Source organism: Cnephaeus nilssonii, assembly GCF_951640355.1.
Source record: "Cnephaeus nilssonii genome assembly, chromosome: 20".
Taxonomy (NCBI): domain Eukaryota; kingdom Metazoa; phylum Chordata; class Mammalia; order Chiroptera; family Vespertilionidae; genus Cnephaeus; species Cnephaeus nilssonii.
Window position 1 is genome coordinate 2,574,057 of NC_137091.1, and position 69,149 is coordinate 2,643,205.

A 69,149-nucleotide genomic window follows, 5' to 3' on the forward strand; every position below is an offset into this window, starting at 1 on the left:
GGAGAACATTCCTCTCAAGTTCTCTGAGGACTGCCTCTACCTAAATGTCTACACGCCCGCCGACTTGAGGAGGAAGAGCAGGCTGCCGGTAAGGTGTGCGTTCCACGTTGGCGGGACCTCCTGGTGTGGACCGGGGAGGAGGAAGGCAGCGTCCGGGGGAGTGTCCCAGCCACGGCTGTCTCCGGGCCCCGGGCTTCCTTTGCTCTCCCCGGCCAGGCCGCGTGACCCCAGGAAACACAGGTTTTCCATCCCTCAGTTTCCCCTGGCAATAGTCCTGGTGCCTCCGGGGGACTTGGCTGTGCATCTGTGACCTACAGTCAGTTCTTCCCACGTTCTCTCAGGCGAACAGAGGGACAGGCGTGACGACTGCTAGTTGCAAGGTCAGGAATCTGGTTCCCAGAGAAGCTAAGGCACGCTTTCCAGTCAAGTTAGAGCTTGACGGGACCTCACCGAGAAGGCAACACCCCACCCCTCCCTTTCAGACAGAGAAGCCGGGGAAGGCGAGGCCACCCAGTCGGGTTGGCAGGACCAGGGCAGGGGTTTTCTGAAAAAAACCGAGCCCATGGGTGGTCTTTGTCAGCCGCAAGGACCCTGCTCTGACCGGCATCCCAGGGGGCACAGGGGTGTGGAGGCCGAGCTGGGCCGTCCAGGAAGCAGTGTCCTTTGTCCTTGACTTTGCCTACATATCTGAGACGTTCTCGAGCTAATTTCCCTTCCTAATGGTCTTTGGCTGGGGCCATGTCCCAGTGAGTCAACATTTCCTCAATATCCAGAGGCCCAGAGACAGCGAGAAGGTGGGGGTGGGTCTGCTGGGGGCAGTTCCTGGGGGGGCATGGATGCTTCTTGAGATAGTCATTCACACACGAGAGGAATTGAATTCACCGCACAAGAGGTGACTCATGACGCTGAAATCCAAGGGCTGCCCAGGCAGAGTGCGCTGAGCGGGGTGAGGGGCCCAGGCATGAGGATGATGGGAGTGTTTGGGAGAGGACGACCCCCTTGGCCTTGGCCGTGCCCGTGATGCTGTTCTCAGCATGAAGAGCCTTGGGAGCAGGCAGGCAGGGGCAGCCAGGTGCATGGGTGGGGTGGCCTGGCCCCAGCTGGGGGCGTGGGGAGGAGAGTGATTGCCTGCGCCACCTTTGCTGGGGGCTGAGAACAGCCTCCTCGAGTCCTGACCAACCAGACAACCCTTCCAGGTCCTTCCCAGCTCTGCTTCCTCCCTGTCACCTGTGTGGCTTCCTCCCTGTCCAGGTGATGGTGTGGATCCACGGAGGTGGTCTGCTGGTGGGCGGGGCGTCCACCTATGACGGGCTGGCCCTCTCTGCCCATGAGAACGTGGTGGTGGTGACCATTCAGTACCGCCTGGGCCTCTGGGGATTCTTCAGGTGAGATATTGGACTCCTCACTGCACACTGGCCCTTGAAGGGAGGGTGGTAGGAGCCAGCTCTGGTCATGTTGTGTCAGTTCCCTAGGAAGGCATCCAAATCCCTTCCTAATTGGGCTTCACAAACCGTCTCATTTCCCAACCACACTGGTCCACTTGCTTCTGAGCTTTTGCGTGTGCTGTTCCCTCTGCCTGGAATGCCTGTTCTGCTCGACCCACTCCTATTCATCCCGTAAGGCCCAACTCAAGCATGCCCTCCTCCGAAATGCTCACCTCCTTCTGACCTGTGCTGCCACAGCCCACCGCGCACCTCTGCAATGACAGCAGCACAGCAGTTAGCGCGGCAGGCTCAGCTCCTCACCTCTCACGGGAAAGGAAGGAAGGGCAGACTTGGGCGGAGCTCGGTGAGTGCTGATGGGTGACGGAACGTGTGGCTGGAGCTGGGAGGTGTCGGAGCATCTGTTCCAGACGACAACCCTCCCAGGAGGAATGTCGGGGTCACTCGCCCCATTTCCTTCCGCATTTGGCACGTGCACGAGTCAAGGCTAGAGTCTCCTCCATGGAGTCTCCATGGAGACAGGAACCAGGTTTCCTTAGGACAGAGTTACTGGTAGGTTTTCTCAGTGCACCGGCCCCAGGACCTTGGACCCTGCGATGGCTGATGGACAGGCTGGAGGTGGGGTGGACACTCACTGGAAAGACCTGTAGGGCTGGAGGAGGGTTAGAGGGGAGTCATGTCCCAGGATGCAACGCCTTCATTGAGACTCTTCATCTCTTTCACCCCCCGGCCCGTTTCTCTGCTCCCCGTCACATCAGAACTGCTCCATCAGCTCTCCACGCCTTCTCTCCTTCCAGTCTCTCCTCTCCCCACACCAGTCGGGTTTCTCCTCAGACCACGCCCCTGGACTGGTCTGGTGGAGGTCTCCAATGACCCACCAGCTCTGGGCCCGACCTTGGCAGCACCCACACATGACCCCTCACACTCTTTTGAGATACTTCCTTCTCTTGGCTGCATGTTCTACATTCACACTTTTGTTCACTGGACCCCGGGGCCTTTGCACGTGCTATCTCTGTCACCTGGAATTCCTTTCTTTGGATATTTGCAAGGTTCTTGTGCTCATTCATTCAGATCTCTACTCCAATGCGGCTGCCTCAGAGAGGTCTTCCCTCTACATCTGATCTGAAATAAGACCCCACTGTCCCACCCCTGCCCTCTCCCTGACCCTGTTTTATTTACCCAGAGGGCGTTTTCGCTAACTGGTGCTATATTCTTATATGTACCTGTTTATTTGTTGACGATCTGTACCGTGAGCTCCGTGTAGTTAGAGATTTTGCCTGTTTTGCTTCGGGCTCTTAGAACAGTGATGGCACATAGCAGATGCTCAGTAAGCCCATGCCAGGTGAGTGAATGGAGAGCTAAGCAAGCAATGCTGCAGGGAGGGAAGGCAGTGGACACCTCTGCGTCTGGGCTGTGGGGGGCTCCCCTAGAGCCCCCAGCCCAAGCTATGGTCCTGGGAATCCTGCCATGATGACTCTACCCCCCCCCCCCAACTGTTCTCTTACCCACAGCACAGGGGATGAGCACTGTCCGGGGAACTGGGGCCACTTAGACCAGCTGGCCGCGCTGCGCTGGGTCCAGGAGAACATTGCCAGCTTTGGAGGGGACCCAGGCTCGGTGACCATCTTCGGAGAGTCAGCGGGAGGGGAAAGTGTCTCTGTTCTCGTAAGTGTTCCTGGCCCCGATGTGGCTGCGGATGGGATCCCTGGGAGACCCGCGACCTTTCTCAACGAGACCTGGATCCAAGGCTGGCCCTGCTCTGCACAGAGGCAGATGGTGGAAAGCTAATGGCCCAACTCTCCCGGGAGCGCAGGGCTCAGCTAGCATCCTGGGGCCATCATCATCGCCAGCCCCACCTGCAACACTCCTCCCAACTTGGTGGAGTTCCTCATCACTTCTCCATTGGGACTCTTCTCACTCCTCTTGGGGAGCAGGGGTGGGTATAAATTATGAAGAGGAGGCAACTGGGAGAGTTGGGCCAAGTGTCGCTGTGGGGCCTAAAGCCAGACCTACATACGTGTCAGGAGGACACGAGCACTCACTAAGAACAGGCGGTCTTGTGGTTTCTCCACGCCCACGAAGGAGGGCAGCAGTCTCTGTGAACACGGGAGGGAGCAGGGCTGGAGGAAGCAAGTGAGAGGGGAGGGGAATGGAGGGTGGCGTAGGCGTGGGAATGGGACAGGGGACGTGGGACACAGACACGCCTGGGAGCCTGGAGTGGGAGATGGGGCCGGAGAGCACACGGAGAGTCAAAGACGGAGAACCGATGAGAAGGCGCTGGGAGCTGCCGGAAGCCCTCCAGTGCCTCACAGCTGAGCAGAGGGTCAGCGCTGCTACCATATTTCAAAACATGTTTGCTTTCATAGTTAGAGGAAGCTTTTATATTTTGTGAAGTGGGGAAAAAGGAGAAGTACAGTTAAGCCCAAAGAAGAAAAGGAAGTCACCTACAATGTTATTACCCAGGGATCATCACCACGGACATGTTACACTTATATTTCTAGTCTTTTTTTTTTTTTTTTTTTTTGCTGACTCACCCGATTATCTATCTATCTATCTATCTATCTATCTATCTATCTATCATCTATCTATCTATCATTTATCTGTGATTTTTAAAATAAACTTCTTTAACATTACAATCTAACATAAATATTTTCCTAACCATGAAGTACTCTCCCATAATTTTATTTTTATAGTATCCCTTGGTAAGAATTAAAAAGTAGTTTACTGACCCAATGTCATCATGCTGGAGTCTTGGGTCCCTTCCCACTCTCCCCGTTATGAGCAGCACGGGCACCCCAGACATCGTGGTGTGCCTCCAGGATCACTTTCCTTAGGGTGAGTTCTTAGGAATGGAAACGCAGACTCAGAACTCTGTCTTGAAAGTGTTACCAGGAATTGCCAAACTGCCTTTCAGAGACTTTTGATGGCTACAGTCAGCGCTTGCCACACACTTCCTGTTGTGTCCCTGGCTTTCTCCAGCTGAGGTTTTCTTACAGAAACGGCCTCAGGGCCAGCCTGGGAAGCAGGCCAGGCGAGGCCCGGTTATGTCCACTGAGCCCGGGGAATGGGCCAGGACGGAGGCAGGGAAGCTCTTGGAGACCCCTCCCCGTGACCCTCAACTCTCTTCTCTCCGCCCCCCTCCCAGGTGTTATCCCCCCTGGCCAAGAATCTCTTCCACCGAGCCATCTCTGAGAGCGGTGTGGCCCTCATCGCTTCCCTGGTCAAGAAAGACATGAAGGCCACAGCTCAGGTAGGTCTCGCGCTGGGCAGCCCTTCCCCCTTTGCTCTGCGCCCCTGGAGTCCTCAGGGGCCTCCGTGGCCATGGGATTCAGCTGGCATGCCCACATCATCACAGAAGAAAGGCTGAGTGGAGGAGCAAGGAGACGCCTCACCCTCCCTCCCAGCTTTACTGCTGAGCAAACTGGGCCAGAGAGCAGACGCCCCTTGCTAAGGTCCGCAAGGTATCAGGGCAGCGCGGGGACTCAGGCTCCGGACCGGCCTGCCAGCACCATCACTGTCCCCGGACCACACTCCCCAGAGGGTGCCACAGTGGGCTGCCGGGCCGAGCGTGGGGAGTGGACCATTGTCTCTCTGAGGGCCTGAGTCCTGGGGACCCCGCCCCTTGCCACCTTTGGGCCTGGAGTGGTTTCTCCCCAAGGGACCTTGTGACTAGGGGGGGTTCCTGGAGAATTTATTCATAATTTCATTTCACTCAACAAATAATTTTTTAATATGCATATTTTTTATTGATTTGAGATGAAGAGAGAGAGAGAGGGAGAGAAAGAGAGAGAAACATCAATGACGAGAGAGAATCATTGATCAGCTACCTTCTGCAGGCCACACACTGGGGATCGAGCCTGCATCCCAGGCATGTGCCCTGACCGGGAATTAAAGCGTGACCTCCTGGTTCATAGGTCGACGCTCAACCATTGAGCCACGCTGGCCCGGCAACAAATAATTTTGATACAGCCAGACACCTAGCAGCCTTGTGAGGCTTCCATTCTAATGAGGAGACGGATTAATGACTACATAATCACACAGCTATACAATGTCAACCGTGGCAGGAGCAAGAAGGAGAGGTACTTAACATCATGACAGAACTCAAAAGGAGCACTTAGTGCAGGCAGGGTGTAGGGGGAGGGTCTCAGGAAAGGCTTCCTGAAGAAAGTGATCACTAAGGTGAGATCGCCAGGATGAGCAGTCACCTGCTTGGTGAGAAATGAATGTCCTAGGAAGCAGGAGCGACGTGTGCAAATGTCCTGTGGCAGGAGGAAGAGTCTTGAGTGAGAGAGAGAGAGAGAGAGAGAGAGAAAGAGAGAGAGGCTGATGGGCCAGAGCAGAAAGAGCAGAGGGAACTGGAGTGAGCTGAGGTTGGGGACATTGTCAGGGGCTCTGCTGAGGAGCGCCCCCTGGGGTCGGGGACGGAGCGTTTTAGTGGGGCTGTGAGAGTGGTTTCCTGGTTTGGTGGGGGCAGCCGCCAGGCTTAAAGGGGCTGGCTCGTAAAGAGGAGGGGAGGAGACGAAGACGGAGGGAATTTCGAGAAGGTTTTCCAGAACTCTTTGGTTGTAAACAACAGAAGTCCACTTGGCCAGGCTTAAGTGAGGAAAGGGGGGATTTATTGAGAGGAAACAGGTGGCAGAGGTGGGGCAGGATTCTGCTGTCACACAGGAACTAGAAATGGGCGAACGAAGGGAATTTAAGACTTTTTATTCTTCATAGCACTTTCCCCCGAGCCCCCTTCATGGGCACTCTCCACGGCCCGCCAGGGAAGAGCCTGCTTTCTGCTCTGTTTCAGCTTCTCCTCTGGCCGCACTGTGCACGATTCACTAGAAAGAGCCAAACGCTAGTAAGAGGATGAGCCGAGATTTGAAACCAGACAGTGGGATTCTGGGTGCCATGCCTTAAGCCCACTCCAGGCTGCCCCTCTTCAGACATCCAGCTGTGAGATCCTTTGGTCCATTTTAAGAGAGACAAGGAAACTGAGACAGAAGCTGTGTAATTAGCATGACTGAGGCCCAGGACCCACACCTGCTGGTCCAGAGAAATGTCTGCTGCCCCCTCCCCCCGCCACCTCCCCCGCTGCCTTTAGAAGTTGAGGTTGGGATGGAACATCTACTGGTTGACAGGAGGGGCACGGTTCTTGAACGCCCTGTCCCCTGTGATTTCTGCAGCAAATCGCTGCCTTTGCCGGCTGCAAAACCACCACCTCGGCGAGCCTGGTGCACTGCCTGCGCCAGAAGTCGGAGGACGAGCTCCTGGAGACGTCGCTGAAGATGGTAGGTGCCTCCCTTCTCGGGCCACACGGGTGCCCGCCCTGGGAGCTTGGCCCAGGCTTGTCACCTCAGCTGCCCCCTTGTCCCAGAAATGCTGCCTGGGACAGGGGGGAGTAATGGCACCCCTCAACCTAAATAGGGAATTTCTTTTCTTCTCTTTTATTATGAAATATCTGAAATGTTAGCAAAGTAAAAAACTAACATAATGATCAATAGTGTAATAATCTTCCAGCTCGGTCAAAATGTACTATGGTGCCATTCTTGTTTTCAGAGATATTTTTTGAAAGAAATTAGACACTATTTACTCCTAGAGGTAACTACCATTCTGAATTTGGGGAAGGGGGATATCAAGAACAAAGACTTCAGTAAGGTTGTCAAAATGTTTCTTGGTTAATTTAGAAATGATCAGTTATTATCCAGTGGTGGCCCAATTTTCTAGATTTTCTGAGACCCTGCCTCAGCTGTGATCCTAGGCTAACCATCCATCCATTCATCATCTTATTATCTATCTATCCCTCCACAAATATATCTAATTCATCAGTATCCTTTTCTCATCCCAATATCAATCTATCCATGACTTTCATTTATCTATTATCAGTCGTTCATGCATCATCCAACCACCATACATCTTTACTTCACCATTCATCCCTCTAAAATCAATGATCCATTTATCATGTATATACTAGTTATCACCCATTTATCTACTCAACCACCGAAGGCACCCATACTACATGTATTGACCAAATTCATCCATCTATCAGTCCATCCATCCATCCATCAGTTCATCCATCCGTCCATCCATCCATCCATCCATCCATCCATCCGCCAGTGTGGTGGGAGTACAGAGAAGAGGATCATTCATTTTAATCAGCAGGGATAACTCACAGAGAAGGTGACATTTTCGGATTGAAGGGTGGCTATGGCATGGATCATTACAGGGAAGCTACAGTGTGACAGACACCCAGAGAATACAGCGTCTAGGGCCAATGGGAACTCTTCCCTTTTTTTCAGGGAGGGGGTGAGTGTGAGCCCAAAAGTAACCTTAGTCCCCGGACTTGCTGTTTGGACCCTGTGGACTTCTGAAAACATTCCTGGGCCCCCTGGGCAGGCCCTTGCTCGGAACTCCGCTCTGCATCCATGGGTTGAACCCAGGGTGGCCTTAGGGCTTGGGTCCCAGTTTCTTAGACTCAAAAAAGGTGACCAGTGTTTGCAAAGAATTAAAACACAGCTGTTTTCTGATGCCTGGAAAGAGACACATTTATTCCACGTGGCACAAGAGGACCCAGCTTGTAAGGTGCTAAGGGGAGGACTGGTAACTTGGGGAAAACTCAGAGAACCCATGTTACCCTTCTGAGATTTTCTAGGATCATGTGGCAGTCTTTCCATGTTTATCCACTCTCCCAACACACACACACACACACACACCACACACACACACACACACACACACACACACACACCATAAACACCTGGCCTGTAGAACTATCTACACTAATAAAAGAGAAGCATGCTAATTGACAGTACCTTTGCAACACCCACCAGCCAATCAGGAGTGAGTAGGCAAATTAACCCAACAAAGATGGCGGGTTAATTTGCATACGCAGGCGCCAAGCGGCTGGGGGCAGGACAGGACGCTTGCGTCGTTGCCATGGCGGAAAGACAGCTCCAGCCAGAGCGAAGGCAGTGCTGGCAGCCAGGGGAAGGCAGGCCCATTCTTGCATGAATTTTCGTGCATTGGGCCTCTAGTACAACCCATAATGAAGGGACCCTGCTGGTTAGTTTCTACCTACTAGTCAGACCTGTTAGCTACAGTGTAGCATGACAACCAGCGCAATAGTGGCGAGCCTACTCAGAGAGAAGCATGGGGTGGGGTGAGTTTCAGTGAGGTTATATGATTGAGGACTTTCAGATGCAAGATGGGAAAACTCTCTGCCAAGTGTCTTGAGCAGAAAAAGGAATGTGTTGTAACAGAATCTTTAGATGACTGAAAAGGTCAGGGGTAGATGGCTTCGGGCCTGGCTGGACCCAGACACACATGGATTCTTTAGACTCTGTCTCTACCCCTCAACGTTTACCTCTCAGCGTTGGTTTACTCTCAGGCAGGTTTGTCCCTTGGGGAGGTTCAAGGCCACAACAGCACTCTAGTCTAGACATATATCCAATCTGCTTAGAAACCCCCTTTCCCATTAATTCTAGCAAGAGTTTTGGGGTAAACTCTATTGGCCTGACATGGGCACCGTGCCAATCCATGAGCTAATCTCTGTGGTCAGGAAGATGGAGCAGGTCTTCTAATAGATGTCTGGACTCATGGAATGAGGGTGAGGGAGGCCCCCTTAAAAAACTGGGGCGTTGTTGTCTGGGGAACAAGAAGGGGGAATGGATGGAGGGCAGGGCAGGCACACACAACAGACATCCTCTCCAGAGCTCCCCTCCCCCACCCACAGCTAGACCCTGAGCTCATGCCCAGGGGAGCCAATGCCCTGCCCACTTCCTCTTGGCCAGTCAGGGCGGCACCGGGAGGGAGAAGCGGATACCTTTGGCGGGCAGCTTTCCCCAGGAAGCCTCCTCACCCACATACTCTGCCTTTGTTTCCACAGAATTTTTTCAGCCTTGATTTACATGGAGACCCCCGAGAGGTAAGGACCTTTGGTTTCTGGATGACACGTTTCAAATCTGGACACCTTTAAGCTCTGGTTAAAGATGAGTGAGAGACTTCTCCCTGTGGGCGCATAGTAACTCCTTGTGTTAATACATGGCTGAGGCCCAGAGAGGGGCAGTGACTGGCCTGGGTAACACAGCCAGGAGGACCAGATGTCCGACCAGAACCTGTTCCTATGACTCCCAGTCCAGTGCTCTTAGCCACTAACTCCGTGTCTCCTGGGCCCAGTCTATACCCTCCCTTCCTTCCTTCCTTCCTTCCTTCCTTCCTTCCTTCCTTCCTTCCTTCCTTCCTTCCTTCCTTCCTTCCTCTCTCTCTCTCTCTCTCTCTCTCTCTCTCTCTCTCTCTCTCTCTTTCTTTTTTTTGGTAGTTTTATTTTTATTTATTTATTTAATATATTTTATTGATTTTTTACAGAGAGGAAGGGAGAGGGATAGAGAGCTAGAAACATCGACCAGCTGCCTCCTGCACACTCCCTACCGGGGATGTGCCCGCAACCAATGTACATGCCCTTGACCGGAATCGAACCTGGGACCTTTCAGTCCGCAGACCGACGCTCTATCCACTGAGCCAAACCGGTTTCGGCTTGGTAGTTTTAAAAAATATATATATTTTTATTGATTTCAAAGAGGAAGGGAGAGGGAGAGGGAGAGGGAGAGGGAGAGGGAGAGGGAGAGAGAGATAGAAGCATTAATGATGAGAGAGAATCATTGATCAGCTGCCTCCTGCACGCCCCACACTGGGGAGTGAGCCTGCAACTCGGGCATGTGCCCTGACTGGGAATTGAACCGTGACCTCCTGGTTCATAGGTTGATGCTCAACCACTGAGCCAGGCTGGCCGGGCTCTACACCCTTTCTTGTTTTTATTTCCTGCTCCCAAAAATGCCCCAGGGGGAGGAGGAGAGGGAGGTAGCTGCATCAGGAGTCACAGGAGCCTTCATGGAGGAGCCCAGATCTCCTGTGAGGCTGCAGGACTGATTAGCCACTATGTGCAGGGTCATCAGGAAGGGAGCCAGGAACCTCAGTCCTGAGGACACCACCCTCCTCCCAGCCACGCAGGAAACTCCTACAGCGTCCTCCCCGTCTCCTTCCTCCTCTCCTCCCACCTTCCAGAGGGCCACCAGGCTCCAATGCCATTACCTCTGCAACGTCTCCCAGTCCTGCCCCCTCTGCTTTCTCTCTGGGGGCAGTAGCACTTACCCTAGAAGGTGTCTTGAGGATTGAATGAAATGCATTCAGTCATTCAGCAACAATTTCATTAGCACTGAGTACTATGTGCCGGGACCCAAGTTTTGAGCCCGGCGGAGGAGGGGTGTGGAGTGCGGGGGAGGAGGGAGGTGGGATAGACCATGGACAGAGGCAAAGAAAGCAGACACACCCCCGGCCCTCTAGGAGTGAGGAGAGAGTACAGTAAACAAATAAAAATGGAGTGTGTTTGATGATGGCTAGCGTTACAGAGAAAAAGAAACTGGGAACTGGGGATGGAGTTTGCTGGTGGTTTGAGTGTACATAGTGGGATTTGGGAGCCATGGCTCAGGGTTCACTAACTTGGAGTCCACAGTGACTTTACGGAGTGTAACCACCGTGAATAATGAGAATGGACTGTCATGAGAGAGATACATTATAGATATACATAAACTTCAAGCTGAAAGTTTTATATAAAATACAATATTTTTACATATTTCAATTTGAGGGAGATTCCCCCGCCCCCCCATCACCTGCCCACTGCTAATCCCTTGGGGACCAGTTCTGCCTGCTGGGGTCACAGACTCAGCTGCTTTGTTAGGACCTGAGCTCGGTGCCGCTGCCCACAGGCACACAGGTGTGTGGTGCTGGCCGTGCTCAGACGCGCTGAGAGAAGGACGTGGAGGTGACCGGGGAGGGCAGCACGAACACTGTTATGTCCCCTTCCCAGAGCCACCCCTTCCTGACCTCTGTGGTTGATGGAGTGCTGCTGCCGAAGATGCCGGAGGAGCTTCTAGCTGAAAAGCAGTTCAACTCCGTTCCGTACATCGTCGGAATCAACCAGCAAGAGTTCGGCTGGATTATTCCAATGGTGAGCCCGCGTGGGCCTGCGTGGGCCTCTTAGACTCGCCTCCATGCCCATCCCACCAGCCTCCCATCTCTGGTCACAGGATGTCTTCCTTCTCCAGACCCCGCTCTGGGTCCAGGGCAGCTGTTCCCTCCGCACGAGTTGACATTTCCATGGAAACCTTCTCTGGGATGGCCCAACTGACACCTGGGTGGTAAAGCCCTGGGGCCCCCTCTCCCAAACTCTGATTGTCTCCAGTCTAAGAACCTTGGAATGTCGGTGCTGGTAGAGAGAATTATTGTGCATATGGGGAAACTGAGGCCTGGGAAGGAGAGGAGCTCAGGAGTAAGGCCTGGGGCCCTGCAGCCTCTCCCCTTGGGCTCAATGCTTCCCAGTTTCTCCATAAATCCCCAGGCATGCTCTTAGTCATCCAATTAGAAGGAGTCAGAGAAACTTCCTTCCTCTGTGGTAAAATTGACTTCTAAATGTTAGGAAGGGCTTTCCCTTCTGTCGAAGATAAAGCCCGATACCAGTGGAAGTGGTAGGAACAGGTTTCATTCAGTTATATTACTGCAGCAGGGGTAAGATCCAGTGTGAACTCCACTCAAACCCTGAAGTGTAAGGCTGGAGCCGTGTAAAGGCTGCCATGCAGGGGGATGGGGTGGCCATGAGACCAGGCCCCCTGGATTTGTGAAGTGGCACTTCTCTGGAGGAGAAGCACACCTCTCCTGTGTGTATGTCAGCAGGCAGGGGTGCCCGTTGCAGCGAGGTGCCCACTGAAGCTAGGGACCGGGGGAGAGAGCAGAGTTATCCCCTGCATGTCTGCGTTTCGGAGGGACGGCTCCCAGGTCCTTGAGCGACAGCGTGGGTGGTAGATGTACAGCTCTAAGGGCAGAGACAGGCTTTGGCTGAACAAACAGTGCCTTCTCCTGGCAGCACAGAGCCTTCTCAGGGGGCTGGGATCAGTCACCTAGGGGCCCAGCCTGCGCTGCTGGGAGCCATGTCAGAGTTTGGCCAAGGCTCTTAGTGCGGAGGTTGGATGGGATGGTTATGTGCAGAGCTGCTGTGCACTTCTCACCTGAGCCTGGTCTCAGAGGTTACGCCGAAGGACCGAAGCCATCATGACAGGATATGGCTTCCTCGGTCATCTTAGATGCCCGGGGTATTTGTGAGGTCTGTGTCGTCCCCCAGAGCTCTGTCCTTCAACACTAGCTTGCATTATATGGCAGAGGGCCGAGTCGGCGTCACTTAACGTTTACTTCATCTTCACTCTCCATGGGTTTCTGGATGTAAGTCCCTTTCATTCATTGATTTTTCCCAACTCATCAGAGACCTTGCCCATCAAGACATGACCAGCTGTCTCCCGGCCTGCGTTGGTTTGGTTGTTTGGTCAGTTGGTTCTTCCCGTTAGTTCCCAAATGAGTCACGACTGCCAACCTGTTGTTTCAACAGATGATGGGTTACCCGATCTCTGAAGGCAAGCTGGACCAGAAGGCGGCCACGTCACTCTTGTGGAAGTCTTACCCCATCACTGTAAGGGTCTAGGGAATCCCGGGACGGGCTGAGACCCAAGGAGGGACAGGGGATTGTCCCAGGTCACTGAGCAATTAAATGGCAGAATGAAGACTGGGGCCAGAGGGTTTTCTTCCCATTTTGGCCTTTCCCACATTGCCACTGGGGGAGGGAGGGTATGCACAGGACTTGAGAACATCGCTGTAGACACTGGGGGGTGTGGGGGGGAGGGTTTGCACAGCTTGCTCACTGGCTGGAGAAGCCGTGTCACTCCACCGGGGTGGCGGTCACTTTCACTCTTGGTCCATTTCAGAACATCCCCGAGGCACTGACTCCAGCGGTCATTGAGAAGTATTTAGGAGGGACCGACGACCCTGTCAAAAAGAAAGACCGGTTCTTGGAGTTGCTGGGAGATGTGGTATTTGGTGTCCCAGCTGTGACTGTGGCCCGTGGCCACAGAGGTGAGTCCCAGAGACTGGACAGGAAGGGACACCAACCCCACCCACTTCGCTGTCTGTCCTGCCCACCCCTCAGCAGAGACATAGCTGTGCCACCTGCTGAGGGTCAGGCCTCCGAGGCTGGTTCCATGTGGCCTGGGGTGGGGCACTGCCCTGTTTGGGTTTCTGCCAGAAGCGGACTCTGATAAAAGGATCTAAATGCAACTAGTTTATTTGGAGGGGATCCCAGGAACACCAGGAGAGGAGTGGAGAAGTGGCGTGGGAAGGAGAGGGAGCCAGGCTTGCTGCACGGCCAAACATGTGTGCACTGTGGGCACCTGGAGCCGGTGCTCTGGGGCCCAGCAGAAGACATGTCTCAGGGTCATCCTGAGAGACGAGGGAGCTAGGGTACTTAGCCCCCAACTGCATGATTCATTGGTTAAAGGCTGTTCCCAAGGGGTGGCTCATTCCCTAGGGCTCCGGCCTGCTGTACTTACGGGCAGAGTGGTCTCTGCTGGCTGAAGCCCTCAGGCAAAGAGCTCCAGATGCTGGAGGTGAAGCTGGGCTGGCCTGCCCAGAAGTAGGGATATGGTGAGGCACTGACAGTGTCTGCCACAGGGGCTCCTCGCCCGAGCGATGGGGTCTGTGGGGCTAGATGGCTGATCTTGGAAGATGTGTCTTGGAAGATTCCCAAGGTCAGAGCCAGTGGAGCTGGGGGAGAAGTGAAACCAAGCATAGAATCAGGAGGGTCGCCTGGGGCCAACTAAGCCCAAAGGGTGAGCAGCGGCAGGTGTGGGGCAGGTGGTCTGGAGAATGTCCACGTCTGTGGTCAGCTCTCGTCCATCCCTGTGTGTGTGGGATCTACCACGGGACCTTCTGGCGCTGACCCAGGGCGGTGTGGGTGGGGTGTGAGGTCAGCGACGGGTGAGCTCAGCTAGAGAGGAGGTGTTCCTTCGGGGTCCTTCCTTTTCTAGGAGTCCCCCTTCCAGAGTCTGCAGGCCAGGACCCTTTTCAGAATCTCAGTTCTCTGTTATGCTGATAACCCGCGTGCGGGACACTGTCCAGCACACCCCTGGCACTCGCCTGGGCAGCTGCTGTTCATCTTGTTGTTGTCTTGTGCTCAGGACCCAGGTGTGCCACTAACTCCCTGAGTGCTCAGGGCCCCCGGAGGCCTTGACACCATCCAGGTGTGGAACGGGTAAAATGAACCACGTGTCAATCCTGTCTTCTCAGATGCCGGCGCCCCCACCTACATGTATGAGTTTCGGTATCGCCCAAGCTTCTCGTCAGACACGAGGCCCAAGGCGGTGGTAGGGGACCACGGGGATGAGATCTTCTCAGTCTTCGGGTCTCCATTTTTAAAAGGTGATGGTCCTCAGAGGTAGGGGGTCTGGGGTCAAGGCTTGGTTTGGTGGCCTTCGGCAGGTTCCTTCTTTTCTCTGTGTCTTCATTTCCTGAATTCACCGTGACAGGTTGAACGACAAAGGTCCCCCTCTCTCTTGCTCTGACGTGCACAATGGACATCAGTAAGACAGGGCCTGCTCATGGGCTAGAATGTCACCAATCACGTCCCACTCACAAGAGTCTATCAGAATGTAAGAGTAAGCCCGAAACTAGAGTCACATCTTGACAGCTATTGTCCTGGTGTGCTAGAGTTCTCGGAGAGAATCTGCTGGTCTTGATTCACTGACGTGGGCCGGAAGTGCCCCCGGCAGTGCCCAGATCAGAAACATAGGCTTCCCAGCTCCTAGATGGAATGGGTTGTCTCACCTTTCCTCATACCCATTAGGGAGTTGGTACCTGCCACAGTGTGTTATAACCCTTTTCTAAAAAAAAAAAAAAAAAAGAAGAAGAAAAAAAAATAATAATAATAAAAAAAGAATGTAAGAGTAAGGCTAGAATTGGTGTTAACCTTGAATCAGGGCTAACATACATCCCTCTGTACACCTACCCAACTATCTGTCTATCTAATGCTCATATTTTAAAAAATATAATATATTTAGGAATATGATCTTTTAGAGACAACCTCTCTCTAAAAGATCATATTCCTAAATGTCTTTAATACCTTAACTATCAGCGTTGATGGACAACTTGTGTGTGACCCACCTCAGGGCTGTTTGGGACACACCAGAGCCATATCCTGACTGGATGACTTCTTAGGGTCATCGCACCTCTGTTATTGTTCAGATCCAATGAACATGTGAGTGGGTGACTGAGATCGAGGACACACCCCAGAAGGACAATCCTGGGCGGTGGGCGGCTGTAGGGGAGACCCTGGGCGTGGCACTGCAGCTCTGAAGAGGGCGGGCGGGCGGGCGGGCGGGCCGAGAACACCAAGGCCTCAGCTGATGCGTCGACTGCCGCCCTTGGCTGAGTCCTCCACCAGTAACTCCCCAGCTTCAGGCGCACACAGGTGACCCAGGGCGACTTAAAATGCAGCTTTCCTCTCCGTAGGTCTGGAGTGGGGGCTCAGGTTCTGGATTTCCAACAAGCACTCCAGTGGTGTGGCTGCTGCCGGCCCACGACCACACATGGAGTAGCAAAGACTTTTCCTCTTCTTCCCTCCAGACGGCGCCTCAGAAGAGGAGATCAAACTCAGCAAGATGATGATGAGATTCTGGGCCAACTTCGCTCGGAATGGGTGAGCAGCCGGAGCGGGGCTGGGGCGGGGCAGGGCGTATCTGTTGGGAGGGGTATCTTCGGACACTGATGGTCACACTCCTGGCCGAGACCTCTGACATGAGAGCTCTCAGAGGGACAGGCTTCCCAGGAGATGGGGAGGCCCCTGTCTCTGGAGGCGTGGAGCCTGCTGGGAGAGATGAAGCTGGGGGATCCCTGCACATCTCTGGGAGTTGTTGGGACCACACAGTAGCTTTGGGGCGTTTCTATTTGATTTTTTTTTCTGTTTCCAGGAACCCCAACGGGGAGGGGCTGCCCCATTGGCCCGTGTATGACCAGCAGGAAGGGTACCTGCAGATCGGCGCCACCACCCAGGCAGCCCAGAAGCTGAAAGATGAGGAAGTGGCGTTCTTCACCGAGCTCCTTGCCGAGGACACAGCCAGGAAGTCACCCCAAACAGAGCGTATTGAGCTGTGAAGGGGAGGCCCATTCAGCCTCCACGATCTGGGGGAACTTAGGGGTCATTCCACAGAAGGTGTTTATGGCCCAAAAGGTGCCTTAGTGCCTGGTGGGAGTGGGCGGAGACCACGGAGCGGGAGCTTCTACAGCTGTAGCCTTAATTTTGGAAAGAATGTTCCCTTGGTGACCAAGTCAGTGTCTGTGTCCTGGGTTGGAGACTGCCCCCTCCTCCTGGCGGATGGTTGGGGTGGTCACACTGTCACTCAGCAAGGGCTTCTCTTCTCTGCTCCATGGAGAACCCCTCAGGCAGAGAGTCACAGTCACGGGTGCCCGTAGAGAGCAGCCAGCAGAGTGTGTGTGTGTGAGTGTGTGTGTGTGTGTGTGTGTAAGTGTGTGTATGTGTGTGTGAGTGTGTGTGTGAGTGAGTATGTGTGTGTGTTTGTGAGTGTGTGTGTGTGAGTGTGTGTGTCTGTGTGACTGTGTGTGAGTGTGTGTGTGAGTGAGTATGTGTGTGTGAGTGTGTATGTGTGTGTGAGTGTGTATGTGTGTGTGAGTGTGTGTGAGAGTATGTGAGAGTGTGTGAGAGTGTGTGTGTGAGTGTGTGTGTGTGTGTGAGTGTGTGTGAGTGTGTGTGTGTATGTGAGTGTGTGTGAGTGTGTGTGTGTGTGAGTGTGTGTGTGTATGTGAGTGTGTGCGAGTGTGTGTGTGAGTGTGTGTATGTGTATGTGAGTGTGTGTGAGTGTGTGTGTGGGGGGGGGGCAGTGAGCATAGAGGGGACAGGAGCCAAGCATTGGCAGTGTCTCTTACTGAACTCAAGCTGGAAGAGCAGCAAGGTGGCCACTTGACCACCTCACATATGGACACAGGGAGACCCAGAGAGGGCAGGACCCTGGCTCCCAGGCACCCAGAAGGCATTGTCCCAACTCCTGGAGCCGAGCTGAGGCCTCCTTCCCTAAGAGGGGGCTCTTTCTACCGCATTGCCTTCCCCCCCCCCCAGGTTGACCCCCTCCGTGCAGGAAGGGCACTGTCCTCTTGATCACACTCTACCACCTGTCCCTCGGCACCTGCCCAAAGCTGCTTTCCACACTCCCCAAGCTCCAGGGTGTGAAACCAGCTCTTTCAAACATACATTGCCCCTCATTCCGGGAGCTGGAGAGGCCTGAGGCTTTGAGCAGAGGCATGGAGAGGGGATGCCCTTAGAGAACCCGCCATCTGGTGGTGCCATCACACACAGCCCCGGTGACAGACCCAGCCTGTCCACAGCCCACATCTCCTCTCCATCTCTGATGAGCCAGGAGCAGGGAGGTGGCTATTTTGTTCGTCCTTGCCCGAGGATATTATTCCATTGATTTTTTTTTTTTTTTTTAGAGAGAGAATGGAATTGGGGGAGTAACATTGATGTGAAAGTGACACATCAATTGGTTGCCTCCCACACATTCCCTGACTAGGGCTGGGGCTCAAGCCTGCAACCGAGATAGGTGCCCTTGACGGGAATCAAACCCGGGATCTTCAGTCCATGGGCCCATGCCCTATCCACTGAGCCGAACTGCCTAGGGCAGGGAGGGTGGTTATCTCCATCAGATGGGACTCGGCGGGAGGAATGCCCTCCCCACGGTCACACCGCTGGCACAGCCGAGCGGACCCGCAGGAACGGGTCTGTTTCAGACCCTGGTGGCTGTGGCAATTCAGTCCTGTGGCTGCCAGCTCACCTGTGCTCACCTGTACATTGGCACCAGGAACGGGAAGGAAGGAATGTTAGCTGGTGACCAGAGGCTTGGCTGTTCGACCACGGGCTCCTCAGGGTCAGGACCAAGGTCAGATTCACGTTCAACCACGGGCTCCTCAGGGTCAGGACCAAGGTCAGATTCACTTTCATGGCCCCCAGCAAGTGATTGGCAGATAGGTGGACTGATAGATGGCTGGTCGGTGGCTCATCACAAGGTGGCGGTGACAGCAGCCTTCGGTAATCTGGCGGTTATACCTTTGAAGGCTGTAATAATATAGTAACTGAGACTGTGTCTTCATAATAAATTTTCATGTTAATTCAAAGAATCCTCACAAGCGACCCTAGGCCCAAGAAAACTCAACTAGTAAGTGACAGATCAGACCAGCTACATAATTGATTGTGCAAAAATAAAACCACAAAAAACACCCTTATTGTAAAAAATATTAAGATGACAAGCAACTGAGGAGTGAGAGGGTCCCCGTGTGACTGCTGGGGTGTCACGCCTGTGAAGCTGGGGCCCTGGAGACAGAGCTGGGACATGAACCTGGGCAGTGTGGCTCCGGAGCCTGAGTCCTTAAGTGCGAAGCTTCCCTTTCTTCCCACACTGGACATAGGTTAAAAATCCTTATCTGGGCTTGTCTCTAATGTCAGCCAGAGGCACCCATTTGGCTGAGGGTGATTCTCTGCTGCCCTCTTGTGTTCAGCATCCATATAGCCACACCTGCTTCAGGGTTGGAGCCAGGACTGCAACTCCAGACCAGACCAAGACTCCCAGCAAAGTGCCCAGATAGCAGTGACTGCCTGTTAGGGTTAGGGCTAGTGTTAGGGTTAGGGCTAGGGCAGGGCTAGGGTTAGGGTTAGGGTTAGGGTTAGGGCTAGGGTTAGGGCTAGGGCTAGGGCAGGGCTAGGGTTAGGGTTAGGGTTAGGGTTAGGGCTAGGGCAGGGGTAGGGTTAGGGTTAGGGTTAGGGTTAGGGCTAGGGTTAGGCTAGGACTAGGACTAGGGTTAGGGCTAGGGTAGGTTTAGGTCTAGGGCTAGGTTTAGGATTAGGAGTATGGTTAAGGCACAAGGAGCTCAGCATCTCAGCGGAGGAGCTCAGAGATGGCCTGGCATGGTGGGTGCTGGTGAAGAGGGTGAAGGCTGTAACTGTTTGGAGGGGTTGCAGGACTGGGGTCAGCTGAGCCTTGCCTGGGGCATCTGGTCCCCAGCTGGTGGGTGGGGTCAATGGTGACGTCCAGAAGACCGGGGTTGGTGCCATAGAAAGTGCGTTTCAAACACCTACCTAGCTGGTTTTGAGGTAGGTGAGGAGCCGGTGACGGGGAATCATTGAAAACACCAGGACCCAGGGAGGCTGTGGAGGAGGCTTGAGGTTGCCTCCAGCTGGGCACTGGAATGTGGGTGAATGTTGGCTCAGGCCAAAGGAGGATGGGACCTGAGAGGTGAAGCAGACTGTCCTTGTTAGAGCTTTGAGAATCCTCTCGACCTCGTTAGAGCGCTGAGGCTTCGTTGTCTGGGGAGATGAAGATGAAACAGCGGCATGTGGGTGGCTACTTTGGGCTCTTGGTAGAGAGCGGAGGGTTAGGATCAGGGTTAGGGCACAAGGTTAGGGTTAGGGCTAAGGCTAGGGTTAGGGTTAGGGTTAGGACTAGCATTAGGGTTAGGGTTAGACTTAGGGCTAGGATTAGGGTTAGAGTTAGGGCACAAAGTTAGGGTTAGGGCTAAGGCTAGGGCTAGGGTTTGGGCTAGGGTTATGTTTAGTGTTAGGGATAGGGTTTCAGTTAGATTTGTATGTTAGCGTCGTGGGTCAGAGAGTAAAGCTTATAGATCAAAGTCCAGAAGTCAAAGGTCAAGTGTCAGAGTTCAAGGTGAGTGTAAACGTCAAAGGTATAAGGTCAGAGGTAATTGGTCAAAGGCTCAATGTCAAAGGGTCAGAGGTAAAAGGTCAACTTTCAGAGCACAGTGGTTGGGGTCAAAGGTCAAGGGTCAGAGGTTGACGGTAAATTGATCAAAGGTCAGAGTTCAGAGGTCAACAGTTAAGGTCAGAAGTAAAAGGCTAGAGTTAGGGTTATAGTTTAGTGTTTAGGTCTAGGGCTCTAGCTCGGGATAGGGCTCAGGCTTGGTTTAGGGTTTCATGTTTTGGGGTAGGGCTAGGGTTTCGGTTTGGTTTGTGTGTTGAGTCACAGGTCAAAGGTCAAGGGTTGGGTTCAGGGGTCAAAGATAAAGTGTCAGAAGTCTATGTAAATGGGTCAAGGGTCAGAGGTCAGAGGTCAAGTACCAGGATAAGTGGGCAAAAGGTCATTGGTTAAAGGTCAAGGGTCAGAGGACAAGAGTCAAAGGTCAGAGGACAAAAGGGCAGGAGCCAAATGTCAAAGGTCAGATGTCAAGCGTCATAGGTCAAAGATTAAGGGTAGGAGGTCATAGGGTCATGGGTGTAAGCTCAGAATCCAATGGTTAGGGTCAGAAGTAAAAGGCTGGGGTTAGGGTTATGGTTTAGTGTTTAGGTCTAGGGCTTGGGTTCAGGCTAGGGTTAGGGTTTAGTCGTTTGGGGTAGGGTTTGGGCTAGGGCTAGGGTTTTGGTTAGTTTGTGTGTTAGTGTCATTGGTCAGAGATCAAAGCTCAAATTACACACACATTGAAGGCCAGAGGTCAAAGGTTAGAGGGCAAGTGTCAGAAGCTAAGAGAGGTCAAAGGTCATAAATTTTAGGTGGCAAGTTAGGTACTTAGCATTTCTCAGATTAGCAATACATTCACATTTTTAAGAGATATATTTCAAGTAAAGTATAAGGCGTATTCATTAGCAGATTCAAATCTATCCTCTAGATTCCCCATACGAGGCAAACTCAGATTAATTAATGTTTCAGTTTCCTGTTGTTTCAAAATACCTAGGTATGAGCCACAGGAAGGGCGGCAATGACCAGTGTCCTCCTGATAACCTTCTCCCTGAGACAACCCTGCTTCTGCCCAGGGCAGCAACGCTCCCGGGGACAAAGTCTAGCGGTTGCCAGGCCACATGAGTCTGGGCAACACAAGGTAGGCGGACATCTGGGTGGAGGTCCGAGAAAGCTGCTCTTCTCCAGAGTAAAGAGGGACAGGCTCGGCTGGCCTCTGCCTTTCCCCTTCCTCTTTATTTCCGTTCTTCCTGCCACAAGGCTGGGCGAGAGGTATGCAGGTAGGTTGGAACCACGTGCTACCGGTGGTGGAACAGACAGACGGAGTCTGAGTCCCTGGTGACATTCTAAGCATCTCCGGGCCACCGCAGGCTTCGGGGCATGTCCAGGTGCGGGCCTCACTGAAGCTCTTCTCTGGAAACAAGGACACCTCGTCACCCTAACATAGACATGTGTAATTGTGCCGCGCCGGCACGGCCAAGGGTGATCCTGAGAGGGGGCGGTGAAAGGCTTGGAAAAGACAGACAAAACAATGAAAGCTGGGTCTCGATGGGATGCTGCTCCCTCATGGAGAGACAGCGCCACGGACTACGAGCCGTGTCTTTACTTTATAGCCGATGCCACGAGGCAAAGGAAGGGCGTGGTCAAGATGTTCACAGCATTCTCGTGGGTTTGGATCCTACTCAATTACATGCACCTGATCCAGCTTTGTTTACCTGCAGCCTATATCACTCAGGCACGTGGGGCCATGTGTTCGGACCATAGGTTCAAGCTCACAACCACAGCTGTTGGCTATCGTTGTGCTGGGAGGGCCCTGCCCTCCACGCTGGGACTTGCACGGGGCCACGAGAGGACTGTGCCCCCTCATTAGTCCAAGGCTTGAACCTGTCCAAACACTGTAGTCGTGCCCCACATGTAATCTTCTTGCTTCTTGGCACAGAGCCCAGATGGACCCTCTATCTGGCATAAAGGCCAGAGAGCACGGGTTGGGGTGTGTTTGCAGGAAGCCGGCAGAGGTATTTTCCCGGCGGACAGAGACCTCTGTTCAGAGGCGCTCTCTCTTCCTAGGTGACCCGGGCAAGTTATTTGTATTCCAGCACACTGTGGGCACTTAAACATGTGTATGTACAGAAATGTATATGTTTAAGGATGTGTATACACATGTGTGTGTGTGTATGTACAGATTACATGTGTGGGTATACATATAAATGTTACTTTTATATAGTTATAATAAAGAGGGTGCTGGTGCTGGTTGAGGACTGATGGCCCTGCCAGCTGGGCCATGTTATGCGTTTGTGTCTGGGGCTCAGGAAAATGGCCTATCAGAGAGGTTAAGAGCACAGACTGGACCCAGACTTCCTGGGTTCAAATCCCAGTCTCACCAACTAGTAAGTTCCTTCATCTCCGTGTGTCTCCATTCCCCCCACTTCTAAATGGGGATATTAATACTCCTCAGGGGCCTATCGGGAGGCCTCAATGAGATGCGATCTGTGAAGCAGGAGGCAGAGAAGTCCACGTGTTTGCTAATTAAAGGCCAGCTGGGTGTGTTGGCCTTGTCCAAGGTGCTGATTGATGTTCCTCAGGTCTCAGTCCTGGGGATCCCTGGCTGTGAGACTGGGGTGCCCCCAACCTCTCTTTGAACAAGGCCAGGCACTCCTTGCACCCTGTTTCACTCTCACATCACATTGATGTTTCTCTCTCTCCCTCTCCCTTCCTCTCTAAAAATCAATTCAAAAAATCCTTTTTTTTTTTTTAAGAAAAATTCAGCCCTAGAAACAGAAAAAGCAAAACTAGACAACTAACCTGGTGTCACCTAGTCTGCATGTTTCATTTACATATAAACGTGTCCATCTCAGAGCTAGGAGGAGAGATCCAAACCCCTCAGTCTCTCGCTCCAAGGGTTATAAGAAGTTATTTGGGGGAAAGGCGGGCCGCGCTGACAGACGCTCTCCTGTACGAGTTGGGGGCTGATCAGAGACAAGCCTATGCAATTCATAGCACTTTACACTCACAGCAGAAAGAACTCCACTCGCAGACCCATGGCACAGGAACATCCTTTATTATATAGTTGTTTTTCCATGAAGAGAACAGCTTGTGAAGTAAACCCACACCAGACAGAGAACTCTGCATGACGTCGGAACAGTCCATGACACAGCGAGGTCCTTATTTACACAGAAGTGGGGAAAAGAGGGATGAGGGCGGGCACCCCAAGAGCGTGTTCAAGGGCGCCCACAGTTTGGTCACGTCTCGATTGTGGCCATAGCCACAGACCTGTGGATCCCGGGACTCACAAGGTCACGGCAACGGGTTTCCTTCAAAGTCCTCAGAACAAAAGGGTTGGGTTTTATTTTTTAAATACCAAGTGTTTCTGGCATCCGACAAAGAAATATCAGAGAAAGTGCTGAAAGTCTAAAAGAAAGCAAACAAAACTCTGGAGGCCAGACGTCTGACATTTCTCTGCTCCACAGGTTTTTAGTCACCAGACCATCCTGGGAAGTTCTGTCGTAAGCGATGTGCTTCCTTCGTTGTAAGTTTAGCACAAGGGCATTGTCAGGGAGACAGGAAATTTTCTAAACTGGATGGGACCTTTGGGTATCTGATCCAACCCTGCTTTCTTTATGGGCAAAGAACTTTTGAAGTCTAGAGAGATGCACCCATTCTCCCAGGAACCCAGCCAGTCAGCTGCACTCTAAATGCTGTGCCGTTTCCACCACACCACTCGCCCTCTCTGTTCTTCTCCATCCCATGGCTTTCAAAGGAAATGAACGAATGAAATGAGCTCGGAGGGCTTCTGGGCTAAGAAGTGACTTCTTTGGTAAGAATGTTCCAGCCTCGCGTTAGCAGGCTGCACAACGGAGCCTCCCCCCTGGGCAGGAGCCCCTCTGAGCATTAAGGCAGCGCTGGGGGTGTTTATCCAGCAGGCTATTTGGCAAGAGTGGCCTCTCCCGTCTCCTGGGTCTCATCGGCATCTGGAAGGAAGGCCAGCTGACAGGTGGACGCCCAGTAGCTGGACGTGGTGAGATGTTAACACGATGCTCTTAAACTGATACTGTACATTGAGGGAAAATACTGCTGTACACATCTTGTAAAGTACCAAGTGTCATGTGCAACACACAGGAGCACCCTTATCCCGGGTAACCTCTGCTGTCAAAAAAAGGGGGGGGGGCATGAAGAAGAAGTCGAGCCTTACTTATGAGAACGCACATTACCGGGGGTGGAAGACGAACCCAGGTCTCCCCACGCCTCCGCGGGCGCGGGAAGTTCCAAGGGCTGCCGGGTGCCTCTGCCTGCCCCCCCTCACGCCCCCCCCCCCCCCCGGGGCTCGGGAGCCAGCTTCCGCCGCGAGGCAGCACCGTGGCGTTGGTTTGGCGTCAGGTAAGCTAGCACCGCGCCACCGCTTCGCCTGGGGGACACCTGCCCGGAGGCAGAGGGGCCACAGGCAGGGGGAAAGCTGCGGGCGCTCCCCCAGGTGCACCCTGTTCGGACACACGGCGTCCCCGGTCCTTCCCTGCAGCCAGCAGACTCCGCCTTCACACCCACTGCCCCAGGGCGACTCCCGTCACCAACAGACAGCAGCTGCGTCCCTTCCTCCCCGGCCACCCACTCGAGGGGGAGATGGCATCGCTCCCCTCCCCCTTCTCCCAACGCCTTGTTCTTGGCTCAGAAACCCTCTTTGGCCCCATTTCTGTCTGTGAAGACAGCCCGGGTGGCTGAGCCCTCGGGGCAGGCAGTGTCAAAGTGCCTGGGCTGAGGGGCAGGGGATCTGACTCGAGGGTCCGACAGAGCGCCTTCGTGGCTGAGAAGCTGAAAGGCCGGGCCTTGGCTTCCTCACCTGGGAAATGGGGGAGCAGCCGGCCCTGCCGTCCTCATGGGGCGATGGGGGCGATGGGGGCGAAAGTGTTTCGTCAAAATCACTGTAAGAGCCAGGGAGCCATGGCCCTTCCGGGGGGATCGAAGGCACTCTGGCCCCGTCAGTGACGGCCACCCTGCCCCCGCCCCCCGGCCCCCGCCCACTGCCCCCTCCGCTGGCGGCCCCCAGGCCCCCTGCCATGGGGCGGCCTCCGACGCTGAGCTGGAGTTTTTACATGGAAAGATCCGAAGTCCCCCATTTCCCTCGTCTCTAAAGCAGGGGTGGGACCGCCGGCCCACGGGCCGTATCCTGTGGTCTGGCCCTGCCAAGGCAGCCGCAGGCGGACGCCAAGATTCCATCAATCCGGGACCCTTTTCACTGCAGCGTCATGTTTAAGCCGATAATGTTGTGTGGCCCACGGGAGATGCTGTAAATACCCAAATGGCCCTTGGCAGAAAAAAGGCTCCCCACCCTTCCTAAGAATGCCCCAACAGCCCCGGCTCAACAGAAAGCCACCTCCCTGCCCCCAGCGGGCTCCCACAGAACCTTCTTCCCCAGTCAGCACCATCGGCCCACCCACTGGCTCCGCCACACCCTACCTAGGTTTGTGAAGTAAAGTGGCCTCTTTTTTCTCCCCAAGACTCTGCCACAGGGACTCCCGGCGTCAGAGTAAGAACCCGCACAAGTCTAGAGTTCCAACACGGGTGTAAGAGACTCAAACCAGGCACAGAAACCCCAAATCCACGCGGCCAATGTAACCAATCATTTCTCCGAATGAGCCGCAACTGACCGCCACCGCCACCAGAGGGCGCCACTTGAGAGCCTCTATGGAAGTCAACCTGGAAATTCCAACCTGCTCCACCCACCCAGAATCCGGTCCCCTTAACCAGGTTGCTGTGTGTCCGGGACACCCTGCCCTCCATGTACCAAGTGCCGTCCATAGTGAGAGACAAAGGGAGTTTTCAGGGACAGCCCCCCATCCGTCGAGACCCCTGGTCCACGCTGGGTGGGGTTTCCAGGGAACAATACATCAACAGACACCCTCGGGCACCACCTGGGCACCACCAGGCCTGGGAGGACAACAGAGGGTCCATAGCAGGGACACCTGTCTGGCCTCACTGGGTTCCTGACCCAAGTCTCCCCAAGGTCTCAGGAGCCGCCGGTGGGTTTCCGGGCTCCCTGTGCCCAGCAGAGCGAGGCCTCGCGTGGCTTCCTGGGGCCTGCCTGGCACCTCTGTAGAGGCTGCGCACTGGGGCTCATCTGTGTTCTTCCCATGACAGCCGTGGCTCTGGACCAGCTGACCGCCCGGAGCCGGAAGGATGTTCCAGAACGCACCTCTGACTCAGATCAGCCAGAGTGAAAACCTGCGGTGAGATTTCTGTTTGAGGTCCCCAAAGCATCTCTCCACAGACCTCACCCAAGCTCCCTGACCACGGTCAGACACCAGAGGGTGGCCGGGGTGGGGGTGGGGGGACGGGGGCAGGAGACGAGGGTCTGTGTGGGCCGCCCCTAGCTCAGCAGGCGTCTTGGTCGGGTTGGTGGGTGGTGTCTGACCCTCCGACTGGGCGGACCGAGGGTTTCTTCTTGGCCCAAAGGACAAGCAGACGTGGTGGGGGAGTCTGCCCGAGCCGTGGGCTCCGCTGGGGCCGGCTGGCTCTCGGATTGAGTGCGACGTCCCCCCAACAAAAGGGGTTCCACAGCAGTCAGCGTTCCTGTTCCCACCTCTCTTCTCCCCGAGGCTCACCAGTCCATGCTCACACGCCCGGGCAGACGAACAGAAGGCGAAGGAAAACCAGGTCACGGACTCATGGGGAACGGGGACGGGAGGAAGGGGGTCGGGGAGCATCGGCCGGGAGAGGGGTCCCTGACAGCGTCTGGGTGGCGGCGAAGCGGGCGCCTGGACCTGGACGTTGGCGGGCGGGCTCCCCTCCTCCGGGGCCAGGCTCAGATGGCCAGCCAGTGCTGCAACTGCAGAGAGACCCCGGCCTCAGCGTCTGCCCGGGGGGGGGGGGAGGGCGGGGAGGACCCCGGGCCAGCTGGGAGCAGCACAGAAGCAGCAGGAAACACCCCTTCCCTCCAGGACCCCGAGGGCGTGCAGGCTGATCCCCATTGCCACCAACACCCCTAAAGGGCGAAGGAGCCGCCCCCAGGCGCACAGCCTGTCTGCAGCAGGGGGCTCACCGGGACCCTCGCCAGCCCCTGGCAGGCCGTTTCTGAGGGGAAGGTAGGACTCAGGTCACCTAACACTGATGTGCTCACAGCGCTTCCTTCCAGAGAAGACGCCCTCAGCTAGCTGGGTGATGCTCCCTGGGGACAACTCGCAGTGCAGACAGAGCTTAGCAGAGCCGTGGCCTGTGCCTGCCCGGACCCAGACGCAGAGGCCAGCGGGAGCCGGCAGGGGCAGAGGACAGCCCGGCCCCGACCCTAACGCCAGACCCCGGGAGCCACGGCCCGCTGCTGCTCTGGGGCTCTGGCGTGGGGTCCTGCCAGGGCCCTCCCCGCGGCCCCACCACGAAAGGCCCGGCTGCACCCACCTGGAACTGCCGGACGTCCCGCTGGGCCACCAGGTGATGCTCGTTCTCCGGCGTGAGGCCATAGGCCAGTCTCTGGGGGAGGGTGGGGAAGGGGGAGGCCTCAGCGAGGCCCAGGACACCCTCCCAGGGGCCCAGCACCCCCCCCCCGAGATAAGGGCCACCTGCTACTTGGCCCTAAAGTTCCACATGAACGGGGGCCGGGAACACGTGTAGAATGTCAGCCATGTGCCGGGCCCTGTGCGAAGCACTGTCTCTTCCTTCAAGATCCGCATTCCAGTCCCCAGGTTACCAATGTGGAAATTGGGGTTCGGCGTCGGGGGTGGGGGGAGTCTGTCACCCCCACAGGAATGACTCAGATGCCCTCCCACGCTGTCCCCCGCCCCCGCGGGCCCAGCTCACCTCCCAGAGGGAGCCCCGCGTGCTCAGGAACTTGTAGACGATGTAGGCGGGCACCAGGGCCATGGAGGACAGTGCGACGCCCCACCCGACCCAGTTGGCCCAGAGCGGGAAGATGTAGTCATCGTAGGTGAGCGGCTTGAAGTTGATGATGCTCACCACCACCACAAACTGGGGGGGGGGGGGGGGGGGGGGGGGGGGGGAGGGAGGGGAGGAGGGAGGAATTGGAGGGATTGGAGGGAGGAGTGTGAGATGGATTACGGGGAGCGGAGAAGGCAGAGAAGGAGGGAAAAGAGAAAAGATTCAAGAAGCAAATGATGACAAAAAGGCAACGAAGACACAGGGAGCAAGAAAAGGAGAAGAAAGAAAGGTGACCTTGGAGCTGGGCCAGGCTGGGCACACAGCCGCCGGGGTCCTGGCCCCGGCTGGAGACCCCGGGGGTGGGTGTCCCCATGGTGTCAGCGGCCTGAGCGTCCCTGTGTCCTGCCCGCGTGGGCAGGGCTCTGCATCCCAGAACTGCCTCCCCTAAGAAGCCAGGATGCCCCCCACCCCCACCCCACTCCACCCCACCCCACCCCCGCACAGCACCCTCGCCCAGGACGTGCACCCCCACACTACGCACCAAGAGGAAGGCGGGGCTCACAAACTTCCAGCACAGTCTCCAGTACAGGCCGGGCTTGAACCCCATCATCTGCTGGATGTCGTTGCTGAACCTGTCCACCCCTGAACACACACACGGACAGGCCTGTCACCGCGGCCCCAGAGCCCCGGCCGCCCCTGCTGCCCACCCCCAGGGCCCGGCCCAGGGCAGGGAGGCAACACCTGGCACTTATTCTCACGGAGATGTCACCCACGTGCCCCCCCGATTCATTTTTCAGAGGGAGACAGGGCCCGGGGAGGGGCGGGCACGTGCCCAGGCCACCCTCCAGGTCAGCCTGACTCCGAAGCCTGGATTTCCGCTCTTGTTCACGCTCTCAAACACGAGACTTCCCGAGTTCAGTCTGGTGGAGGGGCCCAGGCTCACCCCGAAACCTCTCCCCGGTTTGTAGGAAAGACCGCGAGCAGGAGGAACCCTGGGATGGGCCACGCGGGGAAGAAACAGAGCAGACACGTGGGCACTTGGTATCGCCCCTCCCCGTCCCGCCGCAGAGCCGGGCGCCAGCTACAGCACAGGCCCCGGTACCCTGAACCTCAGACGGCGGGCACGGCCTCGGCTGAAGGACGGCCCGTGCAATGTCTCGGACACGCACTAGCAGTCGCGCAGCGTTCACCTGACGTTCAGGTGTAACTGGGCCCCGGGCCTCCTGTCTGCTGGGCCTGGCGGCCCTGCTCTAGAATGAGTTACCTGGGGAGCAGCAGCTTCCTGAGTTCCCTTTTACTTTTTATTTTTTTAAATATTTTTTATTCATTTTGTGTGTGTCATGTGAGAGTGAAACATCGATGGGCTGCCTCCTGCACGCCCCGCCCAGAGCTAGAGCCACCACCCCGGGCATGTGCCGGCCAGGAAGGGAACAGGGACCTCTCGGAGCAGGGATGAGGCTCGGCCAGCAGAGCCCCCCCGCCCCCCCGGCCCCCCGCGCTGGAGCTCCTCTTTAAAAGTGGACACCGATGCCTTCGGGCCTTCGCAGCACCCGCTGAAGGGGGTTCACGCAAAGACGAGCCACCGGCCAGCGGCTGCCATGGAAACGGAAGGCCCTCTGCGCTGGGGTAAGACGTCGGCCGGAGCCCGGGGCCCAGCACGCACCGTAAAACCAGGAGACGCCGATGGCCTCCATGAGCACAGCGAACAGGATGGAGGTGCCCGCCGCGAACGTGTCCAGCAGGGTCAGCACATAGATTCCGCCCTGGGCAGGGAGGGAGGAGCCTGAGGCCACGGCTGGCCATGCCACCGACGGTTACGTCCGTCACCACAGCCCGGCCCCGGTCCCGGCCCCTCTCGCCCAGTGTGAGGACGCGGGGGACAGGGTTGGGTGCTACTGTCCTGATGTCAGTATCTGCGTCCCGACAAAGGCCCTCCGAGTCACGGGCCTGAGGGTGGGTATTTCAGCCAGAAAAAGCGAGGTGGGTGTCAAGGGACTTTTGCTGCTCTCACACCAGGGGTGCCTGGAGGTCCTCGTGCTCAGAGGTGGGAGATGACAGCGGGGGGGGAGGGGGGGACACAGGGGAGTAACCCTAGGGGTCAGGCCACAGGGTTGAGGGTGCCTGGCCCCGCCCTGAGCTCATCTGGCCCCACCCACGAGGCTGGCAATGTCTGACCGTCTGACCGCGGGAAAGCAGCCCCCAAGCCAGGTGGCCAGCGCAGCCCCTCTCACCTTGGTTATGCAAAACAGGGCCAGGAGGAAGGTCCCGAAGGTGACGCCGAACGTGAAGAGCTTCCGGTGTCGCTTCAGGACCTGGAAGTCGTCGGCCAGGCCCGTGATGACGGCCTCCATGCCTCCCATCTGCAGGGAGCCCGGAAGGTGGGCGCGGGAAGGAGGGGCGCCCTGGGGCCTCCCGGGGTCTCCCACCGACCGCCTTGCCGCTCTGGGGAAATCGGCAGGCACTAGCCTCTCACACGCTTCTGCCCCCTCCCCAACCAAACTCAGGACGCAGCACCGACGGGGGAAGAGTTAGCGCCGTCTCCCCTAACGGACAGGCCCCTGTCTCCTGCCCCTCGCTCAGCCCCGGGGTGCTGATAAGCCCACAGGAGCATGAACGAAGCAAAATGCCCACCACCCAGGCAAGGTAATAGCGCACCAACGGGGTCTCCGGGAGGACGCGGCCGCCAGCGCGGAGCCCCAGAGCTGGGACTTCAGGCAGAGCTTCTGCCCGGGGTTCTGGCCGCCGAGTGGTCACCTCAGCTCCACCCTCAGCGAGAAGGGTCCTAGCCCACAGCTACGGCACATGTGTTCTATGGCCTCAAATGAGTCACAGTCATGTGATTGCCTAAGTGACACCGAGCCTGGGAGGGCAGACAGGCGCACGCAGGCACCAAGCTCAGCCTCGTGCCTGCCCCTCGCCCCTTGGCAGGCGTTTGCTCAGGGACATCAGGGTTCCTTCCTCAGACCCTTCTCAGCACCCTGCCCGGCGATGTCCCCACGGACAGGCAGAGAGGAAACCCCTCGGCCAGCCCCGCTCTGAGACTTCTTGTGAACGCCCAGGTTTGACCCTACGGGGCACACAGGTCTCTAAGGAGGGCAGGCGGTCTCATCCGACAGGTGCGTGAGACAAAGGCTCTGAGCCTCGAAGGAGGCCCCTGAGCCTGTGCTGGCTGCTGGTGACGGACTGTCACGGGAGGAGCCTGGCTGGGAGGAGGCGCCCTGCCCGCCTGGTTCAGGGTCCCGTCTGCGTGGGGGAGGGGGGGGCTGGCTCATCGGTGGTCACTCTGATTCCCAGGATGCAATGGGTTTCTATTGGTCTTGGCTTTGGCCTATGTCTTGCCTTTTTGAGTGAGGGCTCACGTCCTTGTTTGCATTTAAATAGGGCCTCTGGGACGGACTGCTCACTGGGAGTTTGAATGGTGGGACTTTAGGCTGAGTACTGTGTGTGTGCGTGTGTATGTGCATGTGCATGTGCGCGTGTGCGTGTGCGTGTTGGGTCAGGCCCAATGGCGTGTGTGTGTGTGTATGTGTGTTTGTGTGTCGGGGGCGGGTCCTGGGCAGGGTCACTCACTGAGCTGTCAATCCCCAGAGCCAGGAGCATGATGAAGAATACAACGGCCCAGAAGGTGGACCCCGACAGGGTGGAGATGGCTTCCGGGTACAGGATGAAGACCAGGCCGGCTCCTGCAAGAAATACCCAGGCCTCATCACTGCTGGGACGGGGGTCTGAGCTGCAGGTGGGAGGGGAGCGTTTGAAGGCGCCGTGGGCCAGGCCAGTCCGTGGCACCTGGTCCGTCCCCGGGGCAGACCAGAGGCAGTGCCTCACACCCTCGGGCACGCCGTCAGCGAGCCTCTACTTCACAGCTCGTCGGGGCCACTCGAGGCAGCCCCTCCCAGGCCTCAGCTCCTCTGTGGCCACGAGAATATGGGGACGGGAGGAAAGGACACAGGCCCAGAGCTGGGGGACCTGGGGCAACTTAGCCTGAGTCTCAGCTTCCTCATCTCTAAAGTGGGTCTATTCACGCTCTCACTCGTGAGAACTAAATGGAGGCATGTCGCGTGCTCAGCACGGGGGCTGCTGGCACAGAGCGGATGCTCCCAACGCTGTCCGGCTACACGCACGCAGAGGGCGGGCCTGCCACCTCCGCGGGGCCCGGGACTGCCTGCAATTCCCACAGACAGACTGCAAGAGGGTCCGTCAGGTGGGCAGGATGGAAACCTCCGCGTCCAGCCCTCAGTCCCACAGGCTGCAGAGCTGGGCAGCGGGAGTGAGGCGGGTTTCTCAGCCCCGCTTCCCCGGCGCACTGGGTCTGCCCACCCACCTTCAGTGGCCACGTCCTCGATGTTGACCTTGTGCTCATGGGCCATGTACCCGAGGATGGAGAAGATGGCAAACCCTGAGACGAAGCTGGTGACGCAGTTGATGGTGCTGGTGAGCAGGGCGTCCCTGGGGGGGGGGAAGAATCCCTGTTAGTTCAAGTCGCCTGACTCTCCTGACGCTGCGCAGGGACCACTGGACCACCTATGGGATCCGCGGCTTCAGACGCCTCCAGTGGCCTTGCCGTCCTGGGGGCCCAGGCCCTGCCCTAACTGCCTGAGTACCTGCAGGTGCAGGAACAGGTCAACAGCTTCTGGATGAAATACTCTGAAACCAGAGCCTGGGATCAAATTCCTGTTGGGGAACTGAGTCACCATTTCCTTCCACCGACTTGCCATGGCTCCCCAGTGTCTCCCAACTTCTCACCCAGGCACCCGGGAGCTTTGCTAAGATGAGCCAACCTTTCTTGCAGGCTCATTTCCCATGAGCCCCTGATACGCACTCTTCAGACAAGTCAGACCAGTCAACCTGCCCACAAGCTATCACCCCCCCGCTTTGCTTCGGCTGTTCCCCACCACGCATGCCCCCATCCCGTGTCTGCCGGTCACGGCCCTAACTGTCCTCCATGCTCTCGCCAACCCCCGTCAGAAGGCTGATCGCCCATTTCCTCAGCCTTCCTACAGCCTGCCCCTGGGCACCCGCTCATCCCACTCGGTCTGTCCTAGAGGGCTTGTGGGTCTGTCCTCAGCCTTTGATAGACAGCGATGGGGGCCCCATGTGTGCCCAGGTGCAGACTCTGATGCCCTGCCAGGCACTCACCGCTCATGCAACCAGCCTAGACATCCCACCCTTGCCTGCCTGGGCATCGGATGGACAAACGGACAGTGCTGCCTGCTCTGAAAGCCACACAGAGTCCCTCAGTCCCCGCTGCCCATCTCTTGGATCTCCCGGCACCAGTGGCTTCCACTTTCTCGTCCTCTCCCCCAGCATCTGGCTCAGAGGTGCCCTGAATGGAAATGAGTCCATCAGGACCCCACTGGCCATGTCGGCGCTCAGAGAACACCCAGGAGGCCATTTCACAGAGGAAGAAATCCCAGGAGAAAAGCTGACTTGTCCCAGACCAGAGCCCCGCCTCCCATCCCTGCCACCGTCCATCCCGATTCAGAGCTTTCCAGAGCTGAGAGAAGGGTCTCACCTGTAGCAGTTGTTGTCAAATTTGTTGTAACTGGCAAATGCAATCAAGACTCCGAATCCAGCCCCCAAGGAAAAAAATATCTGAGTGGCAGCATCAATCCAGACCTGAGGCGAGCAGACAAAAGCCATCACCCACTACTTCTGTGAGGAGGGGCCTCTCTCCCCACCCCAGGGGGCAGGGCGCCCCAGGGGTGCTCTGAGACCAGGGAAATGGGGTCTGAGCTGGCGATGGCCGCAGGTCTCCCATCGGAGCTGGCTCAGATCTCCAGGCTTCCAGCCAGGCGCTGGCATCACTCAGAAGATGGAAGGAGTAACCCCCGGCCCTAGGAGTTGCCCCTGTGTGGGCTGGGAGGAGCTGCCAGGAAACAGACCCCCTTTCTGAAGAAGCCGTGTCCATAACTCCTGAGATGGTCATGGCCCTTTGCCCTCGCTCCATCTACACAGCCCGGGACGGCTAGTTTATGAACGTTCTTTACAATCAGGATATCAAGTTAAGTTCCTCTAGGGTCAGCTTCCTCATGACCACCCAAGACCAGGAGATGCTAGAGCAGGGGTGGGGAACGTCCGGCCCGCAGGTCGTATGAGGCCCTCGAAATCATTTGGTCTGGCCCTGCCAAGGCATTGGGGTGAGTTAATCAAGTGTTTGGCCGAGTACAGCAGACTACATTTTAAGCTGATAATTCTGTATGGTCTGCGAACGATGTGATAAATACCCATGGCCCTGTGCTAGAGAGCTCCCGGCCTCTGCGCCCGGTCATCTTGTCCAGGCTTCTGTGGGGAGGAGGGGGGCGGGTCTAGGCCTCCCTGTGGCTAATGCTGCCCCTGACACTGTCATCACGGGATGGTGGCAAAGGCCAGCGCTGGGGACTAGAGGGTGGAAATAGGACTGGGGTGTCTAGGTGGGTTGGGGGCCCATGGCACAGGGTAGAGGTAAAACCCCAGGACACCGCATTATTCCCTTGAAAAGAGGGGTCTACAAAGGCCCAACAGAACCGCAGAACCCCAGACCATCAGAGCTGGGCGGGCTGGTGGACACCTACGGGTGCAAATCCAACCGGCACCGGCAGGTGGAGAAGCCCCAGCCCAGCCAGGAAGGGTCCTCTCAGCTACCCAGCAAGGCAGGGGCAGAGCTGGGGGCAGAGCTGGGGCCAGAGTTCCTACGGCTGCCTTCCCGAGGGCCCTCCCGGTCCCGCCTCGGGCGGGGTCCCGGCACTCACCGTGGCCTCCTTGAGGCGGTAGAAGTCGATGTGCAGGTAGGCGCTGATGCCGTTGGAGGCGCCGGGCAGCGTGATGCCGTGGACCAGGAGCACGAACAGCACCAGGTAAGGCAGCGTGGCCGTGATCCACACGACCTGCCGCGGACAAGCTCGCCGTGAGCCTGGCTCTGCCCCCGGGGCACAGGCCTCTCCACTGGAGCCACGCAAGCATCCCCGACCCTCCACACAGTGCACACGCCCCGAGCTCCCCCTCCAGGCCTGGTCCCGGGCTGGACCCCAGCACAGAGTGAACAGAACCGAGTGGGCGTGGCAGCCACACTGGGCACAGCGCTGCCATCAGAGCTACGGGCGTGAGGACAAAGACCAGGTTTTCACGGCACCTGACACCTCCTCCTCCACAAGCCGCTCTCCTGACCCATTCAAGTTGCCCCGGAAGAGCTAAGCACCCCCATCATCATACCCTTTACCTTCCTTCCCTCCCTCCCTCCCTCCCTCCCTCCCTCCCTCCCTCCCTCCCCTCTCCTTTACCCTCATTCAAACACATCCTCCCAAGCTCACTGCCCAGGGAGGGGTGAGGCTGGGCAGAAAGCAGAACGCTGGCCTTCCTTCCTCACAGAGGGGCTGCCTCTGGGGCACGGAAAAAGTTCATTATCCAGGAAACCCATAAAGCAGGAGATGCTCCCCAGACTAAAAAGAAGCCCCTCCCCCCTCCTGCCCAAGGTGGAGGAGCAGAGAAGAAAGGTGGGGAGAGGGGAGGTTGTGGAGGCTTCCTCTCCATTCCTTCTCGCCTTTGACTACACCCTGAAACACTATGGGGGGTGTTATAGGTAAAAAGGTCAACGTTCAGGCCCTATTCTCAGAGTTTCTGACTTCACAGGTCCTCGGTATGTTTTGGAAGCTCCCCCTGATGATGTAAATGTGCAGTCAAGGCCACAGGTCACTGCTGCAGGCACATGGAGCCACAGGCAGGTGAAGGGAGTAGACATGTGCTCGGGGTGGGGATCCCCTAACCCATGGAAGAGTCAGCAGAAACACTAGAGGACACGAGACTTAAGGACCAGACAGCCCCTCAGCCCAAAGCCCCGCCACGAGGCAGCCCCAGGGCCTTTACACATCTGTCGGGAGAAAACGGAAGCCCCGAGACAGGCCTGAGGGTAAGGTGCTTTGCACAAAAATGGAGATGAAGAAAGTAAAGTCATATGTTTCCCATAACTCTGTTCAGGGCTGGGATTTATCCTCCTCATCTGTCTTTCCCACCAGATCATGAGCTCCTGAGAAGCAAAACAGCCACCGTTTTCAAGCCTGTATCCCCAGCACATGCCACATATTTAAAGCAAAAGTTTGTTGGATGAAGGAGTGGACAGTTGTAAATGGATGATTGGACTGATGGATTAATAGATGGATTGATAGATGGACAGGTGGTTGGATGGGTGGATGACAGAATTGTTGGATGGGTGGATGGATGGTTGAATTGACAGTTGGGTAGATGGTTAAGTGGATAGCTGGATGGGTAAGTGAGTACATGGTTGAGTGGGTAGACAGATGAGTGAGTGGGTCAGGAATAAATCAGAGGGTTAGTGAATGACTAAGTTAGTCAACGAATGCATAAAGGAATAAATAAACAAATGACTCAGGGAGTAATGAAATGAACCAGCGGTTGTTTATATCTCCTGAGGGAAGCAACAGAGGAATTAGGCTCCTCTGTTTCAAGTTATCCAATTGTTCCCCCACCCCTCCCCTGGGACATGGGGGGTCTTTGCAGATACAGGCTTTAGATGTCTGTTTCTCCCAGGGGCGTAGGAACAAGGACAAATTGCCAAAAACAAACGAGGAGGAAAACATGCCTTAGAAAGTGAAGTCATTGCATCTGGACGGCCTCCCACCAATCCTGGATTTATTTTCCCAAATTGGCCTAACTCCTCGGCGACAGGCACGGTATCTTCGCTGGGTCCTAACTGCCATGTTCCCCTGCAACTCATGTCAACAGCTGCAGGTCCACTGCCCAGCCCAGCCAAACACCACTCCACCCACCAGAGCACCACATCCCTGGTCTGACTCTAAGGGGTCTCCCCTGGGGTCTGGAGGCAGCCCTGCACTGGCCATGCCTGAGGCTCCAACATGGATTGAGTTTCCCCAGGAACACACCAGGGCATGACTAAGCTGACCCTGACTGCAGTCAAGCATCAAGAAAGGGGAGTTCGCTTTGCCCACGCACATGTGTCTAAAGTAAACGATCGGAGTCTTGTTGGAAGTTCTCAGAATCGATGGCAGGGGTGTTCTACTGCCTAAGAGCTTGTGTTGAGGGGGAGGCTCTTGGATCTTTGGCCAATAGCTTGCTCATGCTCATGTGCGCCCTGTCTGCACACTGGGTGAAGGGAAGGGACCCTTGCGCTGTGTCAGCCCCACTCCAGGCTCCTCTGCTCCCAAATTTGCAACTTGCAGTGACTCTCTGGCCATGAGAAGCCAGACTTGGTTTATCTCCGAGCATGAGATGAAAAGAACAGTGAGGGCCCACTGGTTTCGGCAAGAGTCATCAGGTCCCAGGGGAAGACTCTGCTTTCTATCACCTCAAATCCAAATTCTTCTCCACGGTGGTGTTTCTGTGGATAGAGGTTAGAATTTGCATGGTTCCAGGGTGCCGAACTCAACGGCTCATAATCCCAATGAGGAAGATCTAGGCTCCATAAGAAGAAGAGCTTCCTAATGAACAGAGCTCTCTAAAGAGGAAGTGAGCTGCCCGGGAAGGGGTGGAGTCCCTGTCATTGCAGGTGTGTGAGCCTTGCTAGGATCCAGGCATGAGGCAAAGGATCGCCTAGGCCAAGGTGAGGCCCCTGCGCCAGCAGCAGCAGCAGCAGCACCCAGGAGCATGTCAGAAATGCAATTCCCGCCTCGTCCCCACAGAATCGCACTCTCAGGGAGGGACCCGGGCATGTGAGTTTTAACAAGCTCTCTGTGTGATTCTTATGAGCGTGAAAGGTTGAGAAGCACTGCTCCAGGTCAGCTCTAAGGTCTCCCCTAACACAGAGATGATACAAGCTGCACGAATTTAACCTCCAGTGATTTCTCATTGGTGATCCCCTGAACTGGGGTTCAGGGACATTTGCACTAACAATGGAGACATCCTAAGATTCGTGGGGCGAGGGGTACACACTAATATTACTTAAGAAAATGCCGAGCTGTAAATATTTTAGCCCATTCATTGTTCATACCCAAATGATGCTATTCCTCGTAACGGGACCCGAGGGTCACTAAAGCCAGCCAGGGCCAGCCTGTGTTGACAAATTAGTGAGAAGACTTGGCTAGGATTACGCCTTGGACTCAAACGTTAACAAAAAGGATCTTTCTTGTAAAAACTCTAGAACTCGTTTGTTGTGGATTGGTCCAGCTTTCTCCCCCCCTGACCCCATCACTTTGCCAGCAGTGGAGAGGGTGTTGTGCCTCTTCCCATTCCACAAACTGCCCCTGCCGGCGGGGCTCAGGGGCTGAGCATCGACCTATGAACCAGGAGGTCATGGCTCAATTCCCGGCCAGGGCACATGCTGGGGTTGTGGACTCGATCCCCATTGTGGGGCGTGCAGGAGGCAGCTGATCAATGATTCTCTCTCATCACCACTGATGTTCCTCTCTCCCTCTCCTTCTCCCTTCCTCTCAGAAATCAATAAAAATATATTTATAATATTTTTAAAATAAATATATAAACAAACACACTGAGCACTGGCCGGGGGACTGATGACAGGGACAAAGAGGGATGAGGATCATTTATTGAGCAATTTCCATCTGCCAGCCCTGCACTGGGGACCCCTCACTCCATCTTCCCAACAGCCCTGGAGGCCGGCGCCATTAATACTTTGCAGGTGGGGACACTAAGGCCGAGGGAGCATCATTCATCCTGAGGTCACCCAGGAGAAATGGTAGCACCTGAACTCCAACCCAGGTGGTCTGACCTCCAGGCCACGTGCTCAATCACTCACTCAACTGTATACCTGAGACCCAGGTTTAACTCTGGCCCTGCTAAGGATCACTATGAAACCCCCGTCCTTCTCTCGGCCCCAGTTTCCCCATTTCTACAAGCAGATGGGCGTGGATGGCCCCTAAGTATCTTCCAGCTCCACATGTAGGTGCCGGCTTACTAGGCTTGTGGTTGCTACGAGCCAGGTCAGCCAAGGGCTGTGAGATGGGGAGGCAGGCAGGACCCCCGGATGGCGAGCCCGGCTCCCTGGGGGCTACCTCCTGACTCAGACCCCCACCCTCGGCCCTGAGGTGGTCCGTGGGTCAAGGTCACCAAGTGTGTGGTCTGGGGGAACCCCTTTCCCTGGTTCAGTGCACCCTCCCCCCACCGTCCCACATACGGGCAATGGAGCCAACATCTTCCCAGGCATGGAGTGTGTGCGTGCCAAGGCGGGAAGTGTGAACATGTGCAACTCATTTCGGCCGCTCTGCGGCTGTGGGGCCGGCTGCGGAACGCTCCGAGCCCTGTTCCAGAGGCAGTCTGGAAGAAATAAGCAACGCTCGCTCTGTCTGTCTCCCGGCCAGTTTACGCAAACAATTAGACCGGGCGCAGGAACGTCCCGTGTGACGTCCCTCCCCCTGGGCGGGGGCCCTGGCGCAAACGGGGACTGTGGCTTCTGTTGACGTGTTTCCACGTGGGGGGCTTCGCGGGTGCCCACCCCTCGTGACTCCCCCCGGGGTGATGACTCCTCCGAAGGTCCCTTTGCACAGAGGGACTGAGCATGCTCAGCTCCTTCTCCCTTCAGCATCACTCTCCCTGCAGACAACTCCCGCTCCGCCCTGGCCAAGTGCTAAACTGGGTGGGGCGGGCTCTACCCCTCCGGCATGGCTTAGGGAACTTAATCTAGGGGCGCAGCGTTGGAAGCCTGGGGTGGCCCCACCCCCAGGCCAGGGGCATTAGTGAGGCTCCGACACCTTCGGCTCTTACACCTGCAGAGGCCAGGACAGCCCTTCTCCTGGGGCCAGGCAAGGCACGGAGAGGCCGGACGAGGCCGGCCTGGACCTCCGCACCTCTGCCTCTGCTCAGGCTGTTCCACCCATTGAAAACCCCTTCCCTCCACCCTGTCTCCACCTGCCCTGTCCTTAGAAACCTAGCCCAGGTGCCACCTTCTTGCAGACCCTCCCGGTAGAAAGAATTTCCTTCCTCGGCTAATGCAGCCTCTTACATTTCTGTGACATGAGGCCTCATGGTACGGAATACCTTCTGTATTGAGACAAAATACACGTAGAGATATAGGCGCTCTGCTAAAACACCAAGTCCACGGGCAGCTCTTCCTTTACACGACGTGCAACGCACGCTGTTACTGTCCGGCCTCCTCCTTTCTGTAAACGTGTTTGTGGAGACCCACGCAATCGGTTTAATGAGTTTAAAAACCCACAGTTTGTATTCCTGCTAAAGTACAACCTGACTACCTGATGTGAAACTATCGCCAAGGTGAAGGTTCGTTTTAAAAAGCAAGATATACAATAGTATGTGACCATTAATGCATATTTAATAGTTTGTGACTATTAATGTTCCGTTAAAGCGGGATGCACATGATGTCTCTGGATAGAGACTCAAGAAACCACACCTACCTATGACCACATGACCTCTAAAGCAAGAAGAAGGAAACTAGCTTGTTAATTCTTTCATCACTAGTTCTAGCATCGAGCCTGGCACACAGTAGGTGTCCATAAATGTTTACTAAGTTGAACTGAATTCAACAGAACATTTCACGAAGGTCCTTCAAACTTATTTTCCTTCCACCCATTCTCCTTCGTTTCCTCCTTTCCTCATTAATCCTCCCTTAAACATTCACTGAAGACCTGCTCTGTGTCTGATGCTGGGATGGTGCTGGTCTTAGCCTGGTTTTGCTCTATTCCAGAATTCCTCCCAGACTTGCATTCTATTGAGTCCTTCCTTGGGACAGACACTGTGTCTCCAACCCACTGATAGGAAGTTCTACTTCAAGCTCTTCTTGAGAGAGTTCATCTCCACTGGCTGTTGGTCCCCTGCTGCTACCCCTGCTCTCAGGGGCATGACCAAGAACTCGAGGATTGTCAGAGAGAACTCCGGCCCACCCACTTTCCAAAAATGTTGTCTATCTAATGAAGTGTCTCACAAACTCACGTCTACCTGATGATGACGGATGGTTGCCTGGTGACCTCCAATGCACCCACACCCCATCCCGAGACATTTCTTGGCCACGGGGACAATAACAACATGATACACCCAGAAGCTGGAAGAGATGCTTGCCTATCTCGGCTTGTCTGCTTGGAACACCCACTTAGAACTCGGCTGCCAGGCTGTGAGCAGCCCAAGCCACATGGAGAGGCGGTGTGGAAACACCCCAACATGTTCTGGCTGACAGCTCCCGCTGAGTCCCCAACCAGTATCAACTGTCATTGCGTGTTCGCTGTCTTGTACATGCCAGCCCAGCCAAGCCCCCACATACGTAGCCCAGGCAATCTCACAGAGAGTGGAAGAACCATCCAGCTGAGCCCAGTCAACCCACAGAATCAGGAGCGATGGTAGAATGGTTGGTATTTCACATCACTCTATCGTGGAGCGGTTTGTCACCCAGCAAGGGCTAAGCAGAACACGGGAAAGAACAGCTTCCAGCTACATCCTCCTGCATGCAGTCAAGCTCCACCTGGAACCCCTGGGTCCACACGGGGTGGTTGTTCCCATGACACTGCTCAGCCCAAGAATCAACAGGGTCATGACCTGAGTTTCTTCCACCCTGAGGGGCTGGCTACACGGGGAATTGACCCTTAGGTTCAGCATGCCATCTCTGGCCAGGCCTTCCTAGGTCACCTAACCCGTGTTCCTCTCCCCAGGATGTCTGGACCCTCGGGGGCATGCAGCACTGTGTCAGAGGAAGTACACAGCCCCAGGCCACACAGGTATCTTCTAGGGCATTCTCGTTTACTAAAGCATTCAGAGGGGGGTGACTGGCTTTATAGCGAGGCCATGGCTGTGTGCCCAAGTAGGAGGGACATTTGCATAAAGTGTCAGGCCAGAATTGAAGACCCATCAAACACAGCCAATGGGCTGCTTTTTGTGGCAGGCGACCAACGGGCTTTCCCCAGGCCCTTGGGGTGTCCTCAAAGGAGCTTTGGTGGAAAAGTGAGGGAGCCCTGGTCTACTTGTAGGCCCGACCCTACTGTTGGGGAGCCTGGGCGTGGGGAAGGGAAGGGATTTGTCCGAGGTCTCCCAGGGAGACAGGGGCGGAGCTGGGAGCAAACCCAGGCTTTTTGCGTCCTGTTCCACCTTCTCTTTTCGCCAACTAACAGTGGCAGCTAGAAAAAATGGACTGTTTTGAGGCCGGCTGAACGAGAAGCAGAGGCGTTACCTTTCCTGACGTCTTCACGCCTTTCCAGAGGCTGAAAAACAGGACGACGACCACCACCATCAGACAGAGCAAGAGCTGCCACTGCGGCAGGCCGATGTCGTGGATGCCACCGCTCTCGTGAAGGTGCAGGACGCCGCGCCTGCCAGGAGGACGGGACGGGGACGGGGAAGACGCCATCGGTCAGGGAGACACCCAAGGCCTGGGCCACAGGCCAGCCCCGAAGGTGCACCGTGAGGGAGACGGGTCCGGGCTGCCTGGCCGCGGCCCTGCACCTTTGGGGACTGTTCTGTACATCACAGCCTGGGCACAGGACTGCCCGCAGGGCCAGCAAGTCACGTGGGAGACTTCCCATTGGGATCTAGTGGGCAGAGGCCAGGGATGCTGCTACACATCCAAAGTGCACAGCACGGTCCCCCCTCCCTCCCCGCTCCCCCCCCCAACATAAAATGATGCAGCCCCAAATGTCCAAAGTCTCGAGTTTGCGAAATCCTCGTCTACGGCATAAAAACCAGGCCTTCAGAATCTGAGGCCTTTCACAGTGGGCCCGGGGCCAGGGCACCCCTCCCTCACCACGCCCTGCCTGTGGCTCCTGGCCATGGCCAGCCCGTCATCCCCTAATCACGTTAGGCGCTCCTCGCCGCGGGCCAGAGCGCACTTCCCAGCCCAGTTTGTCTGCTTGGCACACTTCCCATCCTGCTGGTCCCAACTCAGAAATGATGCCCTGACTTAGGCCCCTTTCCTATGGAGAGAGAGAGAAAGAGGTGGGGGCGGGGGAACATATGTAAAATGACAGAACCAGAATCAGCTGCTGGACCCATCTGACTGCATTCTGCTTCGAATTGCTTTATGGGCTAAGTGTTGAATGCCTCTAGCATCCAATCAGATGGCAGAAATGCCCCTACCAGGCCCCGGGGGTACAAGGCCAGACTCCGAGCTGATTCCCCAGCAAAGGAATGCAAACCCAGCCCCCGCTCCCAGCAGGCCAGGCCGGGGGCTGTTAGCACATGCCGCTTGGGTTTGTTGCCGTTTTCCAGCAAGTTAATGAGAATGAAGCGGGAAGGACACGGTCCAGGCTTTCCGAAGTCTGCGGGCCAAACGGGCTGAGTTTCACTTGACATTTAAGCGCGGGTGTTGGTGGGCGGTAGGGCAGAGGGGGCGTTCCCCCTCCCCCAGGATCAGGCGGGGGAGAGGTTCCCTGTGGCTGGGCGTGCTCCCCAAGGGCGCCCTCTGACAGAGAAAGGGATGAGCCTCAGGGTGGCTATTAGCTGCGAGCTGTCTGGCTGCGGGCGGGCGTGGAGCCTGCAGAGAATAGCGGTTTTGTTTCCTTGAGTGATGGGTGCAATCCCTCAGCTTAAATGCGCACAAGATGGCAACAGCGCTGGCCAGCAGGCGCAGAGGAAAGAGCGACCGCTAACCTCCTCAGGGTTGGCACTCCGAGTCCTGCTTGCTGGTCCCCAGACTGAGCGGGGATGACTTTTTAAAGCAGAAACATCTGGCTAACAGGGCCATGTGCCATTAAAAGAAAATCCAGAGGCAGCCGTGGCTTGGTGACTCGGGAGCTCGCGAAAGCAGGCTCCAGGGCGCGGGATGGACTCTGTCACCCCAGAGGGTCCTGCACACCTGCCCCCAATGCACCCGAGGCAGACTGGCAGGACGAGGAGGGCGGGAGGGAGGCCCGTGCGCGGGGGAGGGCCTTCACTCAGACAACCTGGGCTCCCGTCCCAGCTCTGCCTCTTACCTAAAAACTGGGCCCCCACATGCTTACCTGTGAAATGGGAATAGCTACCGCCAGCATGAACCGCGAAGACTCAATGGCCTTGGATGGGAAGGCACGCTTGGTGCCCGGCTCATGGTAGCTATGAAGCTTGGGTGGCGGGGGGGGGGGGGGGGTGCTTAACAAGAGAGGGGAGCGAGGGGAGGGGAGGGAAGGGGAACTCTGCAGAGCAGAAAGCTGCTAAAGTAGCCTTAGATTCTGCTGCCCCTGCACCCCCAGTCCCTTCAGCCCCGCGCTGAAGGGTGTCATCTTTGCACACAGCTGGGCCTGGGGGACGTGTTTGGGCGCTGTCCCCCACCCCCACCCCCACTCTCCGCACCAGAACCCCAGCTCCTCCCACTGCCTTGTCCAGGGCTGTGCCCTCGGCTCCTAGCCCAGGGCAGTGCCCGTCACCGAGGATGGCCGGCGTGCCCCCTCCTCCCGTGGTTTCCCTTAGCGTTTGGCTCCGGTCCTGCCCAGCACAGGGGGAAGGGCGTGGGGGAGGACTCACTCGTAAAACTCCGCTGCCGGCGTGAACTTGTACTTGGAGTACTTGGTGTGGTTGCCCAGCATGGAGGCGTTGAGGAGCTTGGGGTCGGTGCAGTTGGGGCTGTTCCAGGGGTGGCCGCAGTCGGTCCAGGGCAGGTGGAAGGTGAACGAGGAGAAGAGGTAGTAGAGGGACCAGGCGATGATGACGTTGTAGTAGAAGCCGACGTAGAGGGCGATGAGGATCACGGCGTAGCCGACTCCTGGGGGCGGGGAGGGCGGGGCGGGCAGAGGGGCTCAGCAGGGTTTCCCCAGGCCCAGCCCAGAGCCAGCTCTTCTGGGGGGCTGACTCCAACCACTGCCCCACCCGGCCCACACCTTTCTTTTTCTGTCGCAGATTGTCACAGCCCCATCTGTCTCTCCGAGGCACCCACACCCCTTTGCCGAGGGCTCTCTCTGGCCCATGAGTCCCCTAGGCCCGCACATCGGGCAGGCCAGGCGTGCCAGGACCTTATGTCCCCATGGAGCATCAGGGCCCCAGCTCCCTCGCCTCGGGCAGGAGACAATGAGGCGTGGGGGTGATCCCCTGGCCCAGCGTGGGGCTGGCTTGTTGCCTGCCTCCCCTTCCCTCTCCCCTCCTGGGGTTTCCTGGGGGCACCTCCCCAAGTAACTCCTTACATGGAAACCCCTGTCTCAGGGCCTGCGTCTGGGGACCCACAGACAAGCCCTCCCTGATCAGAGCTGCAGCCCGTGTCCTCGGGGTCCTATTTTCAAGCGCCTGCGGGATGTGCCAACCTCATCTTCCTGAACGAATCCGGAGCTCCTATGGGGCTAGATCTACGGCCCTTGCCGGGCGTAGACATGTTTTTTGCCTGCTCAGCATGGCTTAAGAGAAGCCTTCAGTATTCCAATCTTGTAAGGTTTGATGAGGCTCATCCCTTACTCTCTTCTTCTAGCTGTAGGCACGTGACTCAGGCCTGGCCAATCAGAGCTCTGCTTCCCCACAGCCACAGTGATTGGTTGAGAGATGAGCACATGACTCATGTCAAGCCAATGAGAGTCATTTCTGGGACCTTTCATAAAGCTATGATGACATAAGGATTTTTTTTTGTTTTATTTTGTTGTTCAACTGGGTGGCATTTAATCTTGTTGCTGATGGCCAGCTCCCCTAGTGTCTGAGGAGAGTGTGCCTGAGGGGGATGCTAACACTGATGGAAACAGACTTGAGAAGGAACAGGAGAGACTCCAGATAAGTTATTCAAGAACCTGGATCAAGCTGTACCTGAAGCTAGCCAGAAATTCCTGGACTTGACCATATCATAAGCCAATATGTTCTCTTTTATAGTCAAGCCACTCTGAGTGGGATTTCTGGACATGAGAGAATAGTTCCTAACTAACACACTCGTGTCTTGTAAGCGTCCCGGGCCAGCCTGTGTCACCTACAGGACAGAGTACAGAGGAGGCACTCAGAGACACACGGCCACGGAGAAGAGGCTCGGAGGAGCCACACTGGTGCCCGGTGCCCCCTGGGCCCAGCTCCCTCAGCAGCGCGTGGGAGACACGGATTCTTACTCCACGTCCTTCTCACAGCCGCAAAGGGGCCGAGAAACGGCAGGTGTGTGGCCGCTTCCCCCAGGTGTGCCCGGAGTCCCAGAGGCAAGCAGGCTCCCTCTTCTATCCCAGCTGCCACCCGCTCGCTGTGGCTGTCGTGTTAAGGATTGCGAGGCAGCTTGCTGGCTGAGCCCGGAAGGATCTGTGATCAGTGTAGCCATTTACCAGGGCAGGGAGAGGAGAGAGCAGTGGTACGAGTGCTGGGTACCTCTGACACGTCTGTATTTCCCTCCTCTCGTCACTGGGCTGGATTGGAAAGTCAGGTTTGAGGACTCTCTAGGCCAGGTGTCCTCAAACTACGGCCCGCGGGCCACATGCGGGTGTTTTTGCTGTTTTGTTTTTTTACTTCAAGATAAGATATGTGCAGTGTGCATAGGAATTTGTTCATAGTTTTTTTAAAACTATAGTCCAGCCCTCCAACGGTCTGAGGGACAGTGAACTGGCCCCGTTTAAAAAGTTTGAGGACCCCGGTCTAGGCCAAAGCTACTCCTGCAACACCAATGCCCTCCGGGTAACTGTGCACGGGGAGGCGCTCACTGGATCCCGCAGCAGAGTTGTCTGCCTGGGATCCCACCCTCGGGCTTCCCCGGGGGCACCACACCAGCGTTCCTGGACCACCCGGGGCGCCCAGCCCCAGCCTTTACCTTTGAAGAACGGGCAGATCTTCCACACCGTGGCCGCCCCTTCCCGGTTGAACTGGCCCAGAGCCAGCTCCATGTAGAAGAGGGGCATCCCCGCGATGATGAGGAACAGCGTGTACGGGATCAGGAAGGCACCTGCGGCACAGAGGCGGAGCGTGACCCACCGGCCCCTGCCCGGCTGGGCCTGCCCGCGGTTAGGGTTAGGGTTAGGGTTAGGGCTAGGGTTAGGGGTTAGGGTTAGGGGTTAGGGTTAGGGGTTAGGGGTTAGGGGTTAGGGTTAGGGGTTAGGGTTAGGATTAGGGGTTAGGGTTAGGGGTTAGGGTTAGGGGTTAGGGGTTAGGGTTAGGGGTTAGGGTTAGGGGTTAGGGGTTAGGGTTAGGGGTTAGGGGTTAGGGTTAGGGGTTAGGGGTTAGGGTTAGGAGTTAGGATTAGGGGTTAGGGGTTAGGGTTAGGGGTTAGGGTTAGGGTTAGGGGTTAGGGTTAGGGGTTAGGGTTAGGGTTAGGGGTTAGGGTTAGGGGTTAGGGTTAGGGTTAGGGGTTAGGGTTAGGCGTTAGGGTTAGGATTAGGGGTTAGGGGTTAGGGTTAGGGTTAGGAGTTAGGATTAGGGGTTAGGGTTAGGGGTTAGGGGTTAGGGGTTAGGGTTAGGGGTTAGGGTTAGGGGTTAGGGTTAGGGGTTAGGGTTAGGATTAGGGGTTAGGGTTAGGGGTTAGGGGTTAGGGGTTAGGGTTAGGGGTTAGGGTTAGGGTTAGGGGTTAGGGGTTAGGGTTAGGGTTAGGAGTTAGGATTAGGGGTTAGGGGTTAGGGTTAGGGTTAGGGGTTAGGGTTAGGGGTTAGGGTTAGGGTTAGGGGTTAGGGTTAGGGTTAGGGGTTAGGGTTAGGGGTTAGGGTTAGGATTAGGGGTTAGGGTTAGGGGTTAGGGGTTAGGGTTAGGGTTAGGAGTTAGGATTAGGGGTTAGGGGTTAGGGGTTAGGGTTAGGGGTTAGGGTTAGGGTTAGGGCTAGGGTTAGGGGTTAGGGTTAGGGGTTAGGGTTAGGAGTTAGGGTTAGGGGTTAGGGGTTAGTGGTTAGGGTTAGGGGTTAGTGGTTAGGGTTAGGGGTTAGTGGTTAGGATTAGGGTTAGGGGTTAGGGTTAGGGGTTAGTGGTTAGGGTTAGTGTTAGGGGTTAGGGTTAGGAGTTAGGGTTAGGGGTTAGGGGTTAGGGTTAGGGGTTAGGGTTAGGGGTTAGGGGTTAGGTTTAGGGGTATGGGTTAGGCGTTAGGGTTAGGGGTTAGGGTTAGGGTTAGGGGATACGCAGAACAATTAGTGCTAACAATCACAACAGCAATAGAAACAGTCGTGGTCTTGGTAATATCATAACGAGCTTCCGTCACCAAATTTAGTAAAGTCTGGGTTAAGCAAAGCCACAGAGATGTGTTTCTCGCAGGACCCTCCCGCCTTCGACACACAAGCACACTGTGACGAGCCAGGAGGAGGCTCAAGGGAGGTCTGTGCCAAACTTACTTAAATGCAGGCCTTCCCTGTCATGCGGGCCCCCAGGAGGCGGGCAGCAGGGGGCCGAGGGCCCAGGCCAGGGGGGAACGAAGGGGAGGGGGGGGAGTGTGACCGGGGAGGGTTTGGGGAAAGAGAGGAGGGTCCCCTGAGACCTAGCTGGACCAGCTTCCCAGACGACTGGGCACGAGTCCCCAAACTGAGCTCCAGCCACACCTTCGGACACGGAGGAGCAAACCCCGCAGCGCTGTTCTCGGGCGCCCGCAGCCCAGCTCGCGGGGTGCCTCTGCGCAGGGCTTTCACGAGAGTCCCAACAAAACCTGGGCCGTGCCTGGGCAGCTGGGTTTGTCCGCTCCCCACACATCCCCAGGGCACAGTCAAGGCCAGGAGAAGGGGAGTGGGAAGACCGAGCTGCTCCCAGCCGGCGGGCCGCCTGCGGGTGGGACAAAGGCTCGTGTGGCTACAGATTCAAGAGGACGGGCTAGGCCACGGCTGCTAAATGAAACACGGTCCCCCTCCTGTCTTGATGACCAGACCTTGGCCTTGGGGCGAGTGTGAAGTTCAAGTTTGGAGCCTGCAGCTCTCCGTACGTCTCCGCCCTGGAAAGTGGCGGCACGGGGGAGCCCCGTTTGCCCGGCTCCCCCTTTTCCCCACCTGAGCTCCAACCAGAGAGGCACCAGGCCTCGTGTGCACAGCCTCTGCAGGGAGTGGGCCCCGGCCTCCCCTCCGGCCTGGGGCAGAGCCAGCGGCTAGCACAGTCCATGTTACGAAGGAACCAGGCAAAAGGGCCACCCTGAGCGGAGGGGGTGCGGGGGGGGCGGGGGGCTGGGCAGGGAAGTCCAAGGTCCGGGTACCTGGATGTGGTGGGTTGTGGGCTGGGAGGCAGTGTTCTGGGTGCGCTGGCCCGCTGGCTCTGACCCCAGTGAGAAGAGTAGGAGGGTTCGGGCGGGGGGGTGGGGGGGGCTCTCTACGGCCCAGGTCCCAGGGCACAAATATACGTATTTGCTCTCTGCTCCGTGTTCCTGACACAGAGCTCGTAAACCCCTTGCACTCTCTCACGAGATGTGGTAACAGGAAGGTCTAACACAGAGCTCCCAGGCCCCCTGGAATTTCCCGGGGTAGCAGTGTCTCTGGTTTGGTGAAATGGCTCGGTGGGCTGCTGCATGGTGACGGTCCGCCAGACAGACCAAGCCCTGATTAGAAGACCGGGCTTTCAGCCGCCCCCCAGCCCCGGGGCGGAGACGGGCTGGCGATGGACGGAAGAGGGACCGTGTCTGGGTGACGAAGCCACCACGAAAACCCCCGAACGAACGGCAGAGCTGGGGGGACTCCCAGGTGGGTGGACATGTCCCTGTGCCAGGGGCTGGCGCACCCCAACTTCCTGGGGACAGAAGCTCCAGTGCTTTGGGTCCTTCCAGACCTCACTGCAGGTACCTCTTTATCCGGCAGCTCATCTGTGTCCTTCCTAATAAACTGGTGAATGTAAATATGTGGTTTTTACTGGGTTCTATGAGCTGTTCAAGCAAAGGATCAAATCGGAAGATGGGATGGTGGGAAGCCCCCATTCATAGCCACAGGTACCTCAAGTGTGGACGGTCTTATGGGGTCCCCACTAACAGCGAGCAGACAATGTCAGAACTGGACTGTCGGCCACCCAGCCCGTGTCCCGAGCTGGGGAGTGGCCAGTCGGAGGGAAACCCCACACATTGGGTGTCAGAAGAGTCTAAACCAAAACAATTTTCCTCTTACCCCCTGCCCGGAGCTGGAGACAATGCCGGCCCCCTCAGCCTGTTTTTATGGCTCTGTGACCTTGAGTGAGAAGGGAACTTCTCTGAGCTCAAGTTTCCTCTTCGTAAGTGGGAAAAATAAATAGGCTGTGCATCACTGGCTTGCTGTGATCACTACTGAGATAACTGAGGTCAAGTACCTGCACTTAGTAGGTGCTCTTAGTAGGATGGGGATAATATCTTGCCGTCACCCAGGAGAGCAGATGGGACTCGGCTCTGTAAACTGGGAGCCACCGCTGAGGAGCGTCTGTTGGGTGAGGGTACCACCCGCACCCCCCACCCCCCGCCCAAGGAGAGCCTGTCCCCTCAGTGGGGACCGCTCAGGCCTCAGCTGAACAGAGCCACCTCGGTCAATGCCACATCGCTTCCCAGGGCAGCTAGCATCAAAGACCGATCAACACGGGGACGTAGGACCCTGGCCCCTCTCCCAACGCAGGGCAGTCCGGAGGCCCTCCTAGCCTCAGAGGCCCCACGGTCTGATCCGCGAGGCTCTGCTGAGCCCACAGCCAGGCCTCTCTGTGTGGCCAGCACTGCTTTCTCCTTCCCCCTCCGCTCCCCCGCGGCCTCACCTACGCCCCCATCCTGTCCCTCGGAGCTGTGCCCTGGGTCTCAGGCACAAGGTCCTCTGAGTCTTTGCCAGTTAAACAGCTGGCTCCCTGTGGCCATTGCTATAGGGAAACGGGCTGGTTCTTAGAATAAACCAGCCCAGATCATTCAAGTGTGTCACCCAGAGGCGCGTGGTGCCAACCCATGTCTCCTCCCCAACCTGCCCCTCCTTGGGGCCCTCAACAGCCACCGTGGGCCCTGGCCACTGGCCTCGGGGTCCCTATGACCTCAGCCAAGCGGGGTCTTGCACCCCTCATCTCCTCCCCGCCACCCCACACTGACTGGGACTAGCCAGGAGCCTCTGCACCAGTTCCCGCCGCTCCGCGGGGGGTGCCGGGCAGTGAGGACAGCTGGCTCCCCAAGGGGTCACTCCGTCACCCGCTCTCCGGGTCCTTCCAGCTGGCCTCGGGGCCTTCGCTCTGAGGCCTGGGAACAGCCCTGGCGAGGGAACACGCTGGATCCTCGGAGATTTGCACCACCTCCTCTAAGGAGGACAATGGGGGCGGGACTCGGAGATTTGCACCACCTCCTCTAAGGAGGACAATGGGGGCGGGACTCGGAGATTTGCACCACCTCCTCTAAGGAGGACAATGGGGGCGGGACTCGGAGATTTGCACCACCTCCTCTAAGGAGGACAATGGGGGCGGGACTCGGAGATTTGCACCACCTCCTCTAAGGAGGACAATGGGGGCAGGACTCGGAGATTTGCACCACCTCCTCTAAGGAGGACAATGGGGGCGGGACTCGGAGATTTGCACCACCTCCTCTAAGGAGGACAATGGGGGCGGGACTCGGAGATTTGCACCACCTCCTCTAAGGAGGACAATGGGGGCGGGACTCGGAGATTTGCACCACCTCCTCTAAGGAGGACAATGGGGGCGGGACTCGGGGAAATGAGTGTGGGGGCCACCCCTCCTCATGTGACAACTCTCCCTCTGCCATCGGCGTGGCCGGGTCTGCGCCAGATTTTTATAACGAAGCTGCTCGAAGGGCCTGGTTTCCCACCCCCTCCATTCTGGGCACTAGAAAGGAATAACCTCGAAGGGGTGGAGAGACTCAGAACTGCATTATGGAGGGGAGGGAAACGTAAACCCACAAAGGACCGCAGGGCCTCACCTCCCTCATGTGGGACCTCCCACCGCCGGTCGTGGGATCCACGTTGACACTGACTGGCAGGTTTGCTACAATAGACTGTGGGTTCGCTAAAGGAAGGACCTGCCCTTTGGTCATCTTGATATTCCCGGCACACGACGGGCATTCTTTCTGTACATGTTTTTTGGTTAAATAAACAGATGGCAGCAGTGACTTACACGCAGCTAATGAAGCCCCCGGCCTCTCTCCCCTCGTGCGGTGACCTCATCCTTACAGTTGGGTTTGGGCCGCAGGGTAGGAGGTGACATTGATCCCCTGAAACCCCATCTTGCTGGAAAGGGCCCCTCTAGATGTTTGGGCCAGCTCAGAGCCACCGGCCAAATCAGGCTGGTGACCTCGACCCCAGGTCTCAGCTCCAGCCCCCAGGGAGCGTGTCATTGCTGCAAACCTGTCAGACGAAGGGCCACCCCAGCTGAACTTGGCTTGCCGAGCGCCGGGTGTAGACAGCACCCTTCCGGCCAGGCCAGGTGAGGGCAATGAGTTTGCAAACGCTGCCCCCGGCACCGGCCACCACCTCCTGCCTGGCCTCCACAACCCCAGCTATTCAGGCCAAGAGAGCTCCTTTCGGGCTGTGGGTACCTAAGACCTGGACTTACTTGGGAAAGAGGGGAACTCCATTTGGGACCCAGGACCACATGGGGCCCCATGAATGGTGGAGGGGATGTTAATCCCCATTCTTCGGGGGAGGAGACTACAGGGAGACAGGGTTAGGCTGTCGGAATACGGAGCAACGCCCAGCTCTCCATTCTTAATTAATAATTAATAATTCCCCAGGCCCAAGCATGACTACTCCCATCACTTTCCCTTCACCAACGTCCTCTGAGAATCAGCTCTGCTCCCTCCAAAGGCAGGACCCGCCCTCCTCCCGGGTCCAGCCTGTGGTTAGAAATCACTGACCAAGAACACCAAGAGTAACCACGCCGTTTACCCAGCTCCGGCGTGGTGCGGGGCACTGCGTGAGTCCTGAGCGTATGTTCTCTGCCCTGACACCTCACCTACAGGGAGGCACAGCTCCTCGGCTTTTCTGCACTAGGAGCCTGAGGCCCAGAGCGGACGAGGGGCTTGTCCAAAGCCACGTTTCCCAGAAACGTCAGGCCGGTGCAGACCCAGGTCTGTCCGAACCTCAAGAGCCGTCGGCACAACATGTCACATGGAAGCAGCCGCTCACAAAGGAGGATTCCCAGTGGCCTCGTGCCCCGCAGGGAGGCAGATGCCGGTACCCCGCCGACTGGCCAGGTCCTCCCCGGGAACAGGCCAAGCCCAAGCCCACAGGGCAGAGGGAGGATGGAGAACCCGGAGACAGCCCACGGCCTCCCTGATGGAGCCTCCCGCTGCCTAGGGACAAGCATGAGGTCACGCTGGGTGGCGCGGTCTCGGGTCTCTCATCTGTCCTTCATTCATGAACTCCCTGCTGGAATAGCACGGGGCCTGCAGGTCCTCGCTCCTGGGGTCCGAGGGCCCTCGGCTTAACCCTGCAGCAGCCGCACGTGGAGACGTGTCCGCCTCTGTCGGTTCCTGCTCCGTTTCTCACCCAGAGCGACAAGCAAGTGGCTAGCGCCTACACGGAAGCGAACAGCGGGGTCCCAGGCCCTAACGCCCAGTTCCCAACCCTCTCCCTGCCCACCTCGGCCCCCCTGGAGTCCTGAGCCAGCGCCTCTGCCAGGCAGGATGGTCCAGTGGGTAGAGAGGTTTCCAGAACTGGGCCCCCTGCACCAACTTCTGCCTCTAGGTCCTTCCCCCAGGCTTTCTGCAGGGCACCCCTTAGCTCATCCCAGCAAAAGGGGCAGGACGCATGGTTTGGGCCCGAGGAGCAAAGGCCGGGAAGGAGCGAGGCCCGTAGGCCCCAGGATCCTGTGTGGGGCTGCAGCTGGTCTCTAGGCTCCCATCCCAGGGCAGGTGGGTATGTCCGCCAGCACGGAGCGGGAGGAGAGAACCTGGCTGTCTGTCCAGGCCCCCGGCCCCCTCCACGCTGCATGGGGCCAGGACCCCATCCCGGTCCCCAATCCCTCCTAGCCTGTGCCCTCTGGCCCCTCCAGCCACACACCACCACCTGTGAGTGGGCTTCTCTCCGCCACTGGTCCCTCTTTGTGCGTCTCTGACCCAGAGTGCAGGAACCCAGTCCTCTCTCGAGCGGGGGGGTGCTGGATTTAGGGACCCCGGGTGCCTGGCTGTCACCTGCTATGCACTCCGGCGCCCCTTCCAGAGCTTTCCAAATCTCCACTCCCTTCCTGTGGCCCATCAAAGGTCAGGGGCCCTCACCCGACCTGTGCCCGAGTTCCCTCCTTCCACCCAAGCACCTACTGCTGTGCAAGTTCATGCCTCAATTCCCCTCTTCCACCGGGACGCCAATGCTTTTCCTGTGAGCCCTGCCCGGTCCCTTCCTGCGCCCCAAACTTGCCCGTGCGCTTCCTCTCCTGGGTGTGTATCCCAGCCCCTCGCCCAGGCACTGCTGCAGACTGGGCCTCCCAGTCCACACCCCCAGCCCCTGGGGCGCGGGGGGTGGGGGGGGGGGGGACGGGGACTCACCGCCGCCGTTCTTGTAGCAGAGGTAAGGGAATCGCCACACGTTGGCCAGGTCCACCGCGAAGCCCACCACCGACAGCAGGAAGTCGATCTTCTTGCCCCAGGTCTCCCGGGGCGGCTCCTCGCTCGCGCGGGACGCCAGGAGGCACTGGACCCCATTGCGCTCTTTCACCACCAGCAGCTCCGCGGCTTTGCGCGCCTGCAGGGGCTGCGCGGCCTCCGGGTCCGCCCCGCTGCTCTCCGGCTGCACCTGCGGGTTCATCCGCGCCAGGAGCATGGCTGCGGCGGGCGGGAGGGCCGTCGGCGGGCCTGAGAGGCGCTGCTTGGAGAAAAGGAGATGTTGTCACCGGGCCATGCGCCTCCCGATCCTCCCGAGATCGCCGGGGACACCTCGCTCAGCGTGCGCTGAGCAGACGCGGGCGCCCGGAAAAGGGCGCGCGTCTGTTGGAACAATTTGGAAACAGAGGTAGTGGCGGGGGGCTGTGACGGAACTTAGAGGCGGAGACCGCTCCTGCCCGCCCTGTAGATCCGGCTTGGGACCTGGCAGCCCTTCCCTCTTTCGGCCGCCCCCTCTCGGTCCCCAATGACGGGGTTTGGACGCGCCAAAGGCAGAGGTTTCCTAGGGCGGAGACCCGCCCGGTGCCGCTGGCTACTACCCTCTTCCCCGCAGCTGGGGCCCGCGCCACCTCCAACAGCCCCAGGAGCCTCCCCGGACTCGCACACCTCCGCACGTCAAACTCGCGGGCACTCCAGCTCCGCGCGCCCCAGCCTGGGTCTCCCCGGCCCATCCAGCGGGTCCCGCGAGCGGGGCGCACTCACGTGTCCGGCAGCAACGGGTCCCGGATGCCGTGCGCCCTGCCCGCCCGCCCGGGACCCGCCTCGCTTCCTAGGCTGTGGGGCGCCGGCTGGGGCCAAGTTCCGCCGCGTGGCGCTCGGGCGCAGGAGACGCGGGGCGGCCGGCGGGGCGCAGGCTGGCTGGTTCTGGCCGCGCCGGGCGGGGACCGGGCTGGTAATGTAGCCTGCGCCCCAGGTAACGCGCCGATTGCATTAGCCCCGAGCCGGGCGCTTCTTCTGGAGCCTGTTAGCACTAATGGAGAGTGACAGCGTGGCCGAGGATGGGGAGGGGCGGGGGCGCGGCGCGGGCTCCGGAGGTGGCCTTATCCCGGATACCCGCGACTTGCGGACCCGAGTGTGCATTCCCTTTCCAGCACGCACGGAGGTCCCACACGCAGCTCTTGGGGCCCCGGGCTCTGAATTCCTACCACCGCAAGAGAACGCGACTCTCAGAACTGGGGTCTGGCTGAGTCGCTTCCGAGGGGGGGGGGCAAGAAAAGCAAACCCCGGTTCAATACCAGCTCCCCATCCGTCACAGGCCTCTTAAACTACCTTGCTAGAATTTCTCCAGCAACAAAACGCAACCTTCTGCTCAGTGGCTAGGATGGCCAAGTGATGCCCGCAGGCCTGGGGGTGGGTTTTGTTCGGCTGGCCTGGGTTGACAGGGCACAGCCCAGTCCTGAGTCCTACGTCTGTTATGGGCTGGCGAGCCAGGCCTTGGGGATTGTGACTCCTGTTGTAGGAGACTGAGAACTATTAGTCACTCATCTATTCACTCGTTCATTCACCCCTTCGCTCATATGTTCCTACATATGCCTGCTGTGTCCCAGGCACTGGGGATACATGCGTGAGCAAAGATCCCTCATACGATGGAGTTTACAACCGGTCACAAGAAGCATAATAAATAAATGTGCGATCTGGAATGTGAGGAGGAGATCGTGGCTGTGGGGAAAAGCAGCGTATGGGCAGGGACTGGGAAGGGCGCTGGGGGGGGGGGGGGCAGTGGGGTTGCTGTGAGGTCAGAGAATTTGAGAAGGCGGCGTTTAAGCAAGTAAAGGAGTGAGTCGTTTAGCCCTGGCATTCGCTCACTCACTCATTGATCCATTGATTCATTCATTCGTTCATCAGACAGATCAGATTACCTACTATACACCTGAACCGCCCTGGCTAGCGGGGATATGGGAACCGTTCATTGTGTCAAGAGTAGGTCACAACCCAGTGGAGGAGTGCTGGAGGGGCGGGCGGGCGGTGGGCTCGGGCTGGCTGGTTCTAGCCACACCGGGCGGTGACCAGCCTGGTGATGTAGTCTGTGCCCCAGGTAACGGGCTGATTGCATTAATCCAATGAGGAGGGGCTTCAGGTCTGAGGATTCAAGGGACCTTTCTGAAGCCCCACAGGTTGGAAGTGACCAAGTTGAGATGAGAACCCAGCTCTCTGGCCCCTGGCCCCTGCACCAGGGTATGGATGGAAACACTCTGAATTGCTCCATGGCCACACTCCCCTCAGGACTGGCTGTGACCCCAGGGATCTGGGAGGTGGGTAGGGCTGAGTCAGCAAGTAAGGGGTGGGGTCGTGACCCAAGGAGTGACAACACTTACTTACGTAGGCTGGGCAGGCTTTTCTAGAAGCCCAGGCCTGCTGACCTTTAAACATTCCAAGCTCAGACCCACGCCAAGACCTTTATGCTCGCGGTTTCCTCTGCCTGATCTCAAATACCGCCCCCCCGCCCCACTTTCTATCACATCACCCTATTGTACTCCCTTCATGACATCACTGTCCAAATTTATGTTTGCTTGTTTATTATATGTGTCCTGTGGGGTGGCCTACGAGCTCCGTGCAGGCAGGGACTTCGGCTGTCCCACACCCCACTGTATGCCTAGCACCCCAAACATACTGGGGCATCAGTTAGTGTGGAGGGGGTGTTTAGGGCATGTTTCACAGATGTCCTGTGGGGAGTGCGCAGAGAGGAGAGGAAGGGAGAAGCAGTGGGGTGATGGGTCTGTTGGCCTTCTGCGGGCTAATGGTGGGAGCCAGGAGGGCCGGGGAGGAATGAGCAAAGCTTCGGGAGAGCCTGGGATCAAGGAAAATCTCCTGTGACCCAAGGGTTATGCGGACAAGCCTGTGAGCAAAGCAGGAAGGGAAACACATTTCAGTTTCCAGGTCTGAGGCTTCAGGGGGTCTGAAGTCCCGCAGGCTGGAAGTGACCGGGTGGAGGTGAGAACGCAGTTCTCTCGGCTCCTGGCGCCCGGCCCTTCCTCCAGTTCATGGGTGGAAACACTCAGGATCTCTCCAGCAGTAGACGATCATGCTGAGTGAAGTAAGTCCGTCAGACAAAGACAAGCATCCCATGATCACACTCACATGTGGAATCTAAGTAACAAAATACACGGATGAACGGAGGGGATCCAGAGACATGGAACAGAGTGTGGAATCTCGGAGGGAAGGCGGGGAGGGTGGGTGGGTCGGTGGGAGGTTGATTACCTTGTATGCATATATGCATAACCCATGGACACGGACAATAGGGTGGTGAAGGGGGGGACAGGGAGGGGGTCACTGGGGGGGGGAGAGGACATATGTAATACTTTCAATAATAAAGAATTATTTTTTTATTTTTTGTTTAAAGTATTAGAAATAGTAGAACATATGTCTCCTTTTTCCCTATTGACCTCCCCCCGGCCTCCCCCACACCCCGGCACATGCCCTCACCCCGCTAATTTCTGTGTCCATTGGTTATCCTAATATGCATGCATACAAGTCATTTGGTTGCTCTCTTACCTCCCCTCTCCCCCCCGGCCTTCCCGCTGAAGTGTGACAGTCTGTTCGATGCTCCTATGTCTCTGGCTCTATTTTTGTTCATCAGTTTATGTTTATTATATTCCACAAATGAGTGAGATCATGTGATATTTATCTTTCTCCGACTGGCTTATTTCACTTAGCATAATGCTCTCCAGGTCCATCCATGCTGTTGCCAATGGTAAGAATTCCTTCCTTTTCACAGCAGCGTAGTATTCCATCGTGTAGATGTACCACAGTTTTCTAATCCACTCAGCTGCTGACGGGCACTTAGGCTGTTTCCAGATCTTAACTATTGTAGATTGTGCTGCTATGACATAGGGGTGCATATACCCTTTCTGATTGGTGTTTTCTTGGGATATATTCCTAGAAGTGGGGTTACTAGGTCAAATGGAAGTTCCATTTTTAATTTTTTGAGGAAACGCCAAACATTAAAAAAAAATTACTTTTTAAAAAAGAATAATAAAAAAAGAGAAATATCTCTCACCTTCAAAGTATTAAAAAAAAAAAAAAAGAATCTCTCCAGTAGTCACGCTCCTCTCCTGCTCTCTAGGCCCTTCCTATCCATCTGGGGAAACCCCACTTCTAAATGCCCCCCACACTCCCACTGCGGCTGCGTCCCCTCGGAGACCCCCCACCTTCCCCAGCCCCCCAGCCACATCACACTCACCAGCTGCCCGAGCTCTTTCTGAAACTCAAGTCTGTTCACCTCACTCTTCTGCCTAAAACAACCCTGAGAGACAGCAACTCGTCAAAGCGATTTAATTAGCCCTGGCTTTGAGGTAATTTATTTTCTTCTTTGTACTGCTCTTTACCTGCCAACGTTGGCACAATGAGCATGTGATACTTCAGCAATCAGAAAAAGGCAACCCACAATTTCTTAAACTCCTCTGATTTTTCCAAGATAATATCTAAACACCTTCAGCCATTCAGACAAGATTCCGCCTGTCTATTTAACCATCTCTCTGACTATTTTAATTCTTTCTGCAAACCCTCTACCTACCACCACCAAAATATGCTTTATTCTCTAGCAACATGGGAGATACCCAACTACTAATAGTTCCCTGGGTGTTTTGTGCCTCGGGACACCTCAGGATTTCTTTAATGTGCTGTTTTCCTCTCCCTCTCGTCTACCTGGAGAACTCCTATTCATCCTTCAAAGCTTCAGATGTCACCTCCACTGGAAAGCCTTCCCTGATAGCAACCTCCTGTGGCCGAGGGAACGCCTTTCTACCACTTCATATGTCTGTCCAATACAGCTGTCTGTGTGTCCTCCCGCCAGCCCGGGGACCATGCCCAACATCGTCTGTGCCATAGCCTGTGCTCCAGAAACGTGTACGGAACAGCACCGGAGGCACCTCAGTGGCTGGCTGGGTTTGGTGTCTTTGGTTGAGGTGGTTGATGTTGGATTCCTCCAGAAGCTGAGCCTGAAACAAAGAACTGAATTTAGGTCATTGATTTAGGAGGCGGCCCCCTCGAAGCCCTGGTGGATGAGTGGGGGCGGGGGGGGGGTGGCGGGAAAGGGAAGGAGACCAGTGAGGGACGTGCGGCCTGCGGGGACCTCTGGGAGACAACATAACCACGCCTTGGTCGGCCCGTTCCCGGCCAGAACGCTGGGGTATTTCACCGTGAAGGCCGCTCCCCAGCATTCCCAGCTGACGCCCTCCTCCCCCGGCTGACCCCCTCATTCCAGGTGTGTGGGCTGAGCACCCTCCGTCCCCCAAAACACCCAGGCTCCCAGCAGCAGGCCTGGCAGGAGGAAGATGATGGACCCGGTCTGCATTGGCAGGAACAGTGAGTGACAGTGACGAGGGGTGTGGGCGGGACACTGGGAGTGTTTACTGCAGGGATGGACGAGACACCCCCCCATCTCACACACACACACACACAAAACATACACACACACACACACATACACACACACGTGCACATACATGCATGCACACATACACACATGCACACACATGCACACATACATGCACACACATGCATACACACACACACACACCATCAGAGCCCATCAGCCCGTCCTGAGACTTCTGGGAGACACCAGCGGGGCGGGGCTGAGGGGAAGGCATCTCTCTCCGTCTCTGGTCCTGATTCCCGGCCCTCCGAGGGCCAGGGGGCCATGTGGCTTCTCTCTGTGCCCTGCGTCCTGCCCCTCCGGGAGGCCCGAGGCCAGCGGGTGGGCAGGCGGCCGGCGCGTTATCAGAGCCGCTGGCTATCTGCGGAGGCGTCACTTCCACTTACCGGGGCACGTGGTGACACAGGCCACGGCGCACGCGATGGCGGCGCTCTCGGTCCCGCGGGCCCTCTCCCTGGAGACGCCGAGGCCCTGGCGCAGAGGCTGGGCTTGGACCCCCAGGGGCCGTGTCCTGGAAGTTTCCGGAGGGTACCTCGGAGCCTGCACCCCTACTGCACTGTGGGGGGAGCTAAGGCCAGAGAGGAGGAGGGGTTTGCTTGTGGATTTGTTTTTTCTTTCAATAATGTTACCATTTTATATTTATTTATTTGAAATCCTCACCTAGGGATATTTTTCCCATTGATTTTTAGAGAGAGTGGAAGGGAGAGGGAGAGACAGAGAGAATCATTGATGAATGTGAGAGAGACACATTGATTGGTTGCCTTCCACATGCACCCAAACCAGGGCTGGCCACCTGCAATGGGGGTACGTGCCCTTGACCGGAATCAAACCCGGGACCCTAAAGTCCGCAGGCCGACATTCTATCCACTGAGCCACACCGGCCAGGGCTGTTTTCTTTTCTTTCTTGTTTGTGTCTGTGTGTTTGTGTTTGGATCGGGGCAATACACCTGGATGTCCTGGCAGCGGCCTGCCCTGGGTCAGTGTTACACAAGACTCCGCATTCACAGACAGACACGAGTCCCCTCAACCAGAGACTCCCCTGAGCTGGAACTCGTCCCCCGGCACCTCCCACTCAAGCTCCTGGGGTTTCCAGGCTCCCCCACCACTCAGCTGTGGCTCAGGCCTTAGACTCGTCTCTGCATGGCTAGGCTGGGCTCGCGTGGCCTCGACGCCTTCACCCGTCGCAGCCGTGGAAGGACTTTCTCTGAATGAGGGGGAGCCCGTGGGGAGAGGCCTGGCCTGTGGCCCCGGTCAGACGCTGGCACTGAAAGGCTTCTGTCCGCCCTGACATCCACATGCACATCCCCTGCCCGGGCCAGCTGCAGACTGGGCCTCGCTACACGGTCATCACAGGCGCCTGGGGCTCCTCATGTCCCAGAAAATCACATAGGTTTCCTGACCTCCCCCGCTGACCCCTCGTTCCGGGGCGGGGGGGCACCCCCTTTTAGTTCCTCAGGACGAAAACCTTGGGGTCGGCCTTGACTGCTCTTTCTCACAACAGGAATGAACGCATCCTTTGAGGACGTGCGGGTGCAAGCCCAGCCGAGCCTTGCAGGCCCCGTGGGGTGGTGGGCCAGGCAGGCAGGGACACTGGCGCTGGGAGTGGTGGGCGGGAAAGAGCACTGGGCTGGGGGTCAGCCCCTTCTCCTCGCCGCCCCCCCCCCCCCCCCGGCCCCGGTCCTGACTGCTCTCTGCTACTTTCAGCTTTGGGGCGAGTGCCACGTCTGTCAGCAAGAAGGGGAGGGGCTGTGGGAAGAAGAAAGGCAGGTGAAGGCATGTCAGAAGGAGAGCTGGGGAGGGAGAGAGAAAGGAGGGGTTCCAGGGAAAGGACTCAGGCTCCTGGGAGGGAAGGGGGACCCTTTCGCCCCCAAATACATCCTTTGGCCTCGGGGGTCACGGAGCCATGGTGACAGACTCACACCTGGTTGACGCATGGCCCTCTCCGGGGGGGTGGGGGGTTGTAGCCGGCTGACCCTCTGGCTGGGCCAGCCAGCAGTCGGGGATATCAGAGCAGGATTGGGCCTCAGACCCCTCTATGCCCTGAGCACTCTGTCAGGCACCCCTGAGATGATGGGGTGAAGCGTGGGCTCTCTCAGAAATATGAACTAACACCAGCATTTTAAAGTTCAGTATAAAAGTTACCATACGTAAGAAAACGTGTGTAAAACACATATCGACAGTTTTAATACTATTAATGATACGAACATACAAGAAGCCGTTCCCCAGAATAGGAAATAGAGCATTTCCAATCCCCCACGATACCCTGTAGGCCCCTCCCTCCACATGTCCCTTCACCCCCCCCCCCCCCCCCCCCGCAAGTAGCCACTATCCTGAATTTAGCAAATATTCATTTCTTTGGACATTTTAAAAAACATTTAAAATATTTTTATTGATTTCAGATTTCAGAGAGGAAAGGAGAGGGAGAGAGAGATGGAAACATCGATGATGAGTGAGAACCATGGATCGGCTGCCTCCTGCACGCCCCCCACTGGGGATCGAGCCTGCAACCTGGGCCTGTGCCCTGATGGGGGATTGAACCTTGACCTCCTGGTTCAGAGGGTGACGCTCAACCACCGAAGCGGGCTCTTTGTGTTTCTTTACAGTGTTAGCACCTCTGAGTATGTTCCTGACAACACATTGCTTCATTCAGTCCTGTGAGCTTTATATAAAGGAATCACACCGTTGATCTTGTCCTGTGACTTCTTGGTTGAACGTAACGTTTTTGAGATTCATTCACGCTCCTTGTGCATTTGGGTTGTTTCTGGACTCTCCATTCTGCTCCGTTGGTCTGTCTGTCTGTCTGTGTCTGAGCAACAGGGTCTTAACTGACATTGTTTTTTCTGGGGACAAACCTTCCGTTATGCGATGAGTACATTCTGGGGTCTAAGGTGCAGCACAGCGAACAGCTAACAGACCTGTGTTGTGCATTCGAAGGTTTCAGTCATGTCCTTGAAGGTCACTGCTTCTTCCCGGAGACCCTTGGCCTCTTGGCCTGTCCCAGCTCCCGCCATTCTAGCACATCCTTACCCACACTTAGCAAAAGCACAGCTGTCTTTTCCCGGGGAGGTGAGAACGGGCGCCCTCTAGGGCCCGGAAGGGAGAAGCGCGGCTTTGCGCGCGCTGTCTAGGAGATAGTCCCAGGAACCAGGAGCAGGTGTGTGCCGTGGCCGAGGAGGCGATGGAGATGGGAACGGCACCCGCATCGAAGCACCATCATGATGAGTCTTCAAGACAGCTGGTCCCCAGTGCGGCCAGACGCTGGGAGAGGTTGCACACCCCACCCCCTGCCGGGGCTGGTCCTGGTTCCGGGAACCTGAATCTAATAAACTGCTTCGTGATGGCGGTGCAGGCAGCGGTCCACACTCCGGGGACACACAGAGAGAAGGCCTGCCCGAGGGCTGTCCTTGCCAAGCCTGCCTGCTCCTGGCCCCTGGCCCCACGATGGAAAGCTGGGTGTCTTAGGGCAGGGAATAGAGAGCAGGCTCAGGGCCACCCTCTCCTTCTAATCTCCTAGGAGACCCTGACCCCTGGGCCTCCCCAAGGTGAGGAGCAGGCACAGTGGCACGCACCTTTCATACTAACTGCCTAGGGCTTCAAATCCTGGTGCTGTCACTTACCAGCTGTGCCATCTTGGGCGGCGTGCCTCAGTTTTCTCTTCTGTACAATGGGCTCATCAGAGGATCTGTCTCCCCGGGTAGTCATGTCTGAGAAATGCATCATGACCCACACTGAATACACCAGAGACAGTTGCTATATACTTGGCAGTCCTTCCATTCAAGGAGCATTTACTGGTTCTAGGAACTAGGCTAAGTATGATGCCATAAAATATTCACTCTTGTTACCTCCATTTTACAGACTGAAGAATTCATGCTCAGAGTGAGTACATGTCTTGCCCAGGGTCGCATGGCCAGGATGGGACCGGGGGTAGGATTTGGACCCAGACCTAGGCTGCTCCAGGGCACACATGCTTCACCACTGCTCTACCCACCGTGGCTTGGCGGCTCCCTGCTCGGTCCCCACCCTCCTCAGGCTCCTCTCGTCCTCCCCCTCCCGGCACTCTAGCTCCTCATTCTCAGCAGGACCCCTCGCTCTTTTGGGCTGAGATCCCCAAGGTCATGGCGGATGCATGTCTGAGCCTCAGCACTGTCTGTCGCCACCGTCTTCTCCGGCCCTTTCTCCCCGAGCTGAAATCCTTCCCTCTCCCAGGCTCACCTCCTCCCAACCTGCCCAGAAGGCTTTGCAGATCACACTAGTAACTGCTAATGATTTTGCTAATAACAATCATCCCTTCCCTTTTATCTCCCTGTCCCCCATCTTGCTCCCAATAATACCTCCCCCCCAACCACCCAGACTCGCCCCCTTTTCCTGAGGTGGAGCAGCATAGCAGGTGGAGGAGCTGGCTGGTCTTGTAGGGCCACACAAGCCCTGCTGGAGTCAGATGGGGAGAAAGTGCAACCCCATTTCCATGTCCGTTTAACCCTGGTTCTGGGAGGAGGCAGGCTCAGTCTGGCCAAGCAGGCCTGGCGAGCCTCTCTCTCAGTCCCTGGTCCCTATGCCGACAGAGGGAAGCCGGGGCTGGGGGCAGAGTCCTCAGCCCACACTCCACGTCCATTTGAATAACAGCATTCGCTTCTCATTGCGTTTATTTTTACACTCACCGTCTGTGTATGGCAGGCGCTCTTGGTTTTTTATTTATGAGAGTGACATAAAGGCTTTTTCGTGATTTATTTAACTTTATGATTTAAAAACGATGAAATATTTCAGACTTATGTAAAAATATGGACGCTCATAGTGTGTGTGTCTATGAGGTTTAACATACACAGAGAAGTGCACTAATCAGACGTGTATTTTTAACCTAGTAAATGCACCCCTATAATCAGTTCCAAGGCCATGAAAACATGACCATCACCCAGAAGTACCCCTGGCGCCCGCCCTATCCAGCACCTCCTTCCTCCCCAAAGGAAACCACTGTCTTGACCTCGATGGGATAGATGGGTTTTGCCTGAATAAACAATAGAAAGCACCGTTTTTGTGCACACGTAAAGTTTATACACACATGGGTCACCCTGCCTGGGTCTTTCCAGCAAATGTTCTTGAGAGCGTTCCATGTTGATCCTCGAGCTTCCTTTGTAAAACAAACGTATGTCATTACGAAGAGCCCGTGGATCTGAAGGAAACGTCGAGTTGTACTAAGACAAGCAGAGTTTAGGAAACGGTGGGTCTCTGGCCACGCCCTCCCCCGTTCCAGCGGTGACAGCTAAGGCCTCCGCGGGTCCCTCTGCACGTTCCCGGCACAACGGGGACCAGGGCCCCGGCCCCAAATGCCCGAGGCCTTTTCCACCCCGTCCTGTTGGCAAGACGAGGCCCCCTCCGCCCCTCCTCACAGCAGCAGATGTCAGCTCACTTCCTCGCAGGGCGTCCTGCATTGGAACTGCGGAGAGGAGACTGTTCTGGAGTTGATTGTTGCAGAGCGGAGCCCGGGACTGGGGGCGGCGTGCTGCCGGTGGGGGCCCCAGACAGCTGTCCCGCCTTCAAAGCTATGACGAGGCCCCCCCCCACCCCTCCCCCCACTGGGCAGGCCACCTCGGTGACCTACATTTTAATATGTGCGATTAGATTATTGCTAATGAGACATCTTAGGGATAAAAGAATTACGCTCGCTGCCCGGGCTGTGGTAAAAGTACAATTGAATTAAGGGCTGAAATCGTTTAGGATTCAGCGAGACAACCTGTCCCCCAGGCTGGGCCTGAATGGAGATATTAAGCTTTGGAAATTACACAGAAAAAAAAAATCAGTCTAATTGATCTAAGGTAACTTCACTCGTCTAAATGAAATAATGTGATTGTCCCAGGCAGAGAGGACCGGGGTGAGGAGCCGGACGGAAAAGGCTCGCTATCTGCAAACCGAGTTAGAAGTAAGAGCCCCAGGGAGCTGGCTTCTCCCCAGCAAGCAGCGCCCCGCCCCGGCTCCGAGGCCACTTGAACGTTGGCAGGAAATGGAGCTCGTCTGGGCGCCACACAGCCTGAGGTTTAGCAGGGACCCCCGGCCACCCACCATCTCATCGGGCCTACCCATTCCAGGAGCCTGGGTCGCTCCCCTCAGCCCCCTCCACCCTCCACAGTGTGGGACACCACCCCCCAAAAAACAGGCTGTCCAGTGTCCCCATTCTTGCTTAGAAGAGACTTCTCTGTGGGTGGAGGCCAGCTCGATCCCACTCCCTGGAACCAGCCGCCACCCCCTCGGGTCCCCCTGTATCAGCGCACAGTTCAGGCTGGTTCGTGAGCGCATGAGCTGCAGGGAACTCGGCCAGAGGCGAGCACTTCTCTCCCCTCCTCTGCCTCAGTGTCCGCATTTCTCAGGCTCTCGGTTGCTCCTGGATTATCTGGGGACGAGGCTGGTCCTGGAGCCGCTCATCAAGTGGCCGGGCTGCCCCCAGAGCCCCTCCCGCCGCTCCTGTCTTTCCACCCCACGTGGCCCCCTCCCAACACGCCCCCCCATACTGCTGCTTCCGATGCCTTAACGCCCGTGGTTAACGCTTTTGTTCTCACTGTTACCCTCTTTAGGCTGAAACCCAGCTAGACTATGTGGCTACAAGAGACTTCGTCCCTCCAGCCTTTCCTTCCTTCCTTCCTTCCTTCCTTCCTTCCTTCCTTCCTTCCTTCCTTCCTTCCTCCCTCCCTCCCTCCCTCCCTCCCTCCTTTCCCTCCTTTCCCTCCTTCCCACAAGTATTTCCTGAGCAACTACTATGTGTCAGAGTCCTATGAGCCAGGACTATAGCGGCAAACAAGACAGATGAAGTCCCTCCTTAAACCCAAGCAGGGGAAAGTCTACAATCAAATAAGCACATAAATATGACATCAGTAGGGATTGATGAGCGCTCGGAGACACGCCCAGAGGGTGGGCTGACTTAGAAGCCCGGAAGGGCTCTAGGCTGGACGCATCCTCTGAGGCCTGACGGGGGCGGGTAAACCTCTCAGCCCTGTGGGGGGCAGGGAGGGGGGACTCGGGTAGAGGGAGCGATGCTCGTGGGAAAGGGAAGGGATGGGCCGTGGCCTGGTTTTCACGCACCTGCCGCCCACAGTGTGGCGGGTGGTACTCCTAGTGCCTCTGACGGGAGTGAGCCGGCCTCAGAGGGCTTCACAGGTGGGCAGCGTGACTGAAGTGGATCTCAAGGGTTTGCCCGGCTGAGTGCAGAGCGGGGGCGGGGGTGAGGGACCTCGTCCGGAGGGTCTAGTCACCAGGAGCGACGAGGGGCAGGGGGTTGTGAGGGAGAAGGGTTGGGGCTTTCCTGCCAGGCAGGGTGGGGGTGGGGGGAGGGGCAGGATTGGCAGGACAGCAAAGCCTGGCTGTGCCCTGTGGAGAGTGGCTACAGCGTTTGGACAGGTTCAAGCCTCGGACTGATGAGAGGGCACGGTCCTCTCGTGGCAAAGCCACATGCAAGTCCCAGCTTGGAGGGCAAAGGCCTCCCAACACAGTATTAGCCAAAGGCTATGGTTGTAAGCTTGACCTTATGGTCCAAACCTGTGGCCCCGTGGCTGAGTGATGTGGGCTGCGGGAGGTGCAGCAAGTAAACAAAGCTTGACCAGGTGTACGTAGTTGAGTAGATTGGAAGCCCCGAGAACGCTGTAACCACGCCCTTACTTTGCCTCGTGGCATCGGCTATAAAATACTCGGCGCGCAGGCCGTGGCTGTGGCTAGCTCTCCATCAGAGAGCAGCGTCCCACCCAGACCCAGCTTTCTTCTCTTGTCTGTCTTTTCTCCATCCTTCACCGCCCCCCTCAGGCTCACCGAACCTGGCTGAGCTGGCACGGCACATAAGGCGCCCAACGTGGGGCTGAGTCTGCCATGGCCGAGCCGGCTCGGCACAGCGCCATGACGGAATAGTGGCCTGGGGCCACTCTCTGATTCTGAACAATATAAAGGAATACGTAAGGAGTGAAGGGACCTGCTCTCGCCGGTTCTTTACAGATAGGACCGCCCTGGCTCAGGAAACTGCCTGACTTGCCCAGTCCTGCTGGGCCACCATCTCAGGGTGGGGGTCTCTCTGTCTAAGACCAAGGGCGTCACCCTCAAAGGTCCTGGCCCCAGAACCGCCCACCAACGGGCCTGCTCTCTGCATGGGTCTGTGAACAGGACGGAACACAGATTTTGGTTGTTCTTAAGGACATCCCCAAGCCTCACCCTGCCAACAAAAAGGTGACTTTTGGTACGTAGGCCAGGGAACTCTCCATCCCTCAAAAGCCAGTTACAGAGTTGAGGAGACGCCTGTGTCAGGGCCCAGAGGAGCTGTATTTAAAGCCAAGCCGGAGCTCTGACTTACTAGCTCAGGAGAGGAAATGAATGGACTCTTGCACCCCCCGCAAGTCCTCTTGCACGCAGCACAGGATCCACTGTGGGGGCCTCAGCTTTCCCTTCTGTGTAATGGGCGGACTGATTCCCAGTGTTCACTTCTGTTCTAAGACTCTCTGTCCTTACTCAGAGGGAGTGGGGAGTGGTGGACTTACTGGACCTGGACCTGGGCCTTAAGGAGACAGACTGCTTTGAGCAAATGGTGAGCCCTCGGCCTAATTGTGTCCTGGGCTTGGGGCGGCCACTGACCAGGCAGCGATGAAACGTGAGGGGCGGGCCAGGGCAGGATGGTCTGGCTGCCACAGAGGACTCGCATATCAGCACATAATTACATTTTCCCGGCTCCTCCTGTTGTCTTGGTCACCTGGGGTGCTTGCTGAGCCTTCATTACTCTCCAATTGTCTGGTGGTGGTGGTGGTGGTGGTGTGTGTGTGTGTGTTTCTCCTTTCCTCTTTCTTACCTTTGGACTTTGACATTAGCTCAGTGACTCAGCCATTTGATTTCTTCTTCATTCCTATCTGCCCATTCCCCTTCCTGTTTCTCAGAAGCCGGGCTTGAACTTGAACTCTCCCGGGCAGCCCCTGTCAAGGACTCCCTGCTGCCCTCCCAATCTCTTCACATTTCCTGGACTGAGAGATCCAGGTCCCATTTCCAGAGTGGAAAGGGAATTCTGGAGCATCTGCATGCTTTCTAATAAAAAGCCGCCCACAAAAACAAGACCCCAATAAGGCGGGTCAGTCGAACATCATGAGCTGTGGTGAATAAGGCCAATCACAGAATTTTTAGGGCAGAGGAGACGCCCGAGTTCATCCCCAGTGGCCCTGCTCTCTGCCCTCTCATCCCCAAACAGGAGCCATTCGGTATGTGCTTGAATGCCTCCCAGGACGGAGCGCTTACTCCTTCCCAAGGCGGCCGCTCCACCCCAGGCCCCCCGGATGGTCAGGAAGCCCCTTTCCTTTGGCTCAGGCTGCCTCCCTCTGCCTTCCACCTGCCGGCCCTGGGTCTGGCCCTGGTGTCCACACAGAAGAAGTTGGTTTGCTCCGTCGACACATCAACCCTGACATATGTGAGGCCAGGAATAACAGGACCCTCTCCCACCCCCGCCACCCCACCCACCCTGGACCTTCTCTCCCCTCTGGGCCGCAGCCAGCCCCGATGCCTTTATGTGTGTCTTAAGAGACTGATTCCAAAGCAAAACCCCTGGAGTTGCCTTTGAAATTCAGCAGCTGCCAGGGAATCGACGCTAATTGCTTAAAGAGGCATTTCTTCCCTTCCTTGGCCACG

The 69,149-nt window shown here is 56.7% G+C and overlaps 2 protein-coding genes across 2 annotated transcripts in view; one reads left to right on the forward strand and one right to left on the reverse strand.

The window, feature by feature from the left end:
• The window catches only part of CES1 (carboxylesterase 1), a 23,418-nt gene extending 6,812 nt beyond the window's left edge, over positions 1 to 16,606 (forward strand). The window contains exons 3-14 of the mRNA XM_079799536.1: positions 1 to 88; positions 1,252 to 1,385; positions 2,954 to 3,107; positions 4,588 to 4,692; positions 6,614 to 6,718; positions 9,313 to 9,351; positions 11,290 to 11,430; positions 12,859 to 12,939; positions 13,232 to 13,379; positions 14,589 to 14,720; positions 15,924 to 15,996; positions 16,268 to 16,606. The exon at positions 1 to 88 is cut by the window's left edge and continues 57 nt beyond it. Of these exons, the coding sequence (XP_079655662.1) occupies positions 1 to 88; positions 1,252 to 1,385; positions 2,954 to 3,107; positions 4,588 to 4,692; positions 6,614 to 6,718; positions 9,313 to 9,351; positions 11,290 to 11,430; positions 12,859 to 12,939; positions 13,232 to 13,379; positions 14,589 to 14,720; positions 15,924 to 15,996; positions 16,268 to 16,451 (1,384 nt within the window). The 3' untranslated portion in view covers positions 16,452 to 16,606. The remainder of the gene's footprint in view (positions 89 to 1,251; positions 1,386 to 2,953; positions 3,108 to 4,587; positions 4,693 to 6,613; positions 6,719 to 9,312; positions 9,352 to 11,289; positions 11,431 to 12,858; positions 12,940 to 13,231; positions 13,380 to 14,588; positions 14,721 to 15,923; positions 15,997 to 16,267) is intronic.
• A 9,750-nt stretch (positions 16,607 to 26,356) lies between these two features.
• SLC6A2 (solute carrier family 6 member 2) lies at positions 26,357 to 54,392 on the reverse strand. The gene is made up of 14 exons (XM_079800495.1): positions 54,029 to 54,392; positions 46,473 to 46,604; positions 44,243 to 44,480; positions 41,979 to 42,117; positions 34,636 to 34,770; positions 33,420 to 33,523; positions 32,229 to 32,353; positions 31,478 to 31,590; positions 30,139 to 30,267; positions 29,571 to 29,670; positions 28,449 to 28,549; positions 27,830 to 27,997; positions 27,431 to 27,502; positions 26,357 to 26,864 (listed from the first exon to the last, which is right to left on the reverse strand). The coding sequence occupies exons 1-14, from the start codon at positions 54,300 to 54,302 to the stop codon at positions 26,841 to 26,843; spliced, it is 1,854 nt and encodes a 617-aa protein (XP_079656621.1). The 5' UTR covers positions 54,303 to 54,392; the 3' UTR covers positions 26,357 to 26,840.
• Between the last annotated feature and the right edge of the window lie 14,757 nt (positions 54,393 to 69,149).

Coding starts and splice junctions, on each gene's coding strand:
- SLC6A2 (XM_079800495.1), bottom strand. CDS start 54,302: ATGCTCCTGGCGCGGATGAACCCGCAGGTGCAGCCGGAGAGCAGCGGG. Junction 44,481..46,472: donor GATCTGCCCGTTCTTCAAAG/GTAAAGGCTGGG, acceptor CCCCGCCCCCAG/GAGTCGGCTACGCCGTGATC. Junction 34,771..41,978: donor GCGTGAAGACGTCAGGAAAG/GTAACGCCTCTG, acceptor TGTCCGCGGCAG/GTCGTGTGGATCACGGCCAC.